The sequence below is a fragment of the Lampetra planeri genome, chromosome 1 (genome assembly GCF_965212315.1).
Source record: "Lampetra planeri chromosome 1, kcLamPlan1.2.h2, whole genome shotgun sequence".
Lineage (NCBI taxonomy): Eukaryota > Metazoa > Chordata > Hyperoartia > Petromyzontiformes > Petromyzontidae > Lampetra > Lampetra planeri.
The window spans coordinates 34,084,010-34,142,199 of NC_136107.1; the positions used below are offsets into that span (position 1 = coordinate 34,084,010).

The following is a 58,190-nucleotide window of genomic DNA, read 5'->3' on the forward strand; positions in this document are numbered from 1 at the left end:
ACACGCCGCGATCTATACGACATAGATTTACACTCGAAACCAAAACGCTCGATGGTGTACTGAGTGGTTGGGCGAGAAATGCCTATACCCTTTTAACATTGCGAGCGGCGAACACTTCTAACATAGACCGGTATAGGGACTTCTCGCCCATCCTGTTTTGCTCGTATACGTAGCACGCATATCAGACCCATTCGATACCATTTAACAAAACAAATCATCACACGTGCTGGACAGGACTGGGCTGACACTTTTACGAATGCACATACATTGCGTGAAACGCAATTATAGAAATGTAACACGGGCAATACACGCGCGCGCGTGTGTGTGTGTACGCAGATAAAATCTTACCTCGAACCAAACACCCGCTGTCCTAACGGGGACTCGAAGCTGTTTAAAGGATCATGTTGATTCACAGTTGAATCGCGCAACTCCCCGTGTGTGTGTTTGTGTGCCGGTGTCTGTACAGGGGGCTATGCGCACGCAATATGGTCAGCGATTACTGCTGCTGCTGCTGCCACTGCCACTGCTGCTGCTGCCACTGCTGCTACTGCGCATGAAGAGACAGGGAATCCGTGAGAGAAGGGCTACACGGGAGCGCGGGGTTGGGTGGAGGAGTGCGAGGTGGGGGTTCGATGGGGAGGGGGGGGGTTAAAGGTTTTTTTTTTATCTCCGATGCTTCCGTGGTGTAATGGGTAATGGTGAGCGCAATGAATTCAGAGGTCGCAGGGGCAATTCTGTCACCCGACGCGGCAGTGTTTGATATTCACGATATCGATGCTTACTTGGGCACATTCTCTGGCGATGAGGCTGCTGCTGCTGATCCGTTTCCAGTGGTTCGCAAGCCCAATTAACACAACGAAAGCAACACATTCGTCAATAACACTGAGGCCTTAAAAGAAAGACGCATATGAGAAGCGACGTTTTGAGAAGTGGCCCGTTGGCTATGAAGAAGGTACATCGCCCGAAACGTCGCCTACTATAAACGTTTCCTTTTAAGGCAGCGGTTATTGACGAATGCGATGAATTGTTTTTCCTTTCTTTTTCTTGTACGAGTTACAGATTTCAAATGTCTGTATGCGCGTGTCATTACGTGTTTGCTACGCACGGACATCTGTGAACAAGAGATATCTTAAGAGCTCATCGGATTCCTCCAGCATGAATACATATTCTGATTCTGAGACCATTGACACCAAAGAACCTATTGCAAACGAGATGCTGCATCTCAAGGGGATTTTGTTTTCCGGGTGAAATATTTTCACAAGCAAAGGGCAAGTTTCTTAACCCCCGCCCCTCCCTCTCCCCCTGTCACCTCCCCCGTCTCTCTCTCTCTCTATGCAGTGGTATAAATAATGGGTACATACATTTGTGCTTAATTTGAGTCTGAACAGTCCAGCACGCTGTGTTCGGGTATGATTGCGGAACGTCACACCCAGCTCGCCCTGTACAGTATGTATCCATCCCTCCTGAGTACGGCGATTCCCAGATTCACGTCTCCCCCATTTCACGTCGTTTCGCAATTACGTTGTCACTGTATTATTAACACCGCTAGCCGATTTGCGTCGCCTCTACGCCCGTACTTACGTCGCTGACAGAATCAACCGTCCTTCCCTGTATCCAGCCGTGGCCTCCACCTACTGCCCAGTACATTGCTTTGATTAACGTCGTTTCGATATTCGTTGTCGCACATTTCAGGAACGTACCACCACTGACGTAAATCGGGGTACGGCTGCACACACGTACATGGATTCATACGGTTAAAGGAATGTCGTGCTGTTTACGACATTATAGGGGCTGGCAATCTGAAGGCTGCAAGTTCAGAACCATCTTGGTGGGGTAGACTCAGCCCATCATCCATCCAGGGTCGATAAATTAGGTACCGAGTTGAAGTGGTTGTCCTCCGCACGATATGAACGTGGAATTTCCACCACAAGCTCCGGGCTGTAAACGGCACAACGCTCATTTGAGAAGGAAATCACTCTGATTTAAAAAAAAAGTATTCTGGATAGGTGTGCCGTGTATTGTACAATATTAGTGGAAGTGCCTTCCGCTATAAATTCGATACTCCAAATGAGTCTAGCGGCATTCTTGAACTATATCGAGTAAGACATTGAGCCGTGGGTACCCCACGAGTAGTCGATCGGGAAGTCACTTGCCGGGTAGTAGGGTAGAGTGTGACACGCCTGTCCAGCGTGGAAGAGTAGGCCAAGTACCCGCGAGAGTGACGCGACTAAGACATTGCAGGGCTGCGCCTTGTCCTGCGTTGGCTGCGGCAGGCTTCCAGTGCCATCGTTGTACTCTACTTCTGTGCGCCCAATATCTCTGCTCTTATGACTTCGCCAACCCGCACTCACCTGCGCGTCTCAATAATGGTCAAATCAACCTCGCACTCACCGCACGGCGCGCGGAGAAGAAGCCAACGACCGTCCAGCAGTGGATTGGCAATCTGCATTCGAGACGGCGCTTCCCAGCGTCGATCAATCACTGCGGGGTGGTGACGTGGGTAGGGCCGGGATTGTCCGTGACCGCTTCGGACGGACATCCTTGGCCACTGACGTTTGGACGTGGCCCCGAATCAAAGCGCAGTGCGCAACGCACCGCGTCCTCATTCCTCGCAGTACATGCACGTAGCAAAGACAAAGATCCCCCGTGTAGCCTTTGACAGACTGTTGGGGCAAAGTGCTGTTAGCGAGCATGAAGGCCGGGACGGCACACGCAGGGGTGGGTGGCCAACACCACGCCCGGCCGCCTTTGTCTCCCCAGAGCTGATTTTTTACACATTTACACCGGGTACTCATTTAAGGCTGAGTCGACCTAGAAGAGGCTCAGGACCGGTGCAGATAATCGTTACTTGTGTTGGTCGAGAGCGAGAATCAAACTCGAGTCGCCGGGATTCGCAGTACAGTGCAGTGCGCTGACCACTGCACTACCGCTCCCCCTGTCAGTGCATACACGTCCACATCTGCGTCCGTCTGTCTCTCCCTCTCTCTTTGATGCGGTCCCCTTTGTTCCGCATAGCCGAGGCAGAACATTGACTACTACTGCGGGCAAATTTGTCCGAAGCGCCCAGCGAACGAACACAGCGGCACGGTGAATAAGGAATACAGATCATGCACACTGGTGGATTACGTAACGCTTTCTCCTTGAAACCGCGTTAGCCTCGGCATCAATTTGGTCGCAGTCTAAAACGAATGCTTCTGGGTAACTAGATGTTATTGGCAAGAACGCTCCGTATAAAACTATGGGGGCATTGTGCTTTGAACATTGGCCCTGAAATTGATGCGGAGTGGCCCTTCCAAACCCGTTTGGTAATCCCGGAACATTTGTTTAGACAATCTTGCTCTGCTGATGAGACCCATAAGATCGAAACCTCTTAGAATAAATGCTGTTGGGTTAAATTGGTCTGGAAAGCCGATAGACTAAACACGCATTTTAAAAATAAAAAAAATATTTCGTCGAGAAAACATCACTGATTGATTGTTTTCTCTTTGCGTTATCACACGGTGAGGTTGTTTGACCACAATTGAGTGATGTGTTTTGTTCAGTGTGTACGTTCGCTTCACCGCTGCCGAACGCGATGCCCTAATAATGTTCGGATTCACCGCACCGTGTCTAAGTGGGCTAATGCCTTTCACGAGAGGCGGGTTGTCGTGACTTGATTGAATATAAATTGCGATCGTTATCCACGCATCAGCTATGACCCCAATGCGGGTGTTAACTGTGGTAAGGAATGAATTTAACTCGGGTAACCGGGTTTGTAATGCAATCCGCTAATCGCTGCGTAACCCCTCCTTCCTGAGTTCCTTTCGATAAACATGTACATGCAATGACAACGGTGGAATCAGTCTGGCCACCAATGACATCAATCAGAACCCTCCACGCATCACGTTACATTTGGTTTGTGCGCTTAATTTGGATACAATTTCAGCTCTCGGGATTAAAATGTCAGTTTGATTTTAATTAATTGATGATGGCTCTCACAAATAGGGCGATGAAGAGCATACGAGAGTGATATTACTCAGATAATACTCAAATCGGAAAGTTCTAACTCACGACAATGTGAACCAGAGGTCACGTGAAGGGAACTTAAAGGTAGCTCTTTGATATCCACTTCCGTGGGACATTCTGATTAGTATTGTGCTTGTTTACCCCGGAAGACCTCGCCGAGTTTCACGTTCCTATTTTTGGAGGTTTCTGCCCATGTTTCCTAAGCAGGGCGTCGATTCTTACTTATAATGCCATTTGACCTATTTGCGGATACTTTTTTTCCATGGCAAATTCGGACAATGACGCCGTGCACACAATGGACTACCCTTGCGAATGACAGCACGGGATTTTACTTTTACGGCCCCTTCTGAAGCAGATGGGGCGTAGCATTGTTTTTTTACAGTTGAATACACCCACCGTATTAACCAGGGCGGACCGCTGGGTTCAAACCGTGAGCCTCGGCAACAAGAGGCGAACGCACTACCCCCGCATGGGCCACGTCACCGCGACGGGGTGTGGGGGGTAGGGGGAGGCGGAGTGAGGGCGGGATGTTGCCATCATTACTCTACGAGAGATGGCACGGCGCTGATAGCACGATCGGGATTAAAAACGGGGAACACATTACGCGCACAAAAATAATCAGAGCGGTAGAAAAGTAAATGGGAAAGAGCAAAGCCCGCCGATGCAAACGAATGCTGTACAGTCTTGGTTAAGCTCAGGAAATAAAGATGACAAGATCGGGATAAATGTTGCTCCTTAGAGTCGGCATCAAGAGCGGACGCGCGCGCGTGTGTGTACATGTGTGTGTGCGTGTGTTTGTGTGCTTGCGTGTGTTTGCGTGCGTGTGTGTGCGTGCGTTTCCGTGCGTGTGTTTGTGTGCGTGTGTGTGAGTGTGTTTGCGTGCGCGTGTTTGCGTGCGAATATGTCGAGAGGAAATCCTCGTGGCACGATGTTATCTCTCCCGTCCTTGTCAATTCAGCCAAATTGAATGGATTCACCGCCCTCCGCGTGTGCGTTCGTGTGTGCGCGGGGTTTGGCACCACGGGGCCTTCTGTGTTCGTGGGAAGCGGTGGCGCAGTGGTTAGCGCCTTGCGCTACGAACCAGGCCACCCGAGTTCGATTGCCCTCTCGCGACCTACACCAGTGACGAATTCCTGAACCGGTGCTGAGCCTCCCATATCGACTCAGCCTTTCAATGAGCACATGGTGCTGTGCGTAAATATCGCCACGAGGAAGACAAACGTGGCGCCGACGCACTAACTCCCCTTCGAGTGCCGTGTCGGCCTTCGCAATTGCTCGCTAACGCCCCTTGCCCCAAAAACCCGTTACAGGCTATGCGGGGGTTCTTTGTCTTTTGTGTGCTCGCCAGAGCCGAACCCCGGCGTGCCTTCAGGCACGGCCGTGCTTTCGCTCGCCTTCTAATTTGTTCACACAAAATCACACAGCGATTGCCTTTTCACTTTCCCCATGCAGTGCGTGATCGGTATTTTACGCCCGGCATACAATGGTCACATATACTGTAGTCTTCGACACTTGAACCGCATTGCTTATTTCTGACTCTTTCCGAGGCTGGAGGATGTTTAATTATTTTCCGTGTGTGTTTGTTCATTTGCCTCCGGTGTGTCTGCGTGCATTGCATGCTCGGCGCGTCGTTTGCGATGGGCTTGTGCGTTGGCATAATTCGCGAGGACACAAAAAGCTCCGATTACAAAGCCCGTGTCCGATTTGATCATCGGCCCCAGCTGGAGGGAAGTCTCCTTTATTGCTTCACGTGGACGTACTTTGCATTCGCACATCCGTTTAGCACTGTTGGCTATGCATGGTGCAATAGAAGTTCGCCCGAATGCTTTGGGCAATTGCATTGCAGCGTTTGCACAACGCTGGATGTACAATCTTAAATGCCTTTATAAAAAAAAAATGAAAAATACATACATACAGTATGAGAATGTTGCACCGATGTACTGGTTACCCTACTGGTATTGCAATGCAGAGGTCGCCGGCAATGTCGAACTCCCGGTGCGGCAGTCGAACGCGTCTCTTGAACCTTGAACCCCCTCCCACGAGCCTCTCCCCCCCCCACCTCAAGTAAAGCAATAATCGAGCTGATCGGCGTATGGCGGGTCACAGTGTGGGTGCTCCCGTGTTTTCCGAGACGTGTCTGGCCACCGCGAGATCAAATGCCCTTTCGAGCAGTTCTCTGGGTCAGTGGTTCTTAAACCTTTACTGCAGCCTTGCACCCATTGGGTATCTCAATCGTATAAACAAGCAACGTATAAAGTTTTATGAAACAAAGTAGTTGTACTTACGTGCCTGTGCTTAATTTGTGTTTCGATGATTTAGCTTCTAAAAAAAATATGGGCAAGTCTCGCACACCCACTAAGGGTATCTCGCTCCCCCAGGGGATGGGTGCGCCCCAGGTTAAGAACCACTGCTCTAGGGGTGGAGGTCAATTCGCCGGCAAGTGGCATGAGAAAGAAAATCTGCAAATCAGTTGCATTCATTACTAACATGCCATTGATTACATTTGGAATCGGTAATGGAATCGTTTACCGCTTTGCCGATTCTCGTCAAACGTCTCGATTTATGTTCTCCGCAACGAGGCTCATGATTATTTTGAGTGATGTATCGATGGTGTGCAACCAGCATTGATTTAAGCACGCCTGACTGCTGATGAGACGTTGTTTGTCGAAACCGGTCCATGGTTTGCTTGTCTTGAATCAATGCGGATGAAATTATGATTTTGTCCTAGATGGCCGCGCAGCTGAAGCGTTGCGTCGGAAATACTTAAATTTGTGTGACGTCGAGACACGGACACAAAAGCTCTCGTCTGTTCATCTGTTTTGTGATTTATATTCTCCACAACTACGCTACTTATTATTTAGAGTTTTTATTATTTGTATCCAGTACGCTCGTGTTTATTTATGCATTGGTCCGAATGCCCTAGGCAATTACATGCATCATTTACTGCACGCCGACTCGAATGTTTCAATTCATTTTTAGTTATGATGGAAATGAGTGGGGATGATGATGATGACGATGATGATAGTGTGGAGACATAAATGAGAGTGTTGTCGATGATGGTGGCCGTGGACGTTATCATGAAAATAGATGATACTCGTGGAATGACAGCGGCGGAAGTGACAATAGTGGTGGTGATGGTAATGGTGATGTTGATTGTGGTGGCGGTAATGATGGAGACGGTGGTTGCTGACCGTCATGATGATGATGGTTATTGTGGCAGTGGTGATGATGCTGATGTTGGTCGTGGCGTTGGTCACGATGACGATTATATTGGCAGTTCCGACGATGATGATTATTGTGGTAATTGTGACGATGTGGGTCGTGTGCGGGAGCGGTGGCATAGTGGTTAGTTCGACTCATCCTTCTTGAATAAACATTTGCTGGGTCTGAGCTTGAGCGAGCAACCGCACACGAGGGAGTTTTTGGCGGACGCCCCGCGCTCCTCAACTCGGATTGGCTGTGCCCTCGTGTCACATCAGCGACTTCACGTGCACGCCTCTGGATAAAGGTGCAGCCCCCGCAATTACCTACAAAAGCCACTTGCTTGAGAAGTCGTTAGGGTCTTACGTAAAGCGCGAGGTGGCAGCGTGCATCGCCTGTTCCCAATTGGCACGGTTGGCTTAGTATGAAGGAAGTTCGATATGCACACATGCCTGATGCGGTGTGTATTCATCAGCATTTGGGGATTCGAAGGCGGCCGGGCGTGTGCCTAGCCACCCAACTTCTCGTCGCGTGCCGTGTTGGTCTTCATAGGTTCGCGATAACAGCACTTGCGCCAACCGGCTGTAGGGTTATATGGAGGATTTTTTTTAATTTTGACGCTGATTGTGTTGGTGGCGGTGGTAACGATGAAGATAATCAGCAAGATACCTTGCTGATCTCGTCAAGGAACAAAAACCATCACGCGAACTCCGGCCATCCTTGCAGGGGCTTTTGGCAAGACATCGAAAAAAGACGGTCAGTGCATCGCGCACTTTTGGATGCGCCATTTGGAACGCTCTTGCCTCCGATATTAGGAAGCCACTGGAGAAATTCACTTTTAAATGAAGATTTAAAACTAATTTCTTTACAACTGCTTTATGTTTCATCTTCTTGGTTCTTTCGGTAAAGTCACGTAGAAGGGAAATAATAAAATAATACAAATAAAACATAATAAAATACAATTATCACGACGTTTCGGCCACAACGCAAGCAGCCGTCCTCAGGTGAAGAACAGGTCTGTCGGAAAGACAGTTTTATGTTTATCATGGTTGGCTACGAACGGTGCGAAAGAAGTTCAACATACGTGCATAATTATTACGATGCTGATCGAGTCATTGACACCACCAAAGCACACACTCAACAAGCACTCAACACACACACACACCACCTTTTTTTTTAAAAAGCGCCACTCCATCGCAGCTGATTAAGGCAAAGTGACACCTGCGATTGTCTGCCTAAGTCATTCGTCGGGTGTTCATTACGCCGAGATGGACGAAAGATGGACGTGTTCATCTTGTTTGCGTAACCGACTCCTCTCCGATGCCCACCTCTCCGTGTCTCCTCTCCCTTTGGTACACACGCAAAGCAAACTGTCTCCGTTGCAACAGAGAGACATTGTTCCTCGTGTCAACACAGACAGCGTGCCAAAAAAATCGACTGCGTGTAAACAGAACATGACCTATTGTGCCTATTCCTATGCAAGGGCCCACGTGGGATCTGGTGTTCCAGTGCAAAGTGGCCTCTCGCAAGGCACTTTTCTGAAACGGTCCTTTGGAGATGCATCAAAGGACCATCATTGGAGCGTCCGATCCCTGTCTGTGCTGTCCGCGGTATTATTATTATTATCCGTGGAAGCTGCCGTGGTGTATAATGGCGGGCACAATGGAATTTCAATCGAAAGGTCACCTGTTCAATATCGTGGCTCGATAGTCGTAATAGTGGACGAGCGTCTTAATCCCTCCTGCCCCCCCCCCCACTCCCTGTGCCTCTGTCAATCCAGGAGTATAAATTGACATTCCACAATCTTAATTTTAGAACTTTCGTGACTGCAGGAATTATTATTTGGTTCTTTCGGTTAAGTCACGTCTGTTACCTGTGTTACTCTCGCTATGTATCTTGGTAATATCTGTCTGCTAATATGTCTGTCTATAGTTTTCTGGTTAGATTTTATGTCGCTATTTCATTATACCTGATGATGATTGCTTGTGTTGCAATCGAAACGTCGTATTCTATTATTTAATTTAATTTATTATTTTATCTTTAGACGTGACTTAACCGAAAGAACCAAATAATGACATTCCACAGTTGACACCATCGGCAGGTCGTCGCCGGTGGTGGGGTAAAGTGTGGGCACTCCCCGCCGCTTTCCAAGACGTCTGAGCAGCGTGGAAGAGTAGGCCAAAAATAACTTGCAGGGGATTTCTCTCTCGGCGATCCCTGCAGCGGAGGCCATTCCTGTAGCGGTGGCGTGAGTAAGGAATTGAAGAGCTGCACCTTTATCTCGTTCACGTTGGTGACGGACGAACCCCACCTGTAGCCTCGTGAGGGGGTCGAGGAGCGGTGGCGCAGCGGTTAGCGCACCGCACTATGAACCTGGTCATACGAGTCCAATTCCCAGCCAGGGCTAGGACAAATGACGAGGAATTATCTGAACCGGTCCTGAGCAGCTCCTACATTTATTAAACGGCATTGACCAGGTATGGTGATGTTTTGCTCGGACCTCCACGATCGACACGGTGTGGGGAGGCCTTCATCCAGTAGTGGATTGGCATAGAAGTGTACGTGGTTATGATAATCGGGAGGGAGCTCAGAAATATCACAAGCAGTCATGCATAGGTCCCATACGTTATTTAAAATGGGATTTCCAATGCCATGTCGAATGCTATTGAAATTGCATTCCATGCCATATCCAGGGGAAATCTTGCCTGTGACTCCGATTAATTATCTGAGAATTTGTCGCGATAAGAAGAGTTGGTGCGACAAAGTCATCCTATTGTCCGATGGATTATCTGCACACGTTTACCCCGCAGACAATGTGAGTATAATCGCGGGTAACCCCGCGGACAATAGGATCAGAGATATCCTTCCCCCACGTATAATTTCATATTTATATTTATCACCGCGTGTCAGGGAAGTTCTCGAATTCAGCCAGATGAGAGCCCATTTCTACGTGTTTAAATAGTGCAGCCACTTTGGCAATCGTCTGCAGGGCTGAAGGCTTCCCCGCTCCGCGCGTCATCGCCCTAGTTGGCGCAGGGGGTGGGCGTGCATTGACGTGGACAACTACAGTACAACAGTGAATTGTGTTGCACCGCCCTCTGCAAAACCACAACGTAGTCCCGCAGTAGATAAGAACAACCCGTGTCATTGCACGGTGGTCACCCATCCAAGATCTATCCAGGGCTCAACCCTTTTTGCTAAGGATCCGAGATTCTGACGCGTTCCGATTGCTTTGGAGCTATATAATCACTTTGAAGTGGATGCCCAGGAAACCACAGTTGCCTAGTAACAGTTGTTGCAGCAGCTTTAGCAAGAACATTCGTATGAGGGTAATTTTCAAGTTGATGGCGTTGGCTTTGTGCCCGGAGGCTTGATGATTAAGAATTGTGCAGTGGCGAGACGCTATTATATATTCCATGAAATGAATTATTTCATGAACATTGGTCCCACATAATTGCTCTTCTCGACACAGTGGTTTCCACTTGCACATACTCACATTAGTAACTTACTCCGATCTATTCCACCTTCAAAGAGTGCTGTTGGTTGCTGGCCGCTCAGAATTTTTTTTCTAAGCGAGCTTCAAAAAAACTCGCCACGTTCATCACGTTAAATATACATGACACTAAGACAAACATCATCCGCATAGCTTTTAACAGACTGTGGGGGCAAGTGCTGCTGGCGAGCACCTATACAGATCGGCACAGAACGCGAGTGGGTGGGTGGCCAGCACCACGCGCGGTTGCCTTTGTCTCCCCACTGGCGATGTTTAGAGACCGCACCAGATACTAATTTGAGGCTGAGTCGACCTAGGAGAGCCCCAGGACCCGTTCAGATAATCGCCACTGGTGTTGGCTGTCAGCCGGAATTGAACTCGTGTCGCCGGGTTTGCAGCGCAGCGCGCTAACTGCTCCACTGCCGCTCCCCACGTGACACTTACCACGCACGTACGGCAGTGTTCCTCACTCATTTTCAGGAGGGGGGGCCCACTTTCGCCGATGATACATCAGTCAGCGTGAGGGCCGCCACGCCACTTGAAACCATTTGGGTTTGACAGCAGCACGATGATGGGATGTGTTTTTACTCTCCGTGTATAGTCGGGGGGGGGGGGGGGGGGTGCGCACTAAAGCCCACCAGGGACCTTCAGTGGCCCGCGGGCCTTGCGATGAAGAACACTGACACAGAGCACAACATTATGACGTCACGTACGCGCACGTGCAGAGTTGTGCACGCACCTCGAATTAGCAACGGTTGGTACCCTGCGAAAGAAGTTGGACACACACACACACGTGCATACGTGGGGCCATTTCGTCAAATCGACTGCTGGATGAGGGCTTGCGTCGTACCGGTCGTGGGGTGTTATTTGACCATACTTGACCGCGCTGGTTGCAGCGTGACGATGGGGAGAGCACGTGTGACATTGAAGTACGGTAAAGCAATGGATATTGGTGCACCAGAGGTCGCAACCGGGTACCCGATACCCGTACCCTACCCGATACCCGGCTACCCGTACCCGGCCAGGTACGGGTACGGGTACCCTTTTGCGACCCTGGTGCGGCCGGGTACGGGTACGGGTAGGCGTGAGTCACTGGTGAGTCACCGTTTGTCACTCATTTCGGGTAGGGTACGGGTAGGGACCCTGGTGCGGCCGGGTACGGGTACGGGTAGGCCGTGAGTCACTGGTGAGTCACCGTTTGTCACTCATTTCGGGTAGGGTACGGGTAGGGAACGGCTACCCTTACCCGGCCGGGTACGGGTACCCGTTTGCGACCCTGGTGCGGCCGGTTACGGGTAAGGAATCAAAACCCGTTTGCGACCTCTGTGGTGCACTGCCCTCTGCTGACCCCCCCCGCCCCCCCCCCTTCTACGTGTGCAGAAGAGGCCAAATGCTGACCGTAGCTATCGTCGGTGGCGAGTGATGTGACAGCCGGTCCAAGTGAGCACCGCGGCGCGATGCGTGACCACCACCAGTGGGCAGACGAAGCCGGTCGCGCGTGGTGCTGGCCACACCTCTCCCCTCGTCGCCTTAATAAGGCGCAGCACCACAAACACTTTAGCACTTGTCCCAGCAACCTGTAGGACTTTACGGGGGGATCTATGTCTGTTGCAGTATGTGCGTGTGATTTAACACTATGTTTGAATATACGGAGGGGGGGGGGGGTCTTTGTTACTTTGTACTGTGTCAACCTGATATGCATGGTTATACGGGGTGTCTTTGCCGTGTGTGTGTGTCTGCGTTTCCAATTGCCCTTCGTAATTTACCAGACGCACTTAATTTGATATTGGAGGACATCAGGCGCTTGAGACCAAACGACGTCACGAGGCATCTGCGCAATCTCTTTTTGTTTTCTTCCCGGCCAGGTAATGACACAAAAACACGCGGCGGAGCTGGGACACCGAATTATGCTGTGTTCGAAAAAAAAGTTTGGCTGGCTGGCTGGCTTCCTGGCTGGGCTGCCTGGCTGGCGCGCGAACGGGCAAGTGCGTGGTGGTGACGTCTCCGCGCACATGTGCGTGATGACGTCACTTGCATCCGGCAACGTTGAGTCGGGCCTGTGCGTGATGACGTATTCGCCCCCCCCCCCACCGCACTCACAACAAACCCTCCCACACGGCCGAGTATTTCGCGGAAATCCGCGGGCGGTGTTAGTCACGGAAAATAAAGTGATGGACAATAGTTGCTCAAAGTAGCGTTGCAGCCCTTCGTCAGTCCTCTGCTAGACGAAGGCATCTTCCATGGCGTGTCAGTCAAGGGGTAGTTTGACCATACTTCACCACGCTGGTCAGTGGAGGTTAATGAACGTGGGCTACCCATGACTGGTTCACATGTCAATCACTAATCCACGTTAGCCGTCGGATTATAACGCAATGCGCCAACCACAGCGCCGCCGCTCCCCCCCCCCCCTAATTAGTGGGCAATTCACCGTCAATGCTAAGCAGTGCGAGCCTGGATAGCTGTCAAACCAGACGGTGTGTCTCGTATTCTTGTGCGGGGTAATTGAGTAGTCGGGCAAACATGTTTGTGTCTATTTGTTTGTGTTTCTCCCTTTTGTGATGGGACTTTGTAAGGTGAAAGTTGAGATTTATAAGTGCACGGGGTGACCAAAAAGGTCTGAATTGGTTCTGAGATAAGCTCGCCAACTGATAAGTGGTTGACAGGTACGAGTCACGTGGCTTGCAGGTTTACGTGGTAGGCAGCAGAGGGCAGTGGCAGCACAATGCACATAGTTGTACAGTACTCCAATAATTTTAGATTTAAAGCTTTCGTGACTGCAAGGATTCATACTCTTTGCTTTTTCGGAAAATTCACGTAGGTAAACATTTAAATAAACGAAAACAACTAAATTAAATCACGACGTTTCGGAGGCAACACAAGCTTTCGTCTTCAGGTGGAACCGTTAGTTTACCACAGTGGTTTTGGCTGTAACGGAAGCTTGTGTTGCCTTCGAAACGTCGTGATTTAATTTAGTTGTTTTCATTTATTTTATTTTTTTACCTACGCGACTTTACCGAATAAACCAAAGAGTAGTACTCCAATACTCCCTCAGTCATGCTCGCCGCCTCCACCATCCCGCATTGACCAGCGTGGTGAAGTATGGTAAAATAACACCCCCCGCCCCCACAACCGGCACAGAGTTGGGAGGCCCTCATCCTGACAAAGGGAGCCGTATGCGTGACACATCACTGCATTCACGCCAACACGCAATGGCCTACTTTTTTTGCGCGTGCCGAACAGACAGCCCGCTTTGGCGTTTCGCAGAGATAATCACTTGGAATGTTCTGACCCAACGCGAGACTCCCCCCATGGGTATCAATGTGGGCCAGTAGCGGCTCCCTATCCATTTGCTCTTTCGCCCAATTATGTTGCCCCAATTACATGTTGTGTACAATTACATTGGTTGTCATGGGAACCTTCTTGTGATCCTATGTTACAAGTGTGCCTGTACCTGTGAGCAAGGGAGGGCCCTGTTCAGTGTCTGACTCCCGTGCGCGCTTCGGGGCTTGCTTTGTCGCTGTGTTCGGGCGCGATATCGAGTCGTGAATGATGTTGACGATGATGATCCAATTGTACTCTCGGCGTCATGTTATCATGAAAGAGACGAAGCCAGTTCCATATGGAACCCTCGCATCAGAAGATGGATAACATCACACCAGATGACCTGGAAAATACAAGTCCAACTTCCGTTCTGTGTCTCCGCATCAAAATGTATTTTGCTGCAGTTTTTTGCTGTGCTGTTTATTTGTATCCATCTGCCTATTGGCTTCCCAGACGAGTAACTGCATTGTTAAGCAGCACATGCTTTAGCAAGCAAACTCTTGACCCGTTATGACATCCTGGGTCCCATCAGCAGGGTCTGGCTTGCTAGACAAATTCCGTCGGATTGCCAGAGTTTGCGCGATACGTTTCTTTCTGGGGGCTTTTGTCGGGAACTGAGTCGTCCGACGTTTCGTTTCCAGCTGAAATTCATTCCTTGGAGAAGCTCGCAAGACACCGTGCCGGACAGTACGCACAGCACAGCCCGAAATCACACACGGGAAAGCCGAGCAGCGAAACCGCTTAAAACATACGCAGCGGTCGAACAGAGGATGCCAGTTCAACATAGGATGTCAAACATTGTATGGCAGTTCAATATAGGATGTCGAACATAGCAAGGCCGTAGCCATGCAGTCAACATTGGGGGGGACCAAATCTTCCAGGGTGTCTGGGGGTCCCAACCCAGAAAAATATCTAAATTTGAAAACTGATTTCCTGCCTAAAATATAATAAAAATTTCACTAGCACATGGCATGGACTTTTTATTTATTTTTTGCAATAATGTCCTATAGTGTTACATTGTATTACACTGCTCTGTTATTACTTTTTTTTGCCATTTCTTGTTTCATTGTATGTAATGGCAGAGATTAGGTATTAATAAAGTACAACCATAACCACAATCATGTGAACATAAATCTATGCATTTATTTGTTTGATATTGTGGCGAAGGTTAAGAAAATTGTTATTTTTATTTACATAGCATAGCAATTATTTTTTATAGCAATATATTGGGGGGAACATTTTGAGCATATCCCCCCCAATATATATTATAATTACGGCCTTGGAACATAGGATGCCAGTTCAACATAGGATGTAGAACATGGGATGTCAGCGGCGCCGACTTATAGTGTCTCTTGACTAATGATCTCACCCCTCCACCCCAGGGCGATGCGCTTCGAGTTTTGGCAGCTCTTGCCTTGCGGCCGCAAAACCCGAGCGGGATTGACTCGTCATACAGCCCCGGGTAATCCCTGCGTCCACCCAGGGCTCGCGTCAAATCAACGTCCTCGCTGACAGAGCCTGGCGTCGGATCTGACAGATGTTGAGCGTGACGCAGGCATGACCCAAGCGACGAACAGGGGGACTCATTCCCTGTGCACGAGGATTAACGTGCAGACATCTCAGGCCAGCTCCGACCCAGTGCGATTTGTGCGAAAACGCACCGATAGCCACAATTTGCTGTCCGGGGGGGGCGGGGGGGGGCGGGGGGGGGGGCAGGGGGAGGGTAGGGAGGGGGGGGAATTGCAGAGACGAGACGATGTGATCCCGCTGTTTCGTGAAAATGTGAATCTGTTATCTGGTTTGTATGGCTGTCTGTGTGAGTGTATGGGTGGAGCGGTTAGCACGCTCCTCTACGATTATAACGCCCCTTTCTCAATTTGTATTTTAAAGCGAAAGTTAGGGGTGCATCTTATAACCGTTAGGTGTGTGTGGGGAGCGGTAGTGTAGTGGTTAGTGCGCTACGCTACCGAACTCGGCGGTCCGAGTTTGATTCCCGCTCACGGCCAACACCGGTGACCATTATCTGAACCGGTCCTGGGCCTCGCCTGAGTCGACTCTGCTTCGAATGAGGACCTGGTGCGGTGTGTAAAATCATCGTCACTCGGGAGACAAAGGCGGCCGGGCGTGGTGCTGGCCATCCACCCCCTCGTGTGCCGTGCCGTTATTCATAGTTGCTCGCTAACAGCACTTGCCACAAAGGTCTGCGAAGGCTATACGGGGGATCTTTGTATTTGCAGTCGTGTGTATAGACCTGCGTGTGTGTGTCAACTCAAAACCACGAAAGCAAATTTAGAGAAATTAGTGGCACACAGAGATCCTGTCTGCCCAGGCGGAGTGCGTCACTGTGGTCGTTGTGGATATACAGCTTTCACATTCTCAGAGATCCCCCGAAATAGCTTCAACAGACTGTTGGCCTACGTGCTGTAAGCTAGCACCTGTGTAGGCCGACAACAAGGGCACGAGAGAGTGGGGGTGGTGTGACCAGAACCACGTCCGTCTTTGTCTTCCCAGTGCTGAGATTGACACACACGGCGCAAGGAACATAGTTAAGGCTGAGTCGTCCTTGGGGATGGCGCAGCACCGCCGGCTTCCTAGCTACCGCTGCCCACAGAATCAGATTATAGATTTGTAGTGGAGGAATCCGATGAGCTATGAAGCTCTTTTTTCCACAGATGTCCAGTACTTGAATACAAACGCACACGCACACAGACACTCATACACACGAGTGAACACAATACACTGGTACGAATCGGTGCTCGCGAACAGCGCTTTTCCCAGACAGTGCGTCTAGGCTACACGGGGTTATTCCTTGTTCCGTCTCGGCGTGGAATTGCTGGAATGTAGCTGCCGATAGCCGCTCCACCCTCTCATCCGCAATGCAGCGGATGAGCGGGTGTAACGGCGCCTCATGCGTCGATGCGTTTCCTTAATAAATGAGGATACGTCGCTCAGACGATTCAGGTCAAACTTTATTTTGTTGTTTTCGTTTGGTTAGCTTACCGTTCTTACCCCCCGCCCCCCCCCCCCCCAAAAGGGCATCGTTTCACTGTAGCAGCCACGAGTGGTGCCGTGTACGAGGGTTTGACGCGCTGTTGTTAGTTTTTTTTTACAGTCGTAGCCGGGCGCAGCGATTCTCAACCCCCACAGCCTTTCACGAAGGCGCAGGCTGCAGCGTGGAGACCGTGCAGGAGTAGTTTAAAACGCGTTGCGGGGAACGTCAGGTGCCGCGTTACGGCGACAAAGCACACCGATACACAACATGGGACACAGGCATTGCTCACACAACGTGATCCGGGGAGGCATCCAAACCAGATCAGTTGAGAACCACTGGCAAAGGCAGATCGCGCGCGGATCGCTCACGAGAAGTTGTATCTTCAGTTATGCATGAAGCAGCACCGACCAGTCTACACAATGCAGACTAGTGTTAATTGAGGTTACATTTTTTGTTCAACATACAGTATTGCTGATCAAACACGAGCTGTTATGAAGACAACGTTCCGTCGAAATCCGTATACTTACGCACAACCACAGTATTGCGTGTTCCAATCTAACTGAACAACCTGACAGTATACGAAGGTTCAAGTGAGTTACGGGAGTTTTTGGTGGGAATACAACGCGATTATGATGATGATGTTGATGATGATTGTGTCGATAGTGGTGGTGGTTGTGGATGAGTGTTGTTCTCTTGATTAATGGCGATTTTTATGATGTTTCGTTGTGATGATGATTGCGGTTGTCTTGATTGATATATAGCCAGGATGGATAATGATGATGATTTCCATTTCGGTGTTGATAGCGGTGATTGATCGGATGATTGATGATGATTTATGATTATTTAACCACACAAGGATGGCGGCGGGTGTGGTTGTGATCAACGGTGACACTGCTGCTGCTGCTGTGGTGAAGATGACTACGACAACGATTACGACGCTTTAGATTCTTCATAACGATGACCACGATGATGACGATGGGGATTTTGATTGTAGGTGCCGATCATGACCGCAGCTTTCACCGTAACAACATCACTCGTGGGGCCACAGAGCCTCGACGTGATCCCTCGCGACACCAGAGTCACACGGTGAGCGTTCGATGCCCGAACGCGGGCGTCCGCGGCTGCGAATGATCATCCCCTCCGACCCGAACCTCGACGGACGGATAGGCGTCCCATCGGATCGCAGCGCGGGCAACGTCCATCCTCGGGGTGGCGCTCGACTCGATGGCCCCGATGGTCGAGTGCAGTGAGCAGCTGTCGCCCCTCGCCTCGGCCACCTCCACGATGGGCTGCATCACCTTGTTGTGCGCCTGGCTCGTGGAGATGCCTCGGCAGGGGCCCGTCGCCCACCTCGCGAACACCAGCACGCTCTCCCGGTAGCACTCGCGCAGCGCGGCGCTCATCAGCGGCGAAGCGCAGCCGCAGCAGAGGATGGCGAGGAGGGCGAAGTCGGAGAAGGCCGCGCCGGTCTGGTCGAGACGCGGCACGGCGGCGCGCAGCAGGAGCGACGCGCCGTACAGGAGTCTGGTCGCTGCCCACGCGACGGCGATGCCGAACGGGGCACGGTACGGCCGCCTCCTCTCGGCTCTGCGTCTCGCGGCCTCCCCTCCCTGCCGTGGCGGCGGAGACCCCTCCAGGAGGACCTCGCGCAGGGCGCGCGCCGCGAACGGCGACATGGCGCACGCGGGCGCGACCAAGCCGAGGAAGAACTTGAAGAGGTCTCCTCCGGGGGGGCCGTGGCATGGGTCGGGCCGGCACGAGAGGCATTCCTCGGCGCGGCCGTCGTCACCGCCACCAACGCCGCCGCGGCCGTGGCCGCGACCGCCGGTGTTCGCGATCAACGTCGTGAAGATTGACAGCGCCACGCTCAACAAGGTCGCGAACAGCGCGGCCGCCAGGGGATTCGCCCGCAGGCGCCGGGCGAAGGAGCCGTGCGGAGGTCCCAGGACCTCGAAGGAACACTGGCACACGACGAGCAGCAGCAAGTAGGCGCTCGCGTAGTGAGCCGCGTTGAACAGCGTCGCCGTGACCAGGCAGCCCGGCCCGCTGCGAGGCGCCGCGTCCGCGTGGAGTGCGGAGGAGACCCACGCCGGCGAGACGGCGACCGACACGAGGTCGGCGGCGGCCAGGGCCATTAGCAGGGCGTCCAACGACTCCTGGAGCTGGCGCTTGACTCGCGTGCGCCAGTAGGTGTAGAGGACCAATGAGTTGCCTAGGAGGCCCACGGGGAAGAGGAGTCCCAGGTAGAGGTACCAGGCGGTCGCGCTGAAGCCCAGGCACTCGCGCGCGACGTGAGCCGGCCAAGTCGCGTTGCTGACGGAGGCGTTGGTCGTGGGGTCGACGTCGGGGAGGGATGTCGAGGATGATGTCAGGGTCGATGTGTCGTAGAAGCTGGTAGACATCTTGGAGGCGATGGTTCGCTTGGGAACATCTGGAACACACGGGCACTTTAGAAATATATAAAACAGAGCTCCGTGCTGTCGTCACAAATGTATACACAACTTTGTTTAGTTCATTTAGTGCCATAGCCAGCTCGTCAGGAGAAGGCAGTACTGCGAATGGACTAATCGTTATCTGTTTACATCTGTACGGGGATAGAGTGTTGCCCCCTCGCACACGTGACTTTCCTCGTGGTGCTCTGGTTTCCTCCCACGTGTATAAACAATGCGTCATTCATTGGCTGAAAAAAAACCCATCTGTAAATGAAAGACGACTGTAGCGGCAGGACCCTTTATGCAAAACGAGTCCTACGACTCAGCACGGCTTCCTTGGATAAGCACGCGATAGTATACACATCGTTGTTCCCTGGACTCTCTTGGATGTCGGGAGCTTTTGCCGCCCATTTTTTAAATGTTGGTCAATTAGGAAGCCACTCCAACGATGCGGTTTGAATCATCTGGATTGAAAACTAATTTCCCTAAGAACTGCTTTTTGTGTTGCGTTTGCCGTCCTTCCACCGCACCTCCGATTAGCACGGCTTGCGATGTACGGTGCGAAGGAAGTTCTACATACATACACGTGGCCAATGCTCTGGTCGGGTTTTGTTCATCTGATGTTCTTGTACTTGTTTTTTTACAATGAACATTTTTCGGGGGAATTTTGACAATATTTGTGGAGCGCGTCAAAATGTTTTAGCAACTTTTATTTTGATGTAATTTGCAGAAACGATGCTGTATGAAACAAAGTATTATTACCGCTATTCATACATGGAGGAAACATTCAAGCGTTCCGCAAGGATAGATTCAATCCACCGGAGTGCGCAGCGTTGTGTGATGCAGTCGTGTAAGCGATGCTACTATACACATTGAACAAATATATGATTTCAATTTAAAGCTTTCGTGACTGCAGGGATTCATCTTCTTGGTTCTTTCGGTAAAGTCACGTAGAATGGAAATACTATTATTATATTATTATAAATTGTTATATTATAATATTATTTTATGATGTTTTATTTTTATTATTTTATTATTTCCATTCTACTTGACTTTACCGAAAGAACCAAGAAAATATTTGATTATTCTGGTTACTCACATCAGTTGGAGCACGTTTGAAGTCGCCCGTGCAGTGGTGATCGTCACTTCACATGAACATTCCTCTCTTTGTCTCTGCGTCTGTGTCAGGTGACAGGGGTTTACAACATGAATCACACGCTTGCCTCGACGCACGCAAAAGTCACCAGTGAATTTGTCACACGTAACAATAGCCAAACCTTTAGATAATCTAAATCAGTAAATGTATATTAGAAAAAACTATCGATCCACATCTCTCCGATTAATACAACTATTGACTGAGTTTATTCACTACGACTTCCAGCCAAATCATCCTGAAATCGCACGATCTTGACCGACTTTCGATAGCTGAGCAGGGTTGAGCGTGGGTGACCTCCCGGAGCGTAACACGTTCTATAGGAGCTTAACACGTGTTATAGACGTGGGGCGACAAGATCTGCTTCGTGTCAAGAGATTGCAGCACAGCAAAACGATTTGGGCCATTAGCTGGAACGAGTGGCAAAAATTCAATTTCAAAGGTTGTATTGTGTTTAACCAAGGTGAGAACTAAAGAGACCAGGATGGGTCTCATTTGCAAGAGTAAGCCGGCGTATCAGTCTGGCAGTTGTGGGGGAGGTTGATGATTGCCGCGATGTGTGTAATCCCAACTGAGTTATTTGCGGCATCATTTTCAACTATGGCAAATTTGGACCCTGACGCCGGCAAACAATGGTCTGCTCCTGCGAATGACGCCACGCGATCTTTACCGTCCACTGTGACGCAGACTGCGCGTGGTATCATTGTAGTTATTTCACCCGCAGTAGTGGCCAGGGTTGCTGCTGGATTCGAACCATGATGCTCTGAAACGACCGGTGAACTTGCTACCGCTGGTCCGTGTCACTGCCCACCATTCATGCGTGGGGGGTTTTCTCCGGTTTTTGTCTGGGTTTTTCTCCGGGTTTTTCTCTGTGTTTCTTTCCGGGATTTTCTCCGGTTTTTCTCTGGGTTTTTCTCCGGGTTTTTCTCTGGGATTTTCTCCGGGATTTTCTCTGGGATTTTCTCTGAAATTTTCTCTGCTATTTTCTCTGGGTTTTTTTCTGTCGTTTTCTATGGGGTTTCTCCAGGGTTTTCTCCGGGGTTTTTCTCTGGGGTTTTCTCCGAGGTTTCGCCGGATAATCTACCCACACGAGGCCAAACACAACACATATTGAATTGGCCAAACATCGCAATCGCAGGATTCATCTGAAAGAGGATGTTGAGTCTCAGCGAGGATATCCTCGCTAAGCTATTCGGTTCAGGTGGTTGTGCTTCCGCTAGTGACTGTTCTACGTAGAGTGGTTGCGATTAAAAATATATCTAAGTGTTGAATTTATAGCTAAGTAACAATTCACACATACTCCCGCGCAATGCTATTTGATTCATTGTCACAATTTGATTCCATCGATTTTTTTTTGTCTTGTTTGTTCTGTCTGCCTTGTTTCTACTGCATTGTTCGCTATCTCACTTGAGTCATTAGCCCAACGGTTACATTTACACCCTGTCATCATTAGAATTGGCAAATACATTCACATTTTAAAAATAAGATTTCATAAATACACTCAAGCGTTGTAAAAAAAGAAAAATCTAATTTGCCAGGTATACTGATATATTATTACGCTTACAAAAATATACATGCTCATTTATGTTCTTAGATTTTATATGCAATACAGTTCACTGCATACGTAAAGACGGCTCAGCCCTGCAATTGCTCGCTCACGGCACTGCTGGCGGAAGGGCCTCCACTAGCGGGAGATCCAGAGAGGCCCTGTCGGGAGGTATTGTGGCCTACGTCTTGGAACAGGTGCGGAGGGAGGGTAACCACAGTTTACCCCACCACACAGAGAGGGTAACCACAGTTTACCCACCACACAGGGAGGGTAACCACAGTTTACCCCACCACACAGGGTACCACAGTTTACCCCACCACACAGGGAGGGTAACCACAGTTTACCACACCACACAGGGAGTGTAACCACAGTTTACCCCACCACACAGGGAGGGTAACCACAGTTGACCCCACCACACAAGGAGGGTACCCACAAGTTACCCCACCACATGGGGAGGGTAACCACAGTTTACTCCACCACACAGGGAGGGTAACCACAGATTACCCCACCAGACGGGGAGGGTAACCACAGTTTACTCCACCACACAGGGAGGGTAACCACAGTTTACTCCACCACACAGGGAGGGTAACCACAGTTTACCCCACCACAGAGGGAGGGGAACCACAGTTTACCCACCACACAGGGAGGGTAACCACAGTTTACCCCACCACAAAGGGAGGGTAACCACAGTTGACCCCACCACACAGGGAGGGTAAACACAGTTTACCCCACCACACAGGGAGGGTAACCACAGTTTACCCACCACACAGGGAGGGTAACCACAGTTGGCCCCACCACACAGGGAGGGTAACCACAGTTTACCCCACCACACAGGGAGGGTAACCACAGTTTACCCCACCACACAGGGAGGGTAACCACAGTTTACCCCACCACACAAGGAGGGTAACCACAGTTTACCCACCACACAGGGAGGGTAACCACAGTTTACCCCACCACAAAGGGAGGGTAACCACAGTTGACCCCACCACACAGGGAGGGTAAACACAGTTTACCCCACCACACAGGGAGGGTAACCACAGTTTACCCACCACACAGGGAGGGTAACCACAGTTGACCCCACCACACAGGGAGGGTAACCACAGTTTACCCCACCACACAGGGAGGGTAACCACAGTTTACCCCACCACACAAGGAGGGTAACCACAGTTTACCCCACCACACGGGGAGGGTAACCACAGTTTACCCCACCACACAGGGACGGTAACCACAGTTTACCTCACCAAACAGGGAGGGTAACCACAGTTTACCTCACCACACAGGGAGGGTAACCACAGTTTACCCCACCATACGGGGAGGGTAACCACAGTTTACCCCACCACACAGGGACGGTAACCACAGTTTACCCACCACACAGGGAGGGTAACCACAGTTTACCCACCACACAGGGAGGGTAACCACAGTTTACCCCACCACACAGGGAGGGTAACCACAGTTTACCCCACCACCCAGGGAGGGTAACCACAGTTTACCCACCACACAGGGATGGTAACCACAGTTTACCCCACCCCACAGGGAGGGTAACCACAGTTTACCCACCACACAGGGAGGGTAACTACAGTTTACCCCACCCCACAGGGAGGGTAACCACAGTTTACCCACCACACAGGGAGGGTAACCACAGTTTACCCACCACACAGGGAGGGTAACCACAGTTTACCCCACCCCACAGGGAGGGTAACCACAGTTTACCCACCACACAGGGAGGGTAACTACAGTTTACCCCACCCCACACGGAGGGTAACCACAGTTTACCCACCACACAGGGAGGGTAACCACAGTTTACCCACCACACAGGGAGGGTAACCACAGTTTACCCACCACACAGGGAGGGTAACCACAGTTTACCCCACCACCCAGGGAGGGTAACCACAGTTTACCCCACCCCACAGGGAGGGTAACCACAGTTTACCCACCACACAGGGAGGGTAACCACAGTTTACCCACCACACAGGGAGGGTAACCACAGTTTACCCCACCACACACGACATGCCGATCGACTAACCTGTGCTTCCCTGTGTACTGCTGGGTGGGACAGATATTTATCGAATCGAACCGGCGACTTCCAGTACGATACCCGTTACAGTCGGGCATCACAATTCCATTCACTAACAAGCAGGGTTAAAATAAAGGGACACTCACTCCCATCGGCCTATGTGTATATGGGTGCTTCTGGATCATTGTTGTACACGTGATGTTCCCAGGCACGTCAGCATTGACTGCACCAACCCCGGTCACCCCCAAGTACACACCGGTTTCAACCTCACGTGCCTCATCAGCAGCGCGTGGCACCGCTGATGAGAGCGTGGCATTCTCAGCAGCCAGGGCGTATCGATGATTCGATCCCATCAACAAGTGACCTTGCCTGGCTTACGCGAGGCGTCAATTATGACAGCGATACGTAGAACACACCGGGTATATTATTATCACGGTACAAGGTACGAGTTAACTAATGACTACAGTAATTCAATTACGCACACAAAGATCCCCCGTATAGCTTTCAACAGACGAGGAGACAAGCAAATGCTGCTGGTGTGGCCAGAACCACGCCCGTCCGCCTTTGTCGCCCCAGTGCTGATATTTAAACATAGCACCAGGTACTCATTTAAGGCCGAGTCGACCTAGGGTAGGCCCAGAACCGCCACTGTTATTGGCCGTGAGCGGAAATCGTACGAGGGTCGCCGGGTTCGTAGCGCGGCGCGTGAACCGCTACACTACCGCTCCCCCACATACCGCTTAAATACACACACACACGCACATATACACACGGACACAAATAGTGAATTAGACATCGCACCTATGTAGCTGTCAAGAGGGAGTCTTCGGGTGACAACTATCACGTAGAGAGGTCCCGAGACTCACGCGTTATGGGTGTCCACACTCGCATCGGCGTTATGAGTCTTTACAGTGTGTGCGTCTCCCCGTGAGTGAATGTGTGTACGCGTCTACGTGTGTGTGTGTGTGTTCCTGTGTGCGTCTGTGCGTATTCATGCATGCATGTGTAGGCTGTGTGGCTGTGTGTGTGTTCGCGTGTGTGTGCAGGCTATAACGCAGCATGTGAGTGGGGAACGGTGGTGTCGTGGTTAGCCACTCTGCGTTATGAACGCGGCCACCCAAGTTCAATTTTCGCTCACGGCCAACACCGTCAACATCAGAATTGGGGAGACAAAGGTGGCCGGGCGTGGTGTTATCCACGCCATCAAATCGTGTGCCGTTACGCCTTTCTTTTGCTGCTCGCTAACAGCACTTGCTCCGACAGCCGATGTGTGGCCTATTCGGGGGAACTTTGTCTTTGTTACGTGTGTGTGTGTGCGTAGGCTGCACGGCTGACTTTATCTCGCGCCCCACGCGAGCCCGTGGTCTCCCTCGTGGTTTCCTCGCCGCGGGGAGACGGAAGCACGCGCGATCGACTTCGCGCGAGACTCGACCATGTCAACGCGACAGCTTTGCGCGCACGCGTGCCCATACGGACCCCGCATGTAATGTTTGTTTCGCTGAACTTATTTCGCACGGTAATGTAGGCAACCGTGCTAATCGGAGGCGCGGGGGGGGGCGACAATAAACTAGACGGAAAAAAAACTGTTCTAATGAAATGAGTTTTAAATCGTCAACTCACTCACCGCCGGTGTAACCATTTGCAGTGTGTCCTCGAAATAAGGAGATGAACCAGGATGCTCCGGGATATGTATGCGCAATTTTTGTTACATTATTTCAATTGTACAAAAAATGGCCATTTACAGATCGTATTGTTGCGTGGTAATTGTTTTGTTATGTTATGAAATATATATTTATTTAAATGCGATATAAAAAATATGGAAAAACACCGTTCAAATCACAGAAACGTACAAGGAAATTCCAGAACGAGCAATGCGGTTCACGGTGGTGAGATGTTAACTACCTCGCCTGATATACAGGAGGCCGTGGGTTCGATGCCGACCCTGCCGCCTGTTGTATATTTGGAGTTTGAATGTTCTCCCCGTGCGTGGTCACATGCGCTGAGAGTATTTGGGTGCTATACATTCCCACGTGATGAGCCAATTCGTTGGGCTATCACTTGTGGCCAGATCGCTTCTGAAAAAGAGCTGTGTAGCTTAGTGGGCCTTACCTGGTAAAATAAAAAAAATGTTATAGCTTAGTTTAACTTAAATAGTTAAATGCGCAGTTACTGTAGAGTACAGGACTAAACCGGCAATACCTGGGCCTCTCACATCTCTGTGCAGCGTGGAGACACAGCTCAATTAATTAGCGTTTTATGTGATACATTTAAATTGCGTTTTCAATGTTTTTCAGCGATGTCGCTATCCCCCAAAGCCCCGTTATATCCGGGACAAGATATATTACGCCGTCCAAAATCCGACGGTTGAATTGTACCAGTGGCTGGTAGCGGACGTCATCCGTTTTTCTTTGCGATAGCGTCACCCTCCACGGGAGGCGATTTACTCTCTTGAGCGATGACAGAGACCGTCGTGTGTTTTGTTTTGTGTTCAGCGAGAGAATTAGAAGCAAACGCAGAGCTATATGCTGACCCTGGCTGCCCTACGACTGAACCCAATCAGCCTCCCGGTGGTAATTACTGTGGATACGGAATCGATTATTTTGTTCATCGGATTGTTCAGGTTGTAAGGAAAATATGCATTCGACTGTGGGCCACATTTCAGCTTCCCAGCCCGACTGGAACAACAACACTACCTTAAAATACAACAACAACATATACAATAGGCGACGTTTTGGGCAATGACCCATTTTTTTTAATTGCACATTAAATTCTAGCACTTCATATGTGCACCCAAATTGGTTATGTTGTGCTCTGAAGAAGGACCATTTCCCAAAACATCACCTATTATATTTTTTTTCTTTTTAAGGCAATAATTATTTACTAATGCGTTCAGTTTTTTAATAATTGTGCTTGTGCACCACTGTCAACGCACAATCAGCAAATGTCAAACATTCGAATTGGCACGAGCCACTCAGTATCGATGGTATTGACATCAGTGCTGTATAAATATTAGCTTATCTCTATCCACTGTTCGATGCAGGCCACTCCAAGCCGTTGCCCCCCCCCCGCCCCAGGGTGTCGCGATGCTGCAATCCATCTCGCTGGTGAACGCGAGCTCATTGTTTCAACGCTCCATCTCAGCAGGGAACATCCTCGCTCACGCGTCGTTCGCGCCCTGATGCTCTTTCACGCACGTCCGATGGGCACGGTTGGCTACGTACGGTGCGAACGAAGTTCAACATCCACACACAGCCATGCGGTGTTCTGCCCGAACCCGCTTGCTTTCCTCGACAGTCAAACTGATATGGGCCTGTTCTCTAATTCGCATGTTCCTCTTCCCGTCTCTCAGTGTAATTCCCAGCTGCACCTCCCTCTGTTTCCTGGATTGTGCGGATCAGATGTCGGAGTGCATGGCGCTCACGCCTGCACGTAATTCTACATCTGCATGCAATTCCACGTTATTATGACGGGAGCCAGTGGAGACCTATTCACAAGGCACCTACTGATGAATCGTGGGTGCTAGACGGAGCAGGCTCCTCTATCTGGGCGTGGACGCAAGGATTGGTGGATCACGAAAAGATTTGTTAAATTATCAATCTTCTGGGTAGCACAGAGGCCAGAACGTAGCAGTACAGGACAGCAACGAATTACTGAATCCATGTGTGCAGAACCTTTAGTGTTTTCCCTTAACATGCGTGGCAGGATTTATCCGGCTACTGTACCTTCCTGCGACACATAATTAAAATAAAAGCTCTCATTAAAGGAATTGGTCTAACATCCCAATGTGGCAAGACCCTCTTGAATAAAAACATTATCTTGAGCCTCAGTGAGGCTTTCTTGAGTAAGCGACGTTGTTATTTGCCAGACGGCGCTCATGTTACCGATGTTGGAGGAATGGTGATGATGGTTGAGGGCGATGATGATGATGTCACTGAGTCGATTGTGGCAAGGACGTGAACTCAGGCCTCACGACTGAGGGCCTTGCTGCTCTACCGAACGGGGCACCGTCATCCTGCCCACCGCGGAGATGGAGCGATGAAATCAGCTCGTGTGTCGTCAGTGCTGGGTGGATTATTCCATCCTGGGACCGTGAGACATGGCAGCGTCTTGGGGGGGGGGGGGGGGGGCTCTCATCTAGCAGTGGATAGCTGTTCCTTTTAACACGTAGGCTTTCGCGACCAATATTATTCATAATCAACGTTTTTGGGTTTAGATCGCGTTATTTGTTTACTGATTTGCCGTGTCGGGTGGTGGAGGGTTATGACACATTTATAAATAACGCAATCTAAACCCAAAAACGTTGATTATGAATAGCTGTTCCTGGCAGCTCACAATGATGAAGACGATTGCGTGTGTTTACAGCCATTTTCAATCCACTGCTAGGCTGATAAAACATTTGCAACGGTGAATGCACGAATCGGCTTTGTGTAAGTACAGCATGTGTGACGATGAATGTGGGCGCGAGTTGACGGGCCCACGCGGAACACGTGTTGAGCGGAGATATGGCGCTGACAGTGCGATTGTGTTGACGATATGATGGTGGCGATGGTGGTGACGACGATGATGATGATGATGATGGTGACGCTATTGAATTACATTTATTTTGTTGTTGTTACGCATCGAATTGGCGAGGCACAGACCAAAAATTCCGCGATGAAAATTCGTCCGACAAACTATGTGTGCACGGGCGATAGGGAGCAGCGGATAAGGGCCAGCTGCGTCATTGCGTTGAGCGAGGTCATAGCGACGTTGGTGAAAAATAAAGTCGAGCAGTGCACAGAAAGTGAGAGCAATGCAATTATTTAAAATTCGGATTCACGTGGCGTCCGAATACGACTGCATCTCGCAAAGCTGTAGGGAAAGGAGAGCGCGTATTTATGCACGAGTCAGAAAGAGGCAGTCTCAGGCACATGCAGGGCGAACGCGAGGAGGGTGTTTTGCAGGATGAACTTGAACAAGGGTATTGCATCGATAGCACAGATTGCAGAGGGACGGAAGTTCCTGGTTATGGGGGATATCAGGGGAGAATGAGTGACTTCCCTCTGAGCAACGGTTGACGGAGACCCCGATAGAAAGCGGTCGTTGCTGGCGTGCTGCATTGGAGAGTGCGTGGAGGGGAGTAGAGCGAGATGAGAGGTAGGAGAGTGTGCGGAGGAGAGTAGAGTGAGATGAGAGGTAGGAGAGTGCGTGGAGGGGAGTAGAGTGAGATGAGAGGTAGGAGAGTGTGCGGAGGAGAGTAGAGTGAGATGAGAGGTAGGAGAGTGCGTGGAGGGGAGTAGAGTGAGATGAGAGGTAGGAGAGTGTGCGGAGGAGAGTAGAGTGAGATGAGAGGTAGGAGAGTGCGTGGAGGGGAGTAGAGTGAGATGAGAGGTAGGAGAGTGCGTGGAGGGGAGTAGAGTGAGATGAGAGGTAGGAGAGTGTGCGGAGGAGAGTAGAGTGAGATGAGAGGTAGGAGAGTGCGTGGAGGGGAGTAGAGTGAGATGAGAGGTAGGAGAGTGTGCGGAGGAGAGTAGAGTGAGATGAGAGGTAGGAGAGTGCGTGGAGGGGAGTAGAGTGAGATGAGAGGTAGGAGAGTGCGTGGAGGGGAGTAGAGTGAGATGAGAGGTAGGAGAGTGTGCGGAGGAGAGTAGAGTGAGATGAGAGGTAGGAGAGTGCGTGGAGGGGAGTAGAGTGAGATGAGAGGTAGGAGAGTGTGCGGAGGAGAGTAGAGTGAGATGAGAGGTAGGAGAGTGCGTGGAGGGGAGTAGAGTGAGATGAGAGGTAGGAGAGTGTGCGGAGGGGAGTAGAGTGAGATGAGAGGTAGGAGAATGCGTGGAGGGGAGTAGAGTGAGATGAGAGGGAGAGGTAGGAGAGTGCGTGGAGGGGAGTAGAGTGAGATGAGAGGTAGGAGAGTGCTTGGAGGGGAGTAGAGTGAGATGAGAGGTAGGAGAGTGCGTGGAGGGGAGTAGAGCGAGATGAGAGGTAGGAGAGTGCGTGGAGGGGAGTAGAGTGAGATGAGAGGTAGGAGAGTGCGTGGAGGGGAGTAGAGTGAGATGAGAGGTAGGAGAGTGCGTGGAGGGGAGTAGAGTGAGATGAGAGGTAGGAGAGTGCGTGGAGGGGAGTAGAGTGAGATGAGAGGTAGGAGAGTGCGTGGAGGGGAGTAGAGTGAGATGAGAGGTAGGAGAGTGCGTGGAGGGGAGTAGAGTGAGATGAGAGGTAGGAGAGTGCGTGGAGGGGAGTAGAGTGAGATGAGAGGGGAGAGGCAGGAGAGTGCGTGGAGGGGAGTAGAGTGAGATGAGAGGTAGGAGAGTGTGCGGAGGAGAGTAGAGTGAGATGAGAGGTAGGAGAGTGTGCGGTGGAGAGTAGAGTGAGATGAGAGGGGAGAGGCAGGAGAGTGCGTGGAGGGGAGTAGAGTGAGATGAGAGAGAGGAGAGTGCGTGGAGGGGAGTAGAGTGAGATGAGAGGTAGGAGAGTGCGTGGAGGGGGATAGAGTGAGATGAGAGAGGAGAGGTAGGAGACTGCGTAGAGGGGGGTAGAGCGAGATAAGAGGTAGGAGAGTGTGCGGAGGAGAGTAGAGTGAGATGAGAGGTAGGAGAGTGCGTGGAGGGGAGTAGAGTGAGATGAGAGGTAGGAGAGTGTGCGGAGGAGAGTAGAGTGAGATGAGAGGTAGGAGAGTGCGTGGAGGGGAGTAGAGTGAGATGAGAGGTAGGAGAGTGCACGGATGGGAGTAGAGCGAGATGAGAGGTAGGAGAGTGCGTGGAGGGGGGTAGAGTGAGATGAGAGGGGAAAGGTAGGAGAGTGCGTGGAGGAGGGTAGAGTGAGATGAGAGGGGAGAGGTAGGGGAGTGCGTGGAGGGGAGTAATTATATAATAACAGAGTCCAACCCTTTCTGGCAATAAAACAGGTGTTAAGATGTTAAAGCACCAAACTGAAACCTTTAACAAGGAATCATGTCCGCATTAACAACAGATACTTGTGGTGAACATGAAAACAAAACATGCTCCGATATTATATGCATTGTCTTTGAAACTGATTGGTCCACACCAGAGACAGTTTTCTCAAGAGCCTCGTCTCAAACAGTGTTAGACCAGAGGACGCCAAAAGGCGAACAGCATAAAGCCAATGCATTATCAGGACATCGAGAGCTCGGGGTGCCAGAAAGGGTAAAACCTAATTGTATATTTTGACATACTGGCAATAGAGGTGCAAGGAAGTAATGATGATGGTCGATGGATGAAACCGGCGACCGAATGGCAGGGGAGATAATGCATCCTCGAGGACGACTGCTGATGAGATGGAGCAATACAAACAGCTTTTACGCTGGAGAGAGAGAGAAAAAAAAAAGTGCACTGCGGCATCGCACTGCGGCATCGCAGGGCAGGGGGGTGAAGGTGGCGTCGGGTCGACCTTCATCCAGCAGTGGATGAAGATCGACTTGGCTGATGACAATGATGATTGTGATGAAGTTGTTTATTCGCTTGAGAATCGATGTCTTTTGATGAATCGATGCGTTGTTGCTCCCACAATGCTCTAAGGGTCGCCACGATATGGCGACACCTCGACACATCTGTCGTGTGATATCGTATCGTCTGTCGCTTAGTCCGCGGATTCCAAAAATATACTTATACCGCGATTACAGTTGGTAATGTGTTTTTCTTTATTTCAGATTTTATTTAATTTTCTGACAAAATGCAATAACAAAGTCGATATCTTTAAAGTTGTGGATGGAATATTTCGCTGTTGTCAACGAAATTGACTGCTTCGTAAAACGCAGCATTTGACGGCATGGGATTTATGACGTCACAACGATCATCGGACATGCATTCATTTTATTGCATTATAAAGATTGTTCAGACTCCGTTGAGCGAACCGCAGTATACAATTCCTCCTGCGTGCATATGTCCCTCCCTGCCTATTACATCGTGCAGTTGGCCAACGTTGGTTCAAAGCGAGCCTGAATCTACTGATGAGACAATGATTGTCGAAACCGGTGCAAGAATGTTGCTTGTACTCAATCAATGCAGCTGAAAGTATTCACTCGCGGAAGGCCATGTGGTTGATGGGAAGTGAATACAATAATTTTATTTTGGAATGTGGAGGAACAGATATATATATGAAGATCTTCTTGGTTCTTTCGGTAAAGTCGCGTAGAAGGGAAATAATAAAACAATAAAAATAAAACATAATAAAATACAATTCTCACGACGTTTCTGCCACGTCGTGAGAATTGTATTTTATTATGTTTTATTACTATTATTTCATTATTTCCCTTCTTCGTGACTTTACCGAAAGAACCAAGAAGATGAATCCCTGCAGTCACGAAAGCTTTAAATCTAGATATATGAAGATATTCCGCTTATCTGCTTCACGACTTATATTCTCCCCGCGTGATGATAATGGTAATTTCGTACTAGGAAAATAGATAAACTGATCTCGCGATAATCATCATATCGTGAAATTTGACATCGTACTTTGAACGATGATGTCGCAGCACGCGCAAACAGTCCATGAGCCGAGACCCAGGGGCTGGCAAGCCTGCGGAGCCGCATGCGGCTCTATCAGGGCTACTTCTGGCGTTATTCGCGTGCATTGCGGCTCTTGAAATACTGAGGTTTTTTTTAAATACAGAATTTGTGAAAAAAAATTGGCTCGCTATGTTATTTTGGTTACCGATCCGTGCCGTAGACGGTACCATGTTCGAATATCTCGTTGTGGCCAATACCAGTGTATAATGTGATCATCATTTCAAACGAGTGGGTGGTAATCAAGTCCAGTAACTCGCTCTCATATACATCGAGACATCGGTGCTCCTAAAGCGGTATCAAGTATATACCCGCGCCTCCGATTAGCACGGTTGGCTACGTACGGTGAGAAAGAAATTACACATCCATACATAAGGGTCCGTCCATAAATGACGTCACGCGATTTTTGACGATTTTTTACCCCCCCTCCCCTCGTCACACGGCGTCACAAAAAGTCAGACCCCCCCTCAAATATGACATCACAAAGCTCTGCCCCCCCCCAAAAAAAAAATCTTCAAATCGTTTTAAAATATTGTCATTGTAGTGCGTATTTAATGTGCCGCTGCACTCTGATGTTGTAGGAGAAAACATTTACTAAAAAGTATATTTAATTAAGTAGAACGTGTTGTCTATATTTCTTTAAAGTTGCGAGTTTTGATGTGACGTCACATTTCTCAACCCCCCCCCCTCGTCACACATCGTCACAAATGTCTGACACCTCCCCCCTCTAGGTGCGTGACGTCATTTATGGACGGCCCCTAAATACATAAATACTCTGGGCCCATGGACTTTTATTACGCTTAGCATTGCGACCGAGGCTAAACATCGCCCTCTGTTGGCCGAATCTCTGCACCGATCACGCTGGTCAACTCAGGAAAGCCTCACTGAGGCTCCTGCTAAGATTTCGCAGGAGGGGGCGATGGTTGGTTGCTATATCTCCCATTGGGTACTACCAACTGAAGTGTTAAATGTTGTACCCCAGTTGTAACATGTGTGTGGATTGCTCTCCAACGCCCGACGCGGTAATACATTGGCGCGTTTGTTGACAATGTTATCAACTGGCTGTGCCGGGTGGAGGAGGGTTTGCGACACACATTTTTATTTACGTGATCTGACAAAAAAATAATTATTAATTGTATTGGTCGCGAAATCTGACACGTGCTAAATGAGTGATGTGAATAGTTGGTGCAGTCCATTTGGTAACCACATGAGCGAATGCAATCGGTGTGAAGCCGGGTTAACGCCTGAGCCATCCGTTGCGCAACCGAGTCGTGAATCGCTCGCAATGCGCGGACCGCCTCTGAAAACCGGTTGCCAGCAATTGCGCAACCGGCTGCGCTTGCAGTCGAGATACAGACTCGACTTTCACGCGATGCTGCCCTCTTGTCAATCCACTGCTGCGCCGTGCGCATCGTGGGGAAATTCTGACCATAATTCAACCACAGCAAAATTCACAGCACTGTGGATTTTGCTGTGGATGAAGTGTGGATTTTGCTGCAACTGTGAATGTTGCCGCTCTGCCTCCTGCTGCCCACATCGTAGCCTGCAACGTCCCACTGCTGGCAAAGTTGATCCCTGTGTCGTAGCGGCTTCGTCTCGCCGTGCGATCCGGGCGACACGATGGTGGCGCAGTGTTGGCACTTGCAGCCTCACATCAAGGATAACCCCTCGTTCGATTACCGATTGAGGCATTGCTTGCTTGTGGAGTTCGTGTGTTCTCCTGTTGTTCTCAATGGGGTTTCCTCCGGCTTCTCCAGGAGGACCCGGTGTGTTGTTGTTGTGTGTGATGCGTTGTTAGCCTTGTAACGTGTGCCACGTTGATGCACGACCTTATTTAACCGGGCACATAGTTTTTTTTTGTTTTGTTTTGCACAGAATGTATACGTTTTTTTCGCACCGTACGTAGCCAACCGTGCTTATCGGAGTAATCAGGTCCCAATCGAAAATGGGGATTTATTGCCCAACTGGTTTCACCTGTGCCAAAATAAAACCAAATAAACCTAATACAATCAGTTTAACACGTAGGCTTTCGCCAGCAATATTATTCATAATAGTGGTGTTTGGGTTACATCGCGTGAATATAAATGTGTCGTTAAACCCGACGACACCCCACACAGCCAATTAGTAAGGTTTTTTACGTAAACTAGTACAGCACACAAACACACCGGTGTGCTGTACTAGTAACGAATTGGCACGTTCTGTTTACGTGACAAACCTTACTAATTGGCTGTGTCGGGTGGTGGCGGGTTTAACGACACATTTATATTTAACCCAAAAACCTCTGTTATGGCTAACACGACCAACAAGGTTGGCTTTTCTTCCCCAGGGTAAGAAAGTAAAAGTAATAATAATAGCTTATTTTAGTTCTCTCGAGATCAACTCTGGACTAGGTTTTGTTGTCCATCGTAGGCCAGCGGTTCTTACGTGGTGTCCACTTATCTGGTCTAAAGCGAAAAATTAAATAAATAGTATGAATCATTAATGCAGAAGCAAAAGCTGCTGTAATTAAATTAGTAGTCGTCATTATTGTTACTTCACTTGATCAACAAACCGTTCCGAGACCGAATGGGAATTCTTCTCATTGCCAACACTAGCAGCAATTCCGCTCGAAATCAAAAGACGCGGAGGAATCAGACGGATGCCTCCCTGTGGGGTTTTCAGCAATTGTTTAATAAAGATCACAGAAGCAGAACTAATTCAATAACTTAACGACGTACATTGTCAAACCTCTGAAATTTGCATTGCGTTACAGCGCAGCGACGGGAATGTTCGTGGTTGTATCCAGACGTAACAATCGCACCGTGGCCGGGAAGAAAAATAAAGTCACAAGCATCATTTTGTTTCCCACTGCGCCACAGTCGGACCCTGCGCACGCGTACAGAGATGCGCACACCTCTACAACAACTATTGACAGCCGCTAAACGACGGTGACATCACCACAGCGCTTGTGTCCAAGCTAAGTGCACTTTGCAGCTACGTCAAGTGTCCAAGGCTCACTGGTGGGAGGTCACGAGGCAATCTCAGGATGTATCATCAGCCGTGGTCAATCCATTGATGAAGACCTCCATGACTCACCGCTGCCTCCCACGATCATGCGAAGCAGCGATCCACCTGTAGCGGCCGCACAAAAAGACAAAGAACCCCCACGGCGGCCTTCGCAGATTATTGTGCCAAGTGCTATTGTAGACACCTTATGCAGGCGATCACGGCGCACCAGGGGATGGTGTTACCACAGCCACGCCCGATTGTTAATCGTTCATGGCTGGGTCAACCTAGGGATGGTCCCCACCCTTTTTTGTGATAACACACGCCACTATCAGACGTGGCCTGGAATCGAACTCGCGTAACAGGGATCTAAGCACAGTGCGGTCGCCACAACGCTACACACACCGGTACAAGCGTAGACACACACATAACAATAACAGCCGCTAGTTGCCACCATGTGGCGGTGACATCACCAGCCTAGGTGCACTTTGAGGCCACGTGCAGTGGGCAAGGCTTCCTGCTAAGCAGGTGGTCACGAGACAGACCCAGGTGCCATGGGTCGACTGACTGAGATGACCAGCCTTGTGCCAACTCGCTGCATTTTAGCTGCCCAGCGCTTCGCTCGCTCACAGAACACACACACGCGTACTTACAAACACACACAGCAACAACAATCGCCATTCGCCACTAAGTGGCGGGTGACGTCACCACGGCGCTTGTGCCAGGCTATGTGCACGTTGAGGCCACGAAAAGTGTCGAATGCCCGTTGGCAGGTCACGGGGCAGACCCAGGTGCCGAATACACACACGTACATACAAACACACAAACACACGCACGCACGCGCCCGCACCTACACGGCTTCTGTCAGGGGCAGCGACGAGTGCCGGCTGTAGCGTCGCCTCCCGCACCGCGACCCGAGCGCGGCCCCCACGAGCCTCGCACGCTCCGCCACTCCACGGCACATGCGCGCGTACACGCACGGCGCCACGCACGGGGGCGCGTATGCGAGCATCTGTGCCAGCGCCTTGACCAGGCGGAACGAGGGCCTCCTCCTCACGGCGGCGAACACGCCGGCCCCGACGGTCGCGTAGAACGGGGCCCACAGCGAGAAGTGGACGGGCACCGCCACGAGCGCCATGCGCAGCGCACCTCTCTGCGCTTCCCGCTCGGCGGCGTCGTCGTCGTCAACGCCACCGCCGCCGCGTGACAGCAGACGCGCGGCGCACCACGCGCTCACGCACGAGCCCGCGACCGGCACGACGAAGCCCGTGACGACGAGCGAGACGTCGGCGAGCTCGCGCACGCCGAGCGCCACGCAGTCGAGGTGCCCGCGCCGCGAGCAGCCGATCTGCAGCGCGGCGGGGAACGCGGCCAGGCACGAGCCGCCCCACAGGAAGGCGCACACGTGCGGGGCGCTGCGCGCGTCCACGAGCGGCGGGCGCGAGCCCGCGGGTAGCGCCGCCTCCAGGTACGCGTCGAAGGCGAGCAGGGTCACCGAGTAGGCGCTCGCCAGCGCCGACACGTGGAAGAGGACGTAGGCCGCGGCGCAGCCGTACGCGCCGCGCGGGTCGCGCTCGGCGGCCCCGTCCGTCGCGTCCGTCGCGTCGTGCGTCAGCCCCGTGAGGTGCGCCAGAGCCACGCTCAGCTGCAGGGCGTTGGCCAGCGCGGCGCTCGTCACGTACACGTCCACCGCGGACGGTTGGCGAGCCGCGGCGCTCCGAGGATGAGGAGGTGGAGGAGGAGAGGCGCCTCCGATGGCGGCGAGAGCGCGGTATCCACCGCACAGGTTCACGGCGGCCACGCCGAGATTGAGGAGCAGCGCGGGAGGCACCAGCGTGACCAGGAAGATGGAGCAGATGGTGGCGAGGACGACCTCGCCCTGACGATGGTCCCAGCCGCACGACGTCTCGCGGAGGAGTCGCCCGCTGCGCATCAGAGTGAAGTCGCGTGTGGCCAGAGTGCACGCGTTGCCCAGGGCCTCCTCGTGCCACGGGTCAGGGACGCAGTCCCACATCTTTCCCCCTGCACATAAATGGGGGGGGGGGTGGGGGGGTAGACGGCGCTAGTTCGCAGAGAGATGGGCCGCTGTGTATGTATGTGTACTGCTTGCATGTTAACAGCATGGTTACTTCTTCTTGGTTTTTTCGGTAAAGTCACGTAGAAGGGAAATAATAAAATAAGAAAATTTAAACATAGTAAAATAAAATTATAATGTTTTATTTGTATTATTTTATTATTTCCCTTCTACGCGACTTTACCGAAAAAACCAAGAAGATGAATCCCTGCAGTCACGAAAGCTTTCAATCGAAAGCATGGTTACTGTTGTCATGAACTCCACCCGTGTTGAGGACTCGGTTTACCAGTCTGACTGTTTCGTCTCAGCCACACCGTTTCCAATCACGACCACACTGCAGGTCACAATAACACGCTCACTCACTCATCCACTCACCACACCGCAGGCCACAATTCAAGGAACGTATTAACTCTCATCTATCACATGTTCAGTTGTGCTGGTTGTTGCTGGCCGCTTTGCGTTTTGGCTTGTGGCCAGCAACCGTGATTTTAATAAAGGTGTGGGTTGTCAACTTACAAGTCTACAAGCAGGTGTCGGCCGTGCTGATGATGGGAATAATCTCTCTGTCACTTAAACAACAATACTCCTTGATGAAACTACGTTGTACGAGTCACCTAACGGGGTTTTAGGCTTCGTCCTCCGGCACCCTGTCATTGTGGACTCACCAAGTTTATGCAATGAATGAACGCTCCATTGATTACGAGTGACCCGAGTAAGAGATTACCTATAACCGCCACATAGTGACTGTTTACATCTAGTGGTTATACAATAGCATCGTCTATTTTTGATTAGTCTGAGTGTTTTTTTTTCTATTTACAACGGGACAAATGTAGATCATACTACCCGCTAAAAAAGACTTAATACATTCGTTAATAACACTGCCTTAAGAGGAACAAAAATATACATGTAAGTATTCACGTTTCGGGCAATTGCCCTTGTTCATTGTTTTGCTATGAATAAGAGACATTGCCTGCTGCGACGTTAGTTCGAATCCGGGTTTCAGCCACTCGTGATTAAATCAGCTTCTCCAATTTAGATAACTGATGAGTCTCAGCCCAGTCGCCATCAATGACTGCACACCAATCCATCTCATGAAATTATTTGTTTTTACTTAATTCAGCATAGGACGGATTGAATGCCACGTGACGAACACCTGTATAGCATAGCTTGCGGGAATGTGCACCGCCCCCTCGTGTGCATGATATGTAATTGCAGGCACCACAGTAATAGTTCTGTGATGTCATCTTCCGCGGGCCTTTCTCGGACACGAGGTGATGTTACTCAGCTTGTGTGGAGAGGTCCACAGGCCTAGGGGAAGTCCTTCCGCTCATATCCGCGAGATTCTGGCGATTCGATCTCCCGGCTCGACAGTTCAATGATCAGTTTCTTAAATCTCCCTTCCCCCTCTTCCATCCACCCACCAGTTGAATAAACGGGTAGATCACAGTGAATTGATGGGCATGTCGCGTGTGGTGAGGTCAAGCGTGGTTACTCCCAACTCTTCCAAAACATCTGGCCAGCGTGGAAGAGTAGGCCAAATACAATATAGGTCTCTGGAGTGTGCTCAAGTGGAGGCCCTAAGCAAGAAATTGCAGGGCTGAAGGTTTACCGACTGGTGCATAAAACAATGACGCTTTGACGACGTCCACTTCTCGGATTCGAACTCAGCTGTAGGGGGTGTGAAGCAGTGTTTCCTGACCAACACCACCGCTAAGCACACACACGTGTACACGTATAGCTTAAACAGCATAACGTTATCATCGCTGCATCACGCTTCAGCGCTTTGTCAACCCACTGCTGGATAAAGGTCTTCCCAGCTCACGTTGCGTGGATTATTGGACCATACTTCACCACGCTGGTCAGTGCGTATGGGTAATGGTGGGGGGGGGGGCAAGATCGATTCAAGATATCGATAGCCACTGATGTTAGCCATGACCGCGAATCAAACTCAGGCCATTGGGTTCGTGTTGCAGTGCGCTCAAGACTGCGCCACTCCTCGTTTATTATGTGACAACTATTAAATAATACTCAGTTTTATTAGAATATACAGCCCATGGTCAATCCACTGCTGAATGAAGGTCTCCACAATACCATGTCGGTCCTAGGGCTTGTTTGGCCAGACCTCACCACGCTGGTCAGTATATATATACTGTTCGTGTGTGTATATAGCCAGACAAAAAACGTGTTATTCTTACCTTGCTGCTGAGCGAATTCCGCAAGCATAAGAAATGAAACGATCGGATCGATTGCCTTCCCGTAGTAGTCGTGCTGGTGGGGTGTGGGTTAGTTACAGCGTGCGGAATCCGTGCGCACAGCTTCTCAGCTGTGAAAGTCCCTCACTACAGCTGGTGTGTGTGCGCGTACGTATGACCGTGTTGTATGAGTACGTGAGTAGATCATCTTTGTCTTTGGGGAGCGGCTATGCAGCGGTTATCGCGCTGCGCCAGGAACCCGGCGACCCGAGTTCGATTCTCGCTCACGGCCAACGCCAGTGACGATTATCCGAACCGGTGCCGGGCCTCCCCTAGGTCAACTCAGCCTAAAATAAGTAACCTGGTGCAGTAGACAAAGGCGGTCTGGCGCGGTGCTGGCCACCCACCCCCTTGTTTACCTGTGCTGGCTAACAACACTTGTCCCAAGCGTCTGTTGAGGCTATAAGGGGGCTCGTTGTCTTTGTTGTTTGTGTGACTATGTGAGAGCGCGTGGCCATTCTCGATAATTCGTCTGAAGTTCATTATCTTTCGCTTTATCACCGAAGTCCGTCCGCACCCGTCGCCTGCAAAAGTGTCCCGCCCTGCACGCCTGTGTGTGTGAGGGGGCTAAACGGGCGCGGCACGGGCTGGAGAAGAGATGGAGTGATGTGGTACAAGAGGATGTGGAGCTGAGTGGACTTGCCGATAACTGGTACCAGCGGTGTCGAGATCGGCCTCTGTGGAGGAGGCTCGTGATGGACGCTACTGTGCACTTGGAGGCAGTCGCTCTCCGACAATAACCGAGGGCAGATGAGCGACGTTCACAACATCGAGCGGAGCGCCGGATGGCTAAAGCACAGCAAGTTGGCACAGTAGGGGGCACAGGTGGTGCATCAGCCAGTCATCTCGGTCATCTCGGTCAGTCGACCCGTGGCACCTGGGTCTGCCCCGTGACCTCCTGCCAGCGGGCGTTCGACACTTCACGTGGCCTCAACGTGCACATGGCCCGGCACAAGCGCCGTGGTGACGTTACCGCTACTTAGTGTTGTTGTCGTGTGTGTACGTTTAGTTGTGTGTGTCTGTTCACGCGTGTGTACGTGTGTGTCTTTGTTCGTGAGCGGTAGGGTAGGGGCTAACGCACCACGCTGCAAACCCGAAACAACCCTCGTTCAATTCCCGCTCACGACTACATAACAGTGGCAAATATTTTAACAGGCTGTGGGACTCCCCCTAGGTCAACTCAACCTTAATTGAGTATCCTGTGCGACGTTTAAACATCAGAACTGGGAAGACAAAGGCGGCCGGGCGTGGTTCCGGTCACCCACCCCCGCGTGTGCCGTGCTGGCCGAAATAGGTGCTCGCTAACAGCAATTGCCCGATAACAGTACATTAATATCTATACGACGGGGGTCTTTATTCTGTGTGCACTTGTGTGTGTACGTATGTGTGTAAGTATGTACGTTTGTGAAAGCGGAATGATCGGGGCCGATGATTTGTGGTTGTGGCGGCACGCCACGAGTGAATAACAATTATACACAAACATTGTTCGTGGTTCACGTTCCTGCTGCTACCGCTGCTGCGCTGGCAGTGTTGCACAAAAAAATAATGAATCAGGACACAAAACCCCTCCACAACGCAATCGTCTACAGCACCACTGCTCTAAATTGCAACAAAAACAGAAAATAGGCGACGTTTCGGGCAATGACCCTTCTTCATAGCGGAGAGAGAAAGAGTGCCCAGAGTAATCGAGTGAGAACTCGTAGGAGACTTGCACTTTCGACCTTTGAGGGGGTGGGGGTGGCAGTTTCCTTGCCAGTGGCCACGTGGCCGTAGCGCGCTCGGTGTGGTGATGGTGGTCACGCGTCGTCTAGACGCCGCCGCCGACGACGCTGGCCTCTCAGTCCGCCTGTGTTGTCGACGTGGATAAGACCCCAAGCGTCTTTAAACGTCGCAGAATTGGCAATTACGGGGCGAGCTATCAAAGGCAAACACTTGGCCAAAACTTGACCAACCAGTCACCAGTACCAGCCCTTCCAATGACCCACACACTAACTAGTTCACCACTAACTAGTACCAGCCCTCTCACTGACCTCCTAACTAGTCCACCAATAACTAGTACTAGCCCTTCCAATGACCCACAGACTAACTAGTCCACCAATAACTAGTACCAGCCCTTCCAATGACCCACAGACTAACTAGTCCACCACGAACTAGTACCAGCCCTTCCAATGACCCACAGACTAACTAGTCCACCACTATCTAGTACCAGCCCTTCCAATGACCCACAGACTAACTAGTCCACCACTAACTAGTACCAGCCCTTCCAATGACCCACAGACTAACTAGTCTACCACTAACTAGTACCAGCCCTTCCAATGACCCACATCCTAACTAGTCCACCACTAACTAGTACTAGCCCTACCAATGACCCACAGACTAACTAGTTCACCACTAACTAGTACTAGCCCTACCAATGACCCACATCCTAACTAGTCCACCACTAACTAGTACCAGCCCTACCAATGACCCACATCCTAACTAGTCCACCACTAACTAGTACCAGCCCTACCAATGACCCACATCCTAACTAGTCCACCACTAACTAGTACTAACCCTTCCAATGACCCACAGACTAACTAGTCCACCACTAACTAGTACCAGCCCTTCCAATGACCCACATCCTAACTAGTCCATCACTAACTAGTACTAGCCCTTCCAATGACCCACATCCTAACTAGTCCACCACTAACTAGTACCAGCCCTTCCAATGACCGTGGCCCTCTCGCTGACCATAACCTTAACTCGTCATCCAGCCACTGATGTTAGCCCTTCACTGACCCTATCCCATGCACGTACGATCACTCATGATGACCGTAACCATGAGCGACTATCCGACGGTCACTCGCGCTGTGACTCTACTCAACAAGACGTGTGCTTAGAATCGTTCTCCACGCACCACTTTACCCTCTTGACCTTGAGCTTCCTCGAAGTCCTTCCTACAGCAGTGTCGTGAGCGAATAATTGCAGGGCTGCGCTTTTGGCCACTGCGCAAATTAAATTCCAAGTACAGTACGCTCTATATCAGGGGTGTGGAACCTTTTTTCTGCCAAGGGCCATTTGGATATTTATAACATCATTATGCGGGCCATACAAAATATATCAACTGAAAAATTAGCCTGTTATATTTGGTCAACGTTTAATTAACTCACCCCTAATGTGATGGCTGGAACTGCTTTTCTTTGATGAGGCGTGTGATGTTAGCTGACTATTGATGATGTTGCTACTGGCAACTGCTTTTCCAGGTTTGCTCCTAGATTTTTTTTAATTTCGAGTCCCGCCTGCGGTTGCCTTGGCAGGGCCAGAGACCAAATGATTTCGCGGGCCTCATACGGCCCACGGACCAAACGCCCCCCACTACTGCAGTCTATATGCTCAGGCAGTGGTTCTCAACATGTTCAGGCAGTGGTTCTCAGCATTGTTTGGCTACTGTACACCACCCCTTGTTGAAGTTAGTCTCAAACGAGCACTCCCTTGCTCGACCCAACATGGTTTCTGAGACATGAACGCACGAATCGTGAACATCTATGGTTTAACCAATTGTACATTTTGTGAGGTATCCTAATTAGCGAGTGGCTGCAAGCGAATTACCAAAAATAATAATCAATAACGGACTCTGCATGCGTGCCGTGATTGGTTGGTGCACGCTGGTTGCTCTTGGAAAACCCAACATCGTTGACGATCAATGAGTTTATAGAAAGTAATTTTACATCTTTCCAGGTTACCACAAGGATTACAAAATTTATCGTAGTTATTTCATATTGGCAGATTCATACGCGATTATTCACCAATGGCACCCATTGTATATTATATATTTGACGCATTTATACATCGCCTCACGTACCACCTGGGACATTGCCCCCGGTTGAGAACCACTGTTCCATCAGACCCGTCCCATGCCTTGGCTGGCACACCGCCCAATCCAGTAAGTAATCGATGCAAAACAACAACAACAACAACAGGACAACAACAGGGTTAGCGAGCGCCTATCAAGGCCGGCAGGGCACACAATGGGATGGGTGTTGCCAGCACCACGCCAGGCCGCCTTTGTCTCCCCAACGCTGATGTCTACTAAACCGTAACCAGGATCGCACACTTACTCATTTAAGGCCGAGTCGACCTAGGGGAGGCCCAGTACCGGTTCGAAATATTGATTGGTCGTGATTGTGCGCGCACGCAAGACACTCACGCTTACTCGACGACCCGCTCGTTAGCCCTTCGGAGATGGATGGTGGTGGGTGGTGGTGGTGGTTGTTCTTTGTGTGAGTGGGAGGTGGTCAGTGAGTGGCTTCTGTATCAGGAAGGGGCCAAGATACGCTTCACGGAAACGATTTGGCAATTTGGCCTGTCGTGTTGGGACATCGCCCTTGGGCCGGCATGCGACTTAGTCTAAGTTGACTCAGCCTCAAATACGTACATCTGCAAGTACCCCGGGGATTGGGGGATGTGGCCGCGAACGTCGACATGTCGATTAATAGAAATATCGATTAATAGAAATGTCGATGATTTGAGCTCACGAACGCAAGCAGCGTGCGAAAAGAATACGGACAACTTGAAACTTGGAGGACGGTAAAACCCATTGAAATCGTGATACATTATAAAGTGTTAATACAAGCGGTGTTCAGGTTCGGCGCAGATAACTCACCGGTTCAATTCCGATCTCCCAGCGATAACAATTAAACAACGACGCAACTTTCTTACACCGCCACGCAGCATTGCACTGTAAATGGGTCCACGGTGTTTGCGTGTAGTGGGGTAAAGTGTGGGGACTCCCATGCACGTGTTTATCAGAAGATTGGACCAAACACTGCAGCTGCCTCGAGTGCCAGTCCCTTCCACCAGCGCTTGGGAAAGAGCAACATCTGTTCTTTTTAAAACAAAACTAAGTTAGTGTGTTTTTTATATATATTACCAAGTAAGGCCCACTGAACGGTATAGTTCTTTTTGAGAAGCGACCCGGCCAAAACTGAAAGTTCAACGAAGTGGCTCATCGTGTGGAAATTTATAGCAGTCAAATGCTCTCTAAACACGTGTTGTTGATTCTAAATGTGGAGGGATAAAACTGGAGGACCCCGTAAACAATCTACGCCACCACTGGGAGAGAGACACGAAAACTCCAAATATCCAGGTGTCAGGGCCGAGATCAAACCCACGACAGCCTGGACACCAGGCGAGGTAGTTAACATCCCCCTATCAAGTGGGCTTAGGCAGGAGACAGCGCTGGAAGGGTTGGCTGGCCGATGGGTCAGACCGGTGACGACGGCCTGTCAGCCAAAGGAGGGAACGCATAGCGAGACACAACTCCCACGATGAGTTAAATTCACGTGCAGAAGTGAGATTAGATAGCTTAAGTGTGGCATCGCGGGGCCGAGAGGGGCATGCCTTCATCGAGCATTGGATAGAGCGTGACTCACGATGGTGAAATCGTTGCAAGTTGCTGACGTGTTAAGTTTTGCAAGCGCGAGTCGAGCGGCTGTGTAGCCTCGTCGAAACGCGATGCTGAGAAAAAATTGGGAATTCACCAAACATTTGTTTCCATGAATAAATAACGGGCCACGATTCGCCGTACTGGACTGGCTAATGGGCAGATTAATGTTCTTCTCATATCGAGATAAAATTACGGGACAGGAGTTGTATTGTAAGGCCCTTCGTGCCAGTGCAGTGTACACTGCAATATATATTCTTGGGTTTTTTCGGTAAAGTCATGTGACTTTACCGAAAAAAAACAAGAATATGAATCCTTGAAGTCACGAAAGCTTCAAATCTAGAACTGCGATATAAATTTCACCATGTTCCGTTTCGTCGTCAGCCACGATCATTCCACTGCTGGATGAAGGGTTCCTCAAGTTGCCACCACAATCATCCATCCGGCACCTGCACGTGAGCTGATTTAATAATCGCTCCGTCTCCTCGGTGGGTGCCCCCTGACAGGGCGAATCCAAGAGGCTGTGTCGACATGCGTACGGTGGGGAAGAAGTTCAACACACGGTGGTACATATATATTTAGATAGGCGAGACGTAATGTTTTCCCTTCATTAACCCGCACTGACCGGGCCTGGTGAAGAAGTATGGTCAACGCCCCCACGTGACCTGCACACCTACAGTATAAGACGCATAATGGATGCTCTGTGCATCGTGCCTATTTGTGAGAGCCGAAGTTAAACGCTACATTTGTACGTAGCCCACACCATGGCAGGATAATGTTGGGGGGGGGGGGGGGTGAGGGAGGTTGTGAATTAATTCAGACATTGATTCAGTGTTCTTCACTCATTTTCAGAGGGGGGGGGGGGGTGGGTGGGCACTTTCGCCGATAAGACATCGTCGGTGTTTGAGGGCCGCCACGCCATTTGAAACCATTGCGCGTTTGACTGCAACGATGATGATGATGGGGGTGTTGTCACTATTTTAACCTTATAGCGGTACCCCGGGGTACCATAGTACCCCGGCTCTCGCATAAATTATGTCCGTGATGCAGTCACTTTTAGTCTGTTGATGGTCGGCGATGCGGCAATTGACTCATCTGGACGAGCTGTACACGATGCACCACTACGGTGCGTACCGCGAGCGTTCAGGGTTTCAGCTCAATCGTCCTCGCTGCGTTTCGACATCGCGGAATAGCACTGATTTCTAATTTATTGGTACCCCAGTCACGGAGTGAAGTACACCCCTGCAAAAAAAAGTGTCCCAGAAACAAAATATGTAATTGCCTCGGCCATTTTGTATTATTTGGTACCCCGGGGTACCGCCATGCGGATCATTTGTGCATTATCAGGGGGGGGGGGGGCGCACGTCAGGGGCCGCACTAAAGGCCACCAGGGGACAGCCAGTGGCCCCGCGGGGCCTTGCAATGAAGAACACCGCGTTCATTGGACTCTCGCGCACGACTCACATCAGTGGCGCGCGATTCCCGAAGCATTCCCCGGGTCCACCTTCCACCTTGACCAACGTCCACTCTGGGCCGGTGTTGGTGAAGTTTGGCCAAACTGCCCAGCGGGACTTGACACTGCGGCGTGGGGGAGGCGCTCATCCAGCAGTGGATTCCTCCAGTATGAATAAATATTCCTCCAGTATAAATGCTTATTCTGAATCATAAAGTGATGTGCGCGTACATTATACGAGTGTTGATATTAAGCGTTATTCAAAACTGTGGCCTTAAAAGTAAAATTGTCTAACGTTTCGGGCAGTGGCCTTTCTTAGTAACGCACAGAGAGTCCAAGAGTCCAGAGGGATAGAGTTCACAAGGATTGGACACTGCCCTTGTGTTGAGTTAGAGGTTTTTTTTTATTGAGATTCAGGCACATTCACAGTCTTTACGCTAAATAGTGCATTGAGTCCTGTGTTATGAAACGCTGCCATCTGTTTGATGTTTTGAGTTTTATCTGCTTGTGAGAAGCCAGAGGCTGTGTGGGTGAGGCGACGGGTGCGGCTCAGAGATAAGAATTTCCAAATACTGCAGCTTCCAAAAACAAGTCCTGTACGGCACTGTACAATCCTCCAACCCATGGAACAGTCCCCTGTGCAATTAAGGGTAATTGCTTGAAACGTCGCCTATCATATCTATATTTTTACCTCTAATGCCACGGTGTTATTGACGACCGTGTCGAGTTTTTTTGTTATTGTTGTACATCGCTTGTGCAACACCACTGCCAACGCAGCTTCACCAAATAATTCGTTTAGTCCTGGAGCAAGCCACTAGGTGGTGGTGTGCATTCACCAATTCTTGCTACTGCCTCATCAAGACAGGCTCTCACGACATCGGTGGAACGGCGAATATCGGTGTTGTCCAATGCGTGTGGGTTGCTGTTAAACGCAACGGCAAAGTTCCCCGCTGTTGCGATCGATTACGTAATCATGCGCCTGCTGATGTACGTGGACATTTCTGGTTTTTAGAGAGACCCCCACACGAGTGGGGAGCCGCCTGAAAGGCTACGTTTTTGGCACGGTCGTTTTAAACAAAATTCCCGGTTCATGTGCGCGGTAAAAAAGCAGTAATCATTCGCAGGTAATCGCGGTTTTTGCTCTGTGCTAGGCTCCTACTGAAATAGAATACAAACGTATAGAAATATTCGCGTAAAAGTCCGCGAATAATTCGGTGGAGGCAATGCCCCCATCTACCGATATGGGTTTCCAACAGGTTACTTGCGACGCTCTTGAAAGGAAATAGAGGATGCGCCCAAGTGACTGCATTTCCACAGCTCTTTCCAAAATGTGCACCGACTTCGTTGAACTTACTCTTAGGTTTTTTCGGTAAAGTCACGTAGGTAAAAATAATAATAATAAAATTTTAATAATAAGAAATGAAAATAAATCAATTAAATCACGACGTTTCGGAGGCAATACAAACCTCCTTCATCAGGTGTAAAACATGCATACCTGATGAAGGAGGCTTGTGCTACCTCCGAAACGTCGTGATTTAATTTATTTATTTTCATTTATTATTATTTTTACCTACGTGACTTTACCGAAAGAACCAAGAAGATGAATCCCTGCAGTCACGAAAGCTTTAAATCGAAAAATAACCACTAATAAGAGGGATGGAGCCGTGTCGCAGTAGTTAGGGCACTGGCCTATACACCTACCGATCCGAGTTCGATTCCGCACCACGGCGAACCAGAAGCGGTGCGTTGCATCTGAACCGATACTGGGCTCCCTCCCTTCATCAACCCACACCGACCAGCGTGGTGAAGTACGGTCGCACCAGTCTCACGCACGACTGACCCAGTGGCGACGTGGGGAATGAGAAAGTGATTGGCCGAAAGGAGCCCGACCACAATTAACATCAGCGGCGATTCGTATCAGACCGAGTTCTGCGTCGATTCTTCAACCCACATTGATCAGTGAAGTATGGTGAAGTAACCTCCCACGGGGGAGGTCTTCCTGCGCCGCGGGATTGACGATGCGTTGTATATGACGGTAGTAATAATTTAACACATTTCAGAATCACAGTCACGCTAAGTTGGGAATCCCACAGCTTATCAAGAACTTTCGTTTCGAAACTTCAATGCAACCCCGGTGCGATGTTGTAATCCGATTGTACAATGTGAGCGATAATTCCCCCAAAGTTAGAATTCACTTTTGGAACATGGTTCAAACATTTCCGAGTCATTGTGAACAGTGAATTAAAAAAACAACCACTGCTCTCATAAGCTCATGCCAAGCCTCGACACGTTCACTTTTGCCAGACTTCCCTGTGTACACGTGTCATTTGCGTGCAAACACAGGGGGAGGCCGCGTGATACTTCTGTGATTGAGGGGTGTGCGGGAGTAACCCCCCCCAAAACCCCAACATCTACTTAAAAACACATAACGGTTCGTTCATACGCATCTATCAAAGGTGCTGGCGGGTGCCCTAACACAATCGCAAGTGATTTAATGTAACTCGGCCATCGTCTTCTTGCTGACTTATTCCTCCTGCGGGGTGCGATAGTTGTGAGGCCGTGAGAGATGGGAAATTCGTGAGTCGGAACACGTCGGTCCCGGGTGTGCCTTTGACCTTGGCTGGGTGCTGCGAAGATTGCAAAATCGCTTGCACTTCTTCACTCCGGGGACCGAAGTCCCTCAAACTGCTAGTCCGTTGTGTGTCCACGTGACCAGGCGGCTCAGAGGGCTAACACTGCGTCAGGAAAAGAACAAAAAACACTCCCGTCGTCCTCGCAGCAGCGGCTTTTGGCTGGCCACGGAACAAAGACGGTCACTGCAACGCGCTTTCAGATGAGTCTGCGGCCGTCTGGAACGCTCTTCCGACATTAGGAAGCCACTGAAGCTATACACGTTTAAATCTAGATTTTAAAACACATTTCTTTAGAATTGCTTTTTGTGTTTAGGTTGGTGTCTTTCCCCCGCATCTCCGATTAGCACGGTCGGCTACGAAGTTTAACGTACACACGACGGGGTCGCATTAACCCCAAAGCTTCAGGGGCTGCAGCCACAGGCAGATCTAGAAACCTCCCAGGTGGGGGGGCGGAGATATTTATATCTTTTTAAAAAGGGACCTCACGTGAATAACTACGTCAAAATGTGAATCACATTGCATCGTGTGTTTTCCCATTGTAAATATTAATGAAATACCAATTTTCGACATCTCAAGGGAGGATGTCTGGCAATCACCCCCATTGCCAACCACCCCCCCCCACCCTGAGACCCCAAAATATATCTGTACCCAGGACCTCTGATTGTAAGTGGCCCTCCAGTAAACATACACGTATGCATAATTGCATGTCAATAATGGTCCAAATGATGATGCATAGACAATGCGGTGTGTGAATTACTACTAGTTACGCAACAACATTTAAATAGTTTTGTTCGCTTTAATTTTGATTGAGCTTTGTAATTCGTATATCACATTTAATACCTTAGCATTGAAATAGAGGAGAAATACAGTCGTGGAATGTTTGCTATCAGGCCTTGGTGTTGTTATGAAACAGTCAAAGGAAGGAACTGAATGTACAAAGAGCAGCCCCCCAAAACGGTACAGGCCTGGGCCCCCCTCAAACTTAATCTGGCCCCGCATGTCAAAAGCACTGAGCTGGTACTGCTGAGATCCTGTGTTAGAATCAATCACGGGCTTGATCGGCAACACTGACGATTCCAGGGAAATATTTCCGATGTGAAAATGTTAAACTCACGATAAATCCATTCCATCGCCTGAGCCTTCCATGTGTTCTGCCCTCCTCCACTACCCAACCTCCTCTGCAAACCCCCCTGCCAACCCCCCTACCCAGCCCACCTACTCACCCCTCTGCAGCCAGATTCACAATAATAATAATATGTATACTATTTGGTTCTTTCGGTAATGTCACGTAGGTAGAAAAAACAATTGATCACGACGTTTCGATCGCAACATCGTGATAAATGTTTTCTTCTTTTTTTTCTCCTTCTTCCTACATGACTTTACCGAAAGAACCAAAGAGTATGGATTCCTGCTGTCACGAAAGCTTCAAATAATAATATGGTTGTGTATCACAATGCTATACCGGTCAAGTGGCTCGGCAGTAGAGCGAGCAAAGCATGCAATTGGAAGCCTGCAAGTTCAAATCTTGGTTGGAGTTGACTCAGACCATAATCCCTCCACGTGTTATGATACAGGTACCACTTTATAGGCGAGTTAATGGCAGTTGTCATTTGGAAATAACTCGCCCGCCCAACATAGGGATGTGGAATTCTTACCACTGGGTCAGGGCTGCAAACAGGAAATATGCACCAATGGTTTAATGCTCATCTGAGCAACAAATCACTTAACTTTTGACCAAGTTTCACACGAGCTATGTTTTAGTGACGGGCATAGTTGTTCAGTCGTGTTTGCCCCCATTAAGTAACTTGGTCAATTTCTGCAAATTTGACACTGGCAATGCCACAGCATCTTTAAACATTAACAGCGAAGCGAACGACGTACCTCATTTTTTTGGGGGGGGGGGTTCATACCCCGCAGTATTAACCGGGGCATCCTCGGGGTTCCAACCACAAAAACCACTGCGACAAGCGACAAGGCTGCTACCGCCCGAGAAACCTGCCACCAGGTCACCGCCCAAATTAGCCGTTGCGGTGACATCTTCCACCCAGGCTGTGTTGCACCACTTCCAGCACGAGTTTCCCACTTGGCCTTCTCGGCAATTTAACCGCCCGGGTGGCATACCGGCAGGGCATCGCCACTCCCGCAGCAGCCTGGCAAAATGACTCGCTCACGCTGCTGCTGGCGGATGGGCCTCCACTCAAAGGGTAGTTTGGCCCCACGCTGGTCAAACTTGTTTGGAAGAGATCGCAGTACCCACGCTTTATCCCCACCGCGATGTAGTAAATGCCTCCGCCATCCGCCTGCCCAGAATTATAAATGGTTAGACCACATTAAATTTCGATTTAAAGCTTTCGTGACTGCAGGGATTCATCTTCTTGGTTCTTTCAGACTCTGTCTACTTGACGGACCTGTTCTCCACCTGAGGACGGCTGCTTGCGCTGTGGCCGAAACGTCGTGAGAATTATTTTATTATGTTTTATTTTTATTATTTTATTACTTCCCTTCTACGTGACTTTACCGAAAGAACCAAGAAGAGGTTAGACCACAGTCAATCGTCAGGTCCCGTGTAGTGGGGTAAAGTGTGGGTAACCCCACCTCTTCGAAGACGTTTGACCAGTGTGGAACCGGAGACCAAATAGGTTCTCTCTCTAGTCTTCCCTCGAGTGGAAGTCCTTCATCCAGCAGTGGCTATCACAAACACGCTCTATTTCATCAAATTAAAATGCATCGTTAAAGACCATGAACGGCATTCATCATTACAGCGCATCCCTGCCGTATACACTACAAATTTAACACGTCCTAACAGCACACATCCATAACGGCTCATGGATTCTCGTGGGCTCAAAAGTAAAGACGCATAAACATCGTGAACCATTAAACGTGCCATCAATCGGGTTAAAATTACAACCAATTAAGACGCTCGTATAACTTGTTGACTGTTGCCATGGTATCGAAAGGGTAAACGAAACAATTCCAGTGGTACACCACTTACAGTTATTGTAACTTGGCCAATTTAAAAAGAAAACAATTTTATTACGTTTTCTCACCACTGAGTGTCCGGAACATTCGGATTTAAGGCATTCTCACGAAGCCCAAAGGCGATATGACGGTGACTAATTGTGACAGCTTTCGCAATCTTCATGCGGGAATAATAATAGCAATCCTGACAGAACGCATTAAGTGGTAGCCACTGAGTTTGTATATTTTTTTACGAACGGGGTATCATTGGCTCTGACAAACGGCATATGTTCGAAGGACCGTGCGTTGCAAACTTTGTCACCGTGAGCCATGGTCAATCCACTGCTGGATGAAGACCTCCTCGAGTCGACGCCACCTTTAGTGTGTTGTCCTTCCCCCGCACCTGCGATTAGCGCGTCTGGCTACGTACGGTGCGAAAGAAGTTCAACATACTAACATGACCTGAAGACGAGCTGATTTCATCGCTCCATCGCTCTTAGGTGGACGGTCTCTATCTGCGCCTTCTGTTCCTTCACTATCCTTGATCATCGACCGTCAGCCATTCTAGCCAGGAGTTGTCCTGCCCAAGCCCACTTATCCTGCTTAACAGGGGAAGTTGTGCATTTGATCTGCATATATTCTCTCATCGGCAATTATAATACGGAGCACTCTTAACATCCAATCAGGACAAACAGATTGACTCGTAGCCACCGTCAAATGACGACAACTGCAATCCTTTGGGCACATCAATAGGACCAGCAGACTATCCACCACCATCCTACGACACATCCAGGGGACTAAAACAGTGGGCGACTAAAGATGACTCGGATTCAGAACATTGCAAATTGCTCCTTAAAACTTGCAATGACGTGTCGTGCCCCTGGCACCACGCCGCGGGAAGTGGAGCCGAGTCAGTTGAGCAAAAGGGCAGCAGACAGAGGGGCAAGCAGAGCGGTGAAGTGGATGGATGCCGGGACAGGAGTTCCCCAAGACCAGGGGTCGGCAACCAAAATAACAAGAAGAGCCATTTCTTTCCAATTCGGTACAAAATTCAGTATTTCAAGAGCCGCAATGCATCTATGTACATATACTGTACATACGTACACATCGTCAAGAAGCAGCCCGTAAAGAGCCGCATGCGGCTCCGGAGCCGTAGGTTGCCGACCCCTGCCCAAGACGGGCAATAGGGGAGGGCACGGCTCAAGATGAGCAGCGGAAAGAGAGAGAATGATGAGCACCAGGCAGGAAGGGGAGCAGGGGCGGGAGGGAAGGAATGACCGGGCCAGGATGTCGGGATGAGAGGGTGATTAGGGAGGGAGAAGGAAGCAAGGAGCATGAAGGGGAATTCAGATGTCGGGTCGCCACACGTAAGTCACGTGAGTTACGGAAAGCTTGAGCTGATTTAGATGTATTGATTGGGTATTTGACCTGCGCGTGTTCTTTAATCCACGTGTTCTCTGCTTGGATCGATTACATTGAGAGGCATGAGTTGTGTGTAAAGCGTGCCTCAGCTCTTCCCCATTGCCCATTCTGTTCCTCTTACCTCCTCTCGCCCCTCCACCCATTCCCCCCTCCCCCTACCCCTGTGTGATCTCTAAGCACCCTCTATCTAGAGCGGTCACTCATTCCACAGCACTTGCACGCCCCCGCCATCTAGAATCATTCTACTCTGTCAACGTCTGTAAAACTATTTTAAGAACCTTGAGTTAAGGCGCTCTACAGATATAACATGAGATAAGATACGTCTTAAATGTTTTGTAATGTCTGATTGTGAACCGCGTGAGTTAGTTTCAATATTGGATCTCGAGATGCCCGGTCACATGCTGTGTGGTGTTGAACTGCCGTGTGCTTCGGCCCTGATAAGCATCATCTCTTGAGATTGTCTCAGGGTTATTGTTATTGATCAAGAGACCTCCCTCACCTTCCCAATCCATTGAATTCGCTGTGCGAAACAGACTCAGAGTCGAGCTGCGAAACATGTGCACCGAACCAAGACACGGGGAGCCAACGGGTTTCTGGAATGTAAATAGCGTAATGAATTAACTTGATCTTAATGTTAATTGATTTCGCAGAGCGATGCTCGGTACCATGCTAATCCTACTTGTACCAAAGCCATTTTGTCAATCTACTGCTGGGTTAAAGGCCTTCTGGATTGACAGATGGCTGGACATTGTAATGAAGAATTAAAATGTTATGCGGAATTAAATGAAGAATTATACCGCATTCTCCATATTATGATGCTCCTTTTTCCATTTGTATTTGAAAGCGGAAGTTAGGGATGCAGCTTAAGACCCTTAGGTGTGCGTGCCTCTGTGTGTGTGTGGGGAGCGGTAGTGTAGCAGTTGGCGTGCTGCACTACGAACCCGGCGGCCCGAGCTCGATTCCCGCTCACGGCAAATACCAGTGATGGTTATCTGAACCGGTCCTGGGCCTCCCCTAGGTCGACTCAGCCTCAAATGAGTACCTGGTGCAGTGTGTAAACATCGCCATTAGGGAGACAAAGGCGGTCGGGTATGATGCTGGCTACCCAAAATCCCCGTGTACTGTACCGGATTTCATAGGTGCTCGCTAACAGCACTTGCCCCCAAAGTCTGTTAAACCTTTACGGAGTGTCTTTGTCGTTGTGAGTGGCAGTGTAGATGGTTCGGGCATCACCAGTGACGATTATAATCTGAGCCTCGCTAACAGCACTTGCCCCAACAGCTATATAGGGTTCCAGCACAAGCACGAGCTTAAATTGGGTGTTTCCATCGTGGTATTTGGTTAAATTAGTGCCAGGTGGAGGGGTTAGCAGCCCCATCGCACACAGTGGGGAGCACAGGTGGTGAACTTGTCAGTAATCTCAATCAGTCAACCCGTCAACGCCTGGATCTGTCTCGAGCCTTAGACACGTCACGTGGCCTCAAAATGCACCTCGCCTGGCACAAGCGCTGTGGGGACAACGGCAGTTGTTGTTGTTGTTGTGTGACCAGATTTGTATAACTTTATTGACACCGGGCAAGATGCTTGGGGTGCGTCTTATTTTCGGAGTGATGTATGCGGCGTTTGTTTGTTGTGTAATGAATTCTTGGAATAACTTTTAAAATGTATATTTATAGTAATAACGATAATAGCTTACAGCCATTTGTCAAATAACTGCTCGATAAAGGCCTGCCCATGCTGTGTCAGTCGCAGGGGTTGTTTGACCATACTTCACTATACGCTGGTTGACGAAGGACTGACCCGGAATCGGAGAATACTGTGTCAGAGTGACGACACGTTCTTTTACGAGCTGATAATATAATATCTTCTATATAACTTTAGTAGTGGTGGAGATTTGTAAAATCCCCATTCGTCATTCCCATAATTCTACAGGCATTTGGCTTTATATTTGTGGTGGATTTCTGCGCGAAATGCCCCGTGATGTGTGTATGTATGTTGAACTTCTTTCGCACCGTATGTAGCCAACCGTGTTAATCTGAGGTGGGGGGGGGGATGAAGACGACAAACTGAACATACAAAGCAGTTCTCAAGACATTCGTTTTCAATTTGGGTTAATACATTTTTTATTCACACTTTGTTTACATCTGTGGTAAAATCTTTCTTTGTGGTTGTTTGTTTAACTCAAAAAAATTTAGTTGCCAGATCTTCTTCAAGAACAACTGGAAAATATTACTGTCCCCCTTGGTCAATCCACTGCTGTTGTCTACATTTTATATATAAAAACCCGGCTTGGGATGTACTTTTTATATATTTTTCCGAAATTCAATAAAGCTGTCTGTGCGGTCGTCACTCGATGGACCACGCCATGCGCGGGTCATTGCGGCGCTTTAAAAATAAATTCCTCTTTGTAAAACTACATGAAGGTAAAGGGGCAGCCCTGCAATTTCTTGAAGCATAGCGCACACAAACAATCTATACAGATGCGAAATACAATAACAAAGTTACAGAAAAAGTGATATCGCGATAATCTTCTTGGTTCTATCGGGAAAGTCACGTAGAATGGAAATAATAAAATAATAAAAATAAAACATAATAAAATAATTCTCACGACGTTTCGGCCACAACGCAAGCAGCCGTCCTCAGGTGAAGGACAGGTCTTTCGAGAAGACAGAGTCTGAAATTCTACGTGACTTTACCGAAAGAACCAAGAAGATGAATCCCTGCTGTCACGAAAGCTTTAAATCGAAAATCGCGATAATCGTCAAATCGTGACTTTTTATATCATATTGTATCGTGACATTTGCATCGCGGCCAGCCCACTGCTGGTTATTACGGAGAAGTCCGGCTACTGCGCTCGCTTCCCCGGCGCACATGCCCTGCTCATAAAACGTGGTCGGTTTGAGCATTCCTCAATAATGAGCCGGGGTTTGATGTCTGATTTAAAACAGATACAGAAGTTTGGCTTCACGGGTTCTATGTAAGTCTGCGAATTTATTGTGCTGATACGGATCGTATGTTAGTCCTGTGTATTGGGTCTCTGCGTTCGTATTTAGGTTCTGTGTAAGTCTACACATCCTATGTAAGTGTATGGGTCTCTTTGTGTGTGTATGTAGGTCTCCATGTAAGTCTCTGGGTTCTGTTTCATTGCTTTTATGGCTTTATTTTGGTGATTTTCGAAAAGTTTTTTGGTTTGGCCATGTTTGTTTGTTGTAGAGTTAGACTGATGGCCTTAATCTAAGTTGTCTTGTGGTTGTTGTTGTTTGACTTGCATCCCACTGGGATATTTGCACAGGGTTGGTGTACGGTGATTTTTTCTGCAATATTTTGCTGTCTTTTCTTGGATTTTCTGTTTGCACTTAGTCACTTTAAGATGTTTTCTTGTTCATGTTTCTGTTTTTTGTTTGTTGCGGTTGCACCCGATTCAAGAGCCGAATGGCTCACAGGGCTATACCTAATAAATGAACTTTGAACTTTGAACTGTGTAAGTGTAAGCTCAATGTAAGTCGCCGGATTCGATGTAAGATTGTGCCTTTATATAAGGCTATGTAAAAGTCTACGTGTCTCCATCACAGTCTGTAACTTCAATATACGTTTATGGATGCCCCCCTCCCCCTGCCGATCTCCGCTGATAATTCGGTACATTGTCATGGGTGTAGCAGCCTAGAGTGCAGTCGTTCTTAACCTGGGGTGCACGCACCCCCTGGGGGTGCGAGATGTCCTTTCTGAGAACCAAAGGGGTGCAGGCTGCAGGAAAAGGTTAAGAACCACTGCTCTAGTGGCTGCAGGTATTACAGTCATTTACATGCAGCACGTGACTTGATAAAACTGTCTTCTTACACGTGTCGATCCGATGGTACAGATTGTGAGCGTTAAAAATCAATGCTCATCGATAAATGTACACATCTCGGCACCACTCAGACTACAGGTTAATTCTTTCGTGGCTATAGGCACAGGCTATCATGCCCGAGGTTATAATGGAAGATGGCTATATACACTCGGGTAAAAATTTGGCAAAACATCAGTTCTCAGTGCCAGCTAAACAAAAGGAATTTAACTTCACAAAGCAGAAATACTGATAATATTTTACAGACCCTAGTAAATACATTTCTGCACGAAGCCCTCCTCATGCTATGATGGTCACGTGGGTAGTTTGACCATACATCACAACGCTGATCAATGGATATTGGTGAAACGGGTGTATTATACGCTGGGCCGGTTCGGATATCACTTGCCGCTAACACTTTCCACGGGCAGGAATCTAACTCGTATGCACCACTCTTGTTCATCGGCCATCACCCCTTCTAGCCATGATGTGTCCTACCAAAGGCCG

General features: G+C 49.6%; 2 protein-coding genes and 1 long non-coding RNA gene across 17 annotated transcripts; 1 reads left to right on the forward strand and 2 right to left on the reverse strand.

Annotated features, from left to right (window-relative positions):
* Positions 1-17,444: 17,444 nt before the first annotated feature.
* On the reverse strand, positions 17,445-37,418 carry LOC144721582 (uncharacterized). 4 transcript variants are annotated; one of them, XM_078599345.1, is made up of 3 exons: positions 37,329-37,418; positions 20,544-20,623; positions 17,445-19,443 (listed from the first exon to the last, which is right to left on the reverse strand). In XM_078599345.1, exon 3 carries the CDS (start codon positions 19,412-19,414, stop codon positions 18,092-18,094), a length of 1,323 nt encoding a protein of 440 aa, XP_078455471.1. In that variant the 5' UTR covers positions 19,415-19,443; positions 20,544-20,623; positions 37,329-37,418; the 3' UTR covers positions 17,445-18,091. The 4 variants fall into 4 exon arrangements, with proteins under 4 accessions (XP_078455471.1, XP_078455452.1, XP_078455442.1 ...); XM_078599326.1 differs by lacking the exon at positions 37,329-37,418 and adding an exon at positions 25,027-25,551; XM_078599316.1 differs by lacking the exon at positions 37,329-37,418 and adding an exon at positions 24,962-25,551.
* Positions 24,954-28,001, forward strand: LOC144721648 (uncharacterized). Its single transcript, XR_013585942.1, has 2 exons — positions 24,954-26,730; positions 27,201-28,001. It is a non-coding gene; the product is annotated as an uncharacterized LOC144721648 (long non-coding RNA).
* LOC144721596 (G-protein coupled receptor 146-like) lies at positions 35,311-44,375 on the reverse strand. 12 transcript variants are annotated; one of them, XM_078599401.1, is made up of 4 exons: positions 44,159-44,374; positions 43,814-43,874; positions 39,916-41,818; positions 35,311-37,668 (listed from the first exon to the last, which is right to left on the reverse strand). In XM_078599401.1, the coding sequence occupies exons 3-4, from the start codon at positions 39,941-39,943 to the stop codon at positions 36,497-36,499; spliced, it is 1,200 nt and encodes a 399-aa protein (XP_078455527.1). In that variant the 5' UTR covers positions 39,944-41,818; positions 43,814-43,874; positions 44,159-44,374; the 3' UTR covers positions 35,311-36,496. The 12 variants fall into 12 exon arrangements, with proteins under 12 accessions (XP_078455527.1, XP_078455492.1, XP_078455484.1 ...); XM_078599366.1 differs by lacking the exon at positions 39,916-41,818 and having other exon boundaries at positions 43,817-43,874; positions 44,159-44,375; XM_078599358.1 differs by lacking the exon at positions 39,916-41,818 and having other exon boundaries at positions 44,159-44,375.
* Between the last annotated feature and the right edge of the window lie 13,815 nt (positions 44,376-58,190).

What these genes read in the sequence shown, in the direction of transcription:
- LOC144721596 (XM_078599358.1), bottom strand. Translation starts at nt 43,853, where the DNA reads ATGGAACAGTGGTTCTCAACCGGGGGCAATGTCCCAGGTG. An exon ending in CGGGGGCAATGTCCCAGGTG is followed by an intron (nt 37,669 to 43,813) that starts GTACGTGAGGCG and finishes ATTTATGTGCAG; the next exon opens with GGGGAAAGATGTGGGACTGC.
- LOC144721582 (XM_078599345.1), bottom strand. Translation starts at nt 19,414, where the DNA reads ATGTCTACCAGCTTCTACGACACATCGACCCTGACATCATCCTCGACA.